Here is a 72,089-nt window from a genome sequence, read left to right as displayed (position 1 = left end):
GTGGTGTATGGTGTTTTTACATCAGGTGTTTTTATTGGATGATGGTGTTATTTCATAGCTTACTGTGAGAAATACTATTATTCACGGCAATACACTTGAAACTGTCGGTAAACAGCACTAATCCAATTTACCATAGAGGCGGAGAGTAATAGACAACTGAATTTTCTGGGTGTTTCTGTGATTAAACGACGGGACGGAACGTTGGGCGTAAGGTGTGTAGAAAGGCCACACATACAGATCGTTATCTGCATAAAGATTCAAACCACCACGCTCGACAGAAAAGAGGGGTAATGAAAACCTTGGCAGACAGGACGTACAGAATTTTAGAACCTGTTTATTTGAAAGATGAGACTGGAGATCTACGGTCACCTTTCGGGAAGTATGGCCATTCCAGCAAGGTGATAGTTGGAGCACTTCGTTTTATGCAGAGAATCAGGAGCAACGACGGACAACAGCCGCCCAGCGGCAAGGTCACAGATCGCATTGGGAAATTGTTAAGCAAGTATGGGGTTGAAACTATTTTCAGACCCACCAGGAAAATAAAAGAATGTTTAAGATGGGCAAAAGATGCATGACATCCTTTAGCGATAGCGGGGGTATATAAAATTCCTTGTAGTTATGAACAACTTTATATCGGTACCACAAAGAGAAGTGTTAACATTCGTCTTGTTGAACATAAAAGGAATTGACGCCTGCGGTCACATGGATAAATCGGCAGTAGCAGAACATGTTTATCAGGAAGGTAATCATGAAATAAAATTCAGCGAGACGAGCGTGATATCTAAAACCTCGCATTATTATGCGCGCATGTATAGAGAAGCTATCGAGATGGATAAACACCGTAATAATTTTAACAGGAAAGCGGAAGATGTTAAACTGTCAGCGTTGTACCGCGATGGTGCGATCGGTTACTTTCAGTCGACAATGTTGGCATTACCAGAGAGAGTCTCAAAGCCGACGCCACGAGATGGACACTGCCGCCCTCTGCACTACCTAGATAATCAGCGCTTCCTCGAATACTCTTTGCAGTTCGCCGCTTTACCTCGGAGAATGTCTCCTGCAGTTGGAGACGAAACGTCAGGTTACAGTTTTATACATCGACCACGGCCTATCAGGCCGGAAGTTTTAATTGAAGACAATATTGGCTGTAAAAGCCTACATTGTGTGATCTTCACAGCAATAGTTACGATTTGCTAGTATTACAGCCGTCATCGAAATCTTGGAAAGGAGTAGTTTAGGGGCAACATTAGGCTGTTAAAATATCACTTATGTTTTCTTGTGAGACACTATATTCGCTCCCCTTACCCCACATTAGTGGTGAAAAACATGTGAAATCTGTAGGTGATGCCAGTACGTTCTATGACCTAACATGAGGATAGATCATAACACTCCTTACATTTTTAGATACTGTGGCATTAGTTCAGATGTGGAAATATGTATTTAGATGTCTTGCACCAAAAGTAGCACAAACTAATTACATTGAAGAGCCAAAGAAACATAAACCTGCGTAATATCGATTAGGGCCCCCGTGAGCACGCAGAAGTGCCGCAACACGACATGGCATCGACTCGACTAATGTCTGAAGTAGTGCTGGAGGGAAGTGACACCATTAGTCCTGCAGGGCTGTCCATAAATCCGTAAAAGTACTGGAGCGTGGAGATCTCCTCTGAACATAACGTTGCAAGGCATCCCAGATATGCTCAATAATGCTCATGTCTGGGGAGTTTGGTGGCCAGCAGAAGTGCTTAAAGTCTGAAGAGTGTTCCTGGAGCCACTCTGTGGCAATTCTGGAATGGAATAGCCCAAGTCCTTCGGAGTGCACGAATCAGCTGTCTGAGTCGTACTTAAACGTGTGAGAAGTCCATATCACTCCAGCTACATACGCCACACAGCGTTACAGAGCCTCCACCCATCTGAACAGTCCCCTGCTGACATACAAGGTCCATCGATTCATGAGGTTATCTCCATACCCGTACACGTCCAACAGCTCGATACAATTTGAAACGAGACTCGTCCGACCAGGAAACATGTTTCCAGTCATCAACAGTCCAACGTCGGTATTGATGGGCCCAGGCGAGGGGTAAGGTTTTGTGTCGTGCAGTCATCAAGGGTACACGAGTGGGCATTCGGCTCCGAAAGGCCACACCGGTGATCTATAGTTAAATGGTTTGCACGCTGACACTTGATGATGGTCCGCCACTGAAATCTGCAGCAATTTAATAAAGGTTTGCACTTCTGTCACACACAATGACTCTCTTTAGTCGTCGTTAGTCCCATTCTTGCAGGATCCTTTTCCGGCGGCAGCAATGTCGGAGATTTAATGTCTTACCAGATTCGTGATATTCACGGTACTGGCGTGAAATGGTCGTACGGAAAAATCCCCACTTCAGCGCTATCTCGGACGTGCTCGTCCCATCGCTCGTGCACCGACTATAACACCATCTTCAAACTCACCTAAATCTTGATAACCTGCTATTGTATATAGCAGCAGTAACCGATCTAGCAATTGCGCCAGACACTTGTTGTCTTATAAAAGGCGTTGCCGACTGCAGCGCCGTATTCTGCCTGTTAACATATCTTTGTATTTCAATACGCATGCTTACACCAGTTTCTTTGGCGCTTCAGTGTACATTGTTTCAGTAATTTGGTGTTTATATTTTAGTGTGTTTTCCAAGACTTTTAGTTAAGATGTATTTTGTGCCTGGTCCTTTACACCAAACTGTTCTTCTTTTCAATTTACTTCTATGTATTATACACGCAGCCGGCCGAAGTGGCCGTGCGGTTCTAGGCGCTGCAGTCTGGAACCGCGAGACCGCTACGGTCGCAGGTTCGAATCCTACCTCGGGCATGGATGTGTGTGATGTCCTTAGGTTAGTTAGGTTTAACTAGTTCTAAGTTCTAGGGAACTAATGACCTCAGAAGTTGAGTCCCATAGTACTAAGAGCCATTATACATGCAAACAGGGTTGGGGTACTCACATTAGAGTTCACTACAATGCTTTAGGCAAGAATTTGACAGATATGTATGTGGAAAATAAAACTGAGGCAACTGAGATAAACATCCTTCCTTTTATCTTGGCTTTCACACACTTTATCCTTGATTCTCAAAGTATATTAATTTGAGTCCCGAGTGACTTAAGATAAATCCCCAGTGCATATGCAGTGTTTAGTGGAAATGATGACCTGACATAAATCTTCAGACGACTGCGTCAAATTAAATTTCATCCGTGTGGGCAGTCTGAAAATTTCAATTCTCTAAGGTATTCTATAATATTCAAAGAGTGCATTTTTGCACTATTCATGATTATTTTTCCTCGCACAGATAAAAGTAAATATTTTGGAGAACGTTAACATATTTAAGTCAACCTTCGACTGATATCGGCGTAGGGCCTAGGGGTGAAAACAGACATCAGTTTCTGAGCTGTTGCTTCTGGGCTGCAACCATCGAGTCTGCGAATGGGTGGGTCTCCACCGTTAATCACTGAAGTGTCCTCCTCGGTGCATACCGGACTAGTAAAGCGACGACATGCGCAGCGCATTCCCTAAATGTCTTACGCAAAATTTCTCCATTGTCTGGCGGGACACACTTTTGTGACACTCGGCCATCTGAACATTACCTCAGAACACTAAAAACTGTTATTTAGATAAGATGTGACCTGTTAAGAGGAGCATAAAATTGTCTATCTAGCTAATTACGAGGGTGGCTGCTATTCTCTCTGCTATGTTCACAATGAAATTGCTGGTGGAAACCAATCTGAATTTTAATTACAACAGGAAGATGTCTCGTTCAAAGTGCATGTAGTGAGTCACGCGCAAGTACCTTTTCTTATTCTTTTTATTAATTTTAGCATATGGTAAAGCAAAATGACCTATGAAGGACCTGACAAATCTCAGACATAAAGGTGTAGTTCATTCGCTAACTGAGACGTGAGTGAAGTTAAGAAACATGTAGTGCGTGACCGTTTTATCACGGGAGTAAGGAAGTTCATGTGGATTAGGAGGTATTAAAGGATGATGAGCCTTACACAGATTAGACTAGAGTGCAGAACTGCACCAAAAAGCTTTCACATGTATGATCAAAACAGCAGTTAACATAGTGTGAGTGTGCAGAATACTACCACATATATAATCAAAAAAAGTTTTACATTACCTCTGTTCCGAGAGTCACGAAACCTGTACAAAAAATTGGAATAGAGATCAACGTATACATCATTTCTGCCCTTTTTATTGCTCATGAAAACGACACATTACATTTTGTACCACCATACAGCGAGACCTTCAGAGGTGGTGGCTCAGATTGCTGTACACACCGGTATCTCTAATACCCAGTTGCTCCTCCTCCTGCATTGATCCATGCCTATATTCAATGTGGCGTACTATCACAAAGTTCATCAAGGCACTGTTGGTCCAGATTGTCCCACTACTCAACGACGATTCGGCGTAGATTCCTCAGAGTGGTTGGTGGGTCACGACGTCCATAATCAGCCTTTTTCAGCCATTCCCCGCATGTTTGATGGGGTTCATGTATGGAGAACATGTTGGCCACACTAGTCGAGCGATGTCGTTATACTGAAGGAAGTCATTCACAAGATGTGCTCGATGAGAGCGTGAATTGTAGTCCATGAAGACGAATGCCTCGCCAATATGCTGCTGACATGGTTGCACTAACGGTCGGAGGATGGCATTGACGTATCGCACAGCCGTTACGGCGCCTTTCATGACCACCAGATGCGTACGTCTGCCCCATATAATGCCACCCAAAACACCATGAAACCTTCATCTTGCTGTACTCGTTGTACAGTGTGTCTAAGACGTTCAGCCTGACCCGGTTGCCTCCAAGCACGTTCCCGACGATTGTATGTTTGAAGTCACATACGAATCTCATCGCTGAAGAGAACGTGATGCCATTCCTTAGCGGTCCATGAGGCATGTTGTTGGGCTCGTCTGTACCGCGCTACATGGTGTCGTGGCTGCAAAGATGGACCTCGCCATTAATGCTGGAACTGAAGTTTCCCATCGTGCAGCCTACTGCACACAGTTTGAGTCGTAACATCACGTCCTGTGGCTGCACGAAAAGCATCACTCAACACGATGGCATGATTTCAGGGTTCCTCCGAGCCATAATCCGTAAGGATCCGTCATCCACTACAGCAGTAGCCCATGGGCGGCCTGAGCGAGGCATGTCATCGACGGTTTCCGTCTCACTGTATCTCCCCCATGTCCGCACAACATCGATTTGGTTCACTCCGAGGCACCTGGACACTTCCCGTATTGAGAGCCTTTCCTGGCACAAAGTAACAATGCAGATGCGATTGAACCGCGGGAGTCAGACCACGCTTTTTCTGCGACGGCAGGGTTATAGTTGTATTTGCCGTAACTATCTCCATGCCGAACACAGCGAATCGTTCATTTCACGTGAAACTGATTGAGTGCTGATTTCAGGCGCCTCATCCAGTCGAGCAAATACTGCTTCCTCCTTCGTTGTACTGGGGTACCAATTTCCCTCTTTAACTTAATCGTTGGAACACTCTTGAAAACTTGATGTAAGCAAGGTGTAGTGTACGCAGATGTTTAGTCCTGTGTAACATTTTCGCTTCTCTGCTGCGTCCATTTGCTTGCCTATAAAGGAAAACCATGTCTACAAGTTCTGCCAAAGGTACAACTAGATTTGATTGTGGCTGATCGACGTTAGTACTTCAGCTTGTAACCAAGGACTGGCGCCTGTTACACTATAAACATTGTATATCAGGACTCCTCATGGTACCTCCCAGTACACATTCTACCTACGATTAGCTATGATCCCAGCCTCTATACCTATGTGTTCAACGGGATTTCCTACCCTGCAGTCTTAGGAATATAATTACCGGTACATGTTTTCCAAATTCGAGATAGTACAAGAATTTTCGCTTATAACTTTCGGTATACCTAAAGTAGCACTTTACATCTTCCATCACCTGTGAAAGTTTGTAATATGATGACAGAATCACCCTTTGTAATCATTTCCTGTCATATTGTTCGCTTAAGTTTATTATCACTTTTTTACACCAAATTTTAAGTTATTGCAGTTTGTTCTGCTCCATAGATAAAACATTACTTCCTTACTTGAGACTGAATCTGCAAGAATAGGTTCATCAGTGTCACATCTGACGATCTAGGACGATGGATGATAATCACTGCAGACCTAAATATACAACCTGTTCACATAAATGATCTTAATACAGGACGGAGAAGTTCTTCAGAGCAGTCCCCGACAGAAGGTCGAATGGAGAACTATTTTACCATTGCAATATTACAGGTACAAGGATGCCATCGTCACTGCACACTACCCAATCACATTAATGTGACCACCTGTATGAAACCCGAATAACCACCTACTGCAGTGCAGACCAATGTAAGACGTGCAGAAATAGAGTCAGTGATGTTCTATAAGGTACCGTCACGCATGTGGAACCCTACTGTGGCCAGCTGCTCTAGTTTTCCCAGTTGAGGATACATGGGGCATACAGCCAGGCAGAGTTGGTCCTGCAGATTCTCGACTGGGCTTGAATACGGAGATATAGGTGGCCAGAGGAGTATGGTAAATTCATCCTGGTGCTCTCTGAACCACGCATAGACGCTAAGAGTGGTGTGACATCTTGCATTGTCCCGCTGGTACATGGCTTCGCGCCAAGGACAAACAGACTGCATGTAGGGGTGTACATCGTCCACTAGGATGTATACTTGCATTGATCCGCAGGGCCTTCCAGCGTCACGGAATTACCCAGCCAATGCCATGAAAACTTTCCACAGGCGATAGCGCGTCCTCTTGCGGCCTGGATCTTTCCGACTATTGTAGCAGGATATTAGCTTTCAGGTGTTTCACGCCATCTGTCCGAACTAATATGACACGTGATTTAGCTGAAAAGGCCACCTGTTGCCACTCACAGAGCGTCGCGTTCGTCGCCGGTGAACAGCAGTCAGCGCGTATGCGTGAACCACGTGCCTGCTGCAGAGGCCCGTATTCAGCAATGTGTGCTGAACGGTCGTTGAAGAGGCGCTGTTGGTAGCCCCTCGGTTCAGCGGCGTGGCAGTTCCTCCGCTGGGCACTTCTTTTCGCTTATGAATATCTCTGCAGCCGTCGTTCACCACCGCCGTATGACCCGTGGTGCACTGTGGTTGCTCAGGGGCAGTTTTTTGTAGCACCATTTTACCAAGCACGGAATGCTTTAACCGCAGTGGCACGAGAACATTTTACCAACTCAGCCGTTTTGTAAATGCTTCTATCCTCGGACCGAAAGCCAATAATCATTATTGAACTTCGAATAAATTGCTCCATTTGCGCATTACGCACAACGACTACATAGCTATTCAATAAGATTTCGGGCTTGCAGCCGGTCGTCCATATTTCGACTGGACAACTGCCAGCCATCCTCAGGTGAGCCATCGAAGACTGACGAGGGTGCCCTCCGTTCCGTAATATATAACGTGCCGCGAGTATTCCGCGCATGAGTCAAAATCATATGGACAGACGAACCACACCGCCTGCCAGCAGCGCCCTCGCTGGTGGAACTGCAGAACTCAGCTGTCTTCGGCGTTGTCAACTGCCGCGGCCATCGGAGTACTCTGACGTCTTCGTCTGGAGCAGATCTTAGATATGACGGGGTTCCACGCATTATCTAGCTGGCAGCCATTGTCACGGTTGATAAGTCTGTCATGCGAATTTTCATGTCATGCGAGTAGAGGTGATCTAATTCATGAGAACATGGAATTAGAGATAAATGGTTGCCTCCCTTTCTTGGATGTGCTAGTTAGACGGAAGAGTGATGGCTCTCTGGGGCATTCGGTTTATCGAAAGCCCACACATACTGATTTGTATTTAAATTCGTCCAGCTGCCATCACCCATCGCAAACAATGAGTGTACTTAAAACACTTCTACACAGAGCTCATGTAGTGACAGATGCACATAGTTTGCCTGAAGAGCTTGCCCATCTGAACAGGGTTTTCAAAGAGAATGGATATTCTACCCGGCAAATTAGCAAGGCACTTGCAATTAAGCCAAAGAAACAGGGAGTGGAGAAAGATGAGAGCACGACTCCTAAATCTTTAGCTTTCCTTCCCTTTGTTGGCAACATTTCCTTCAAAACTGCAAGAATCCTCCACGGTTTCGAAGTGACAGTAATTTTCCGTCCTCCATCGAAGATTTCCGACCGCTGGGATAAGTGAAAGACGATCTGGCATTGCGGAAGACGGGAATTTATAAAATACCTTGTCAGTGTGGCATGTCATATATAGGACAAACATTGCGAACAGTAGAAGGACGTTGCACTGAACATTAACGCTGTACTCGCCTTTTGCAACCTAGCAAGTCTGCAATTGCTGAGCATTGCCTTTCCACTAGACACTCAATGGAGTATGACAGGACAACAATTTTGGCCACCGCAACATCCTTTTGGGACTCCGTCATAAAAGAATCAGTGGAAATTCGCATGACAGACAATCTTATCAACCGTGACAATGGCTGCCAGCTAGATAATGCGTGGAACCCCGTCATCTCTAAGATCTGCTCCAGACGAAGACGTCAGAATACTCCGATGGCCGCGGCAGTTGACAACGCCGAAGACAGCTGAGTTCTGCAGGGCGCTGCTGGCGGGCGGTGTGGTTCGTCTGTCCATATGATTTTGACGCATGCCCGGAATACTCACGGCACGTTATATATTACGGAACGGAGGGCGTCTTCGTCAGTCTTCGATGGCTCACCTGAGGATGGCTGGCAGTTGTCCAGTCGAAATATCGTGGACAGAAGTTAACGACGACCGGCTGCAAGGCCGAAATCTTTTTGAATAGTTAGTTCGCAGGGAAAACTTTAAATTTCACGACTACATACCCCGCCGCCATGACACGCTCTATACACTCTCCGCTACTAGTGCCGCCATTTATCTTCTGTAACCGATTATTGCTTGGTGACATCAGTGGTCACGATGCAACAGAGATGCACATTGAGCCGCGCGTGGCTCGTATTCATTCCGATTATTGCCTGTCATCTTCTCTTACCGTACGGCTACCTCGTTTCCTTATTCCGATTACTGGCGTCACTAACTTCCTGCCTTATCTGCCCATGAGTGGCAGCAGCAGCGCTTATCGGTAAGTGCTCTGTCGTAGTATCTATGGAGCGACCGATAGCATTTCCGGGTAGTCATGTGTCTGTAAGTCAGTCGGGCACGGAGAAGCAGTCGCGGACAGAGCAGTGGTCGGGGACGAAGGAGCGTCGGGCACGGAGCGCCAGTGAGGTGCGGACAGCCAGTACTAAACCGACCGTTGGCCACACACATGGACTGTGCGACTGAAGAAGATTGGAGCGGAACGACCGTTGGTTGGTCGTTCGTCTCATTGGTAAAAGTGTATTTGATCTTTTGACCGTTTCCGCGTGTGGGCAGTTGGTCGGTTGAAGCGGAGCAGCGAGGAAGTCTCTGCGGCGTGCGATCACGCCATGGCCGCTGGCGGCGTGCACGCACTGTGGAGTTCTGTGGGACTAGCTGCGACAACTGGCAAGTTCGTCGCCCACCGCACCTGCATACAGTAGTTGAGTAATCAGGGTACGTGTCATGAACGCTCAACCGTTGTTAACATTAATGTTCCAGTTACCTGCCCTGTTCGTTAGCGTACTTTTGCGGCAGTGTGTTTTCCTATCCCTGGTGATGCTGTCCGGCACGGTGCAGGGAGTGGCAACTGTCCCTTAACATAGACAAATGTAATGTATTGCGAATACATAGAAAGAAGGATCCTTTATTGTATGATTATATGATAGCGGAACAAACACTGGTAGCAGTTACTTCTGTAAAATATCTGGGAGTATGCGTGCGGAACGATTTGAAGTGGAATGATCATATAAAATTAATTGTTGGTAAGGCGGGTACAAGGTTGAGATTCATTGAGAGAGTGCTTAGAAAATGTAGTCCATCAACAAAGGAGGTGGCTTACAAAACACTCGTTCGACCTATACTTGAGTATTGCTCATCAGTGTGGGATCCGTACCAGATCGGGTTGACGGAGTAGATAGAGAAGATCCCAAGAAGAGCGGCGCGTTTCGTCACAGGGTTATTTGGTAACCGTGATAGCGTTACGGAGATATTTAATAAACTCAAGTGGCAGACTCTGCAAGAGAGGCGCTCAGCATCGCGGTGTAGCTTGTTGTCCAGGTTTCGAGAGGGTGCGTTTCTGGATGACGTATCGAATATATTGCTTCCTCCTACTTATACCTCCCGAGGAGATCACGAATGTAAAATTAGAGAGATTGGAGCACGCACGGAGGATTTCCGGCAGTCGTTCTTTCCGCAAACCGTACGCGACTGGAACAGAAAAGGGAGGTAATGACAGTGGCACGTAAAGTGCCCTCCGCCACACACCGTTGGGTGGCTTGCGGAGTATAAATGTAGATGTAGATGTAGATGTAGGCGTGTAGTTTGACAGCTTGGTGTTGTTCTCCTATTCTCTTTCAGTGTTTATTGTGCCTTGACTGTGTTTATACACTAATTATTAAGACATAATCCTGCTGTGATCCTCGTCTTCGCTGGTACTTTTGGGTGTCGTGCTGTTGGTCGAGTGGAAGGGAATTGATTAGGCAGTTGGTTGGTTCGTCAGCCGTCCGTAGGTCGTGCTGCAACCCGATTGTTTAGTGTTACGCTTGGCTGTCTGTCTCACCTAAACTGTGATTAGAATTTCCTCCCGAAGCCGACCCTTGGAACACTTCTGAGCACCACTGTTAGTTGTTTGTGATTGTAATTTTATTTGGTCGCAGGCACTGTGCCAGGCCTTCAGCCGTGTATTAATATTGTCTGTTTTACGTTTAGTATACATCCTTCAGCCGAACTCCATAACAACTTGGAAAACGTAATGGCTTGTTTTAAATACCTTTGCAGTGCCAACACTGCAAAATCACTACGGCCAATGTTACAAGCCCCTATTAATCCACTGCCGGCCGCGGTGGCCGTGCGGTTCTGGCGCTGCAGTCCGGAACCGCGGGGCTGCTACGGTCGCAGGTTCGAATCCTGCCTCGGGCATGGGTGTGTGTGATGTCCTTAGGTTAGTTAGGTTTACGTAGTTCTAAGTTCTAGGGGACATATGACCTAGGATGTTGAGTCCCATAGTGCTCGGAGCCATTTGAACCATTTGAACCTACTAATCCACTCATACCGATTTTCCTGTAATTTCTGCAAAGGCTGCTTCACGTCTCCATGAACTGTATGTCAGTCTGCTTTCTGCACAGACATCTCTGCGATGTAGCCGAACTTGCGGTATGGCTGTCTGTTTCTCTGAAGTAAGCAAGCAACCTAACTACGGCTAGGTCAATGGTTTATGAAGAACTGACTGGAATAAACGCGTTCGTAATTAATGACGCTGGGTGTAATTGCTACGCAGATGAGAATGGATTTCCACTGTAGGGAAAGAAGTAACAGTTCACGTCAAAATATCGGATGTTTAAGTGTCAATGCTAGGCTGACCTGAAAAGATAAAAACAGCGGTGGAATCCGCACTGAAATATGTCAAAGTACTTGACGTAATGGATTATACCGTTTGAATGATGTGAATAGACGCTACGGATCAGATTCAAGCCTACAATACAACGCTCTCAGCAATGCACTCTGTGTTCCACTTAGAATTTCAATTTAAACACGCGGTGCAGCGATGGGGAGACAGGTCGAGTAGGAGAAAAACTAAACTGGCTGCCAGTAGGGGCCGTTACTTAACGTACTGCAGAAAGGCGGCTGCAAGTAGTGCCCGTTGGAAATCGATAGGCTCCAGAGAGGCGCTGGAGCTGGAGCAGAGCCGGCTGTAAAAAGCGGAGGCGAAAGGCGCGCGTTTCTCCGGAGAAAGGGGTGGGCGCGGGCGTATCTCGTATTTCCTAATTCCCTGTGTTTAAAGAAGGCGGATGCATTGCTGGCGAGCAGACGCTTCTAAATAAACGAACAGCTCCTTCAGGTAGCGCTGGGGAGAGCGTCAGCACCGGCCGTGAACTCTCGCCGCAGACGGTGATTTGCGGCAGAAACACAGAAGTGTGAGTAGGAGGGAGGAACGGCGAGCGCGAAGCGAAAATAGGAAAAAAAAAGTCTGGGGTCCACCAGAAACGAGTCGCGGCAGGGGAAGCGGAGATTTATTCTTCTCGCCGTTCCATGCCAGGACCTCAGTACCCGTATAGCTGAAAAGGGAAACGCCGCAACTTCACGTGCTTAACTGTGGCAGAGGTACAGTAGTACACGATTTGTGTGAACATTGGTAGCGTCTTGAAAGTATCGCTGAGGCTAGCATCTCAGCATTTCTTTTCGGACGACGCATGATACTACAAATCCTTCCGTCGGCTACACAGATTTATTTCACGCTGGGACATATGCGTCTACATACATACTCCACAAATAACTTTAGTTTATACAAATATTAGAGAACTTCCCGCCTACACCTTTCCCATATTAAAAGAAGAGGAAAATCTTTATTTACCAATATACAGGCCCCAAATCTCTCTCCTTATTCTCATTGTCCTTACATACGATATATACTTTCTGATCAAAAGTATCCGGACATTTAATCCCTAAACTTTAATATGGGGTCGGTTCACCCTTTGCCTTTACAACTACTTCAGCTCTGCTACGGAGACGTGCAGTGAGGTGTCTGCGCGTTTGTGGAGGAATGGCATCACATTCTTCGTTAAAAGCCGAAACTAGAGCTGGTAGTGTTGTTGAATGCTGGGTCTTGAGCGACGTAGGCCGTTCTAACTCATCCCAAGAGTGTTCCATAGGGTTTCGTTCTGAATCCTGGGCAGACCAGTCCATTTCAGGAAGTTTATTGTGTACTAACCGTTGCCTCACAGATTCTGTTTTATGATAGGATGCATTCTCATAGTGGTACAATCATCGAATCTGAATTCTTCCTCTATTTTACACAATGGAAATGGAAATGCCGTGTGGCTGGGGCCTCTCGTCGGGTAGACCGTTCGCCTGGTGCAAGTCTTTCGAGTTGACGCCACTTCGGCGACTTGCGTGTCGATGGGGATGAAATGATGATGAAAGACACACAACACCCAGTCATCACGAGGCAGAGAAAATCCCTGGCCCCACCGGGAATCGAACCCGGGACCCCGTGCGCAGGAAGCGAGAACGCTACCGCAAGACCACGGGCTGTGGACATTTTACACAATAAACAACGCTGGGAAATGCATTCTTAAATACAATAAAGAGGCCACGCCCTGCCCATGAGGAACGCCCGTAAACTGTAACTATATCTCGTCCCTACTTCACTGTTGGCATTACGCATGATAGCAGGTATCGTTATCCAGACATTCGCCATTCCATTGTGTTCATCTTGATTCACGACTCAAAATCCCTCGTTTTCACTCATCCCCACTCCAGTGGATTATCTCTTTAGATGATCTCATCTGTCGCTTGGTAGAGACTGTAGATACCTCAGGCTGATGTGGAGTTGCTCGACCACTGTACTCCATTGGTATCATCACCTTGCGAACAATCATCGTACAAGTTACATTTCGTCTGGCACTTTGGAACCCAAGTGTTATTCCTTCAACTGATTTTGTGCGATATTTTACAACCACGCTCCGCAGTACTCGACGGTCACCGTCCATCAGTACATGAGGTCTCATTTGTCAGTGCACGCTTTGTCGGCCAATTTCATATATGAAGTCTCCACAGGTTGTCAAACGAGTAGCGTCGTCGACTCGTAGCTAAGTTTCGATGGAATGCGTCACCATCATCATGAGGCGAAGACGATGGAGACGCATTTCAACGAAACGTCACTACGAGACGACGACGCTACTCGGCTGACAATCCATGAAGAAACTTCCTGGCAGATTAAAACTGTGTGTCGGACCGAGACTCGAACTCGGGACCTTTGCCTTTCGCGGGCAAGTGCTCTACCAACTGAGCTACCCAAGCGCGACTCACGACCCGTCCTCACAGCTTTAATTTCGCCAGTATCTCGTCTCCTACCTTCCAAACTTTGCAGAAGCTCTCCTGCACACCTAGCAGAACTAGCACTCCTGGAAGAAAGGATATTGCGGAGACATGGCTTAGCCACAGCCGGGGTGATGTTTCCAGAATGAAATTTTCACTCGGCCTAGAAGTTTCATATCAGCGCACCGTCCGCTGCAGAGTGAAAATTTCCTTCTGGAAACATCCTCCAGGCTGTGGCTAAGCCATGTCTCCGCAATACCCTTTCTTCCAGAAGTGCTAGTTCTGCTAGGTATGCAGGAGAGTTCCTGCTATGTTTGGAAGGTAGGAGAGGAGGTACTGGCGGAATTAGAGCTGTGAGGACGGGTCGTGAGTCGTGCTTGGGTAGCTCAGTTGGTAGAGCATTCACCCGCGAAATGCAAAGTTCCCGAGTTCGAGTCTCGGTCCGGCACACAGTTTTAATCTGCCAGGAAGTTTCATATCAGCGCACACTCCGCTGCACAGTGTAAATTTCATTATGAACCCGTGAAGACTTCTTATATGAAGTCTCATTGTTCTTAATTTAGCTTGCTTGACCCTTCCTGTTTACCCCTCAGAATGACATCTCCAACATCTGACACGGTTAGTTTTAGAACGGTAATAACTTCCCTGAAGGAGAGAGCTTATAACGTAATTTCAATCCCTTCCCTACATAGCGAGAGATGGCCATTATAATGGAATCAGTTATATTAAGGAATTTATAAAGTGGTAGATAATATTATTCCGAAATTTACAACACCTCTTTGCTGTTTTAGTGACTTTTCTAGCTTTAGAAACTTGGTAGGTGAGAAAGTATTTGACTACCTTAATAGAGTTTGAAACTGAGGGCTCATACTGTGACAGAGGTAGAGTATGGGCTTAGTATTTCGTCAAAAGTCAAAAATTAGTTCTATATTCTAGTCATGTGTTGCAGTACGTAACCGATATAAAGCTGATATAAAGTGAAGTTTTTCCAGATAGAATACTTAGATGAAATATAGCCTATGCCACACTGTTGTAAATGATTTACACACTAACAGCGATACTTTAACGACTTGAAAACGCGTGTATCCTCCGATTTCTTCTGTTCTCGAAAATAGAGCGCGAAAGGGTGAAATCTAGATTTTTCATGAGAAATTCGAGGTGCAGAGAGAACATCATCTCTGTCTCAGATTGGGTAATGTGGATTTTTTTAAACTGGGTCTGATCTGCTGGGTGAGTCACTAACTATAGCCACCTGGAATTACTCCGAAAGTATGATAGTAGCAGAAAAGATTGTGGGACAAAAGTTGCATGGGACAATGGGTGCCATAATATGATGTTGATTTTTTGTTGCTAGGTGGGGTCGCGTCAGAGATATGATGGTCAACTTTGTTTTTTAAATGGGATGCTATAGTTTGGTACTTATTTTCTCATAGCGGCTATCGAAACGAATCCCATGATGTGTAACAGTAAGGTCTTTTAAGGTCAAAGAATGTCAAAAAGGTGGCATGAACGTCCATTTACAGAAGTTGTTTGAAGTGATGACCGTTGGTATCAATGCAGTGCTGCAATCTTGTTATCATGGATTGAGTGGTATTCATTATAACTTCGGCATTTATCGAAGCACATGCTCTGACAGTTCTCTCTCATGTATCGTGCAAATAGTATATATTTGCTGAATACAGAATATCCATATAAAATGCCATTGACATGTAAACACCATTCACAACACTAATAGGGACAGTAATTCCAAGCGAATGTGAATTATGTATTCCTTCGAAGAACAAGTCGATATGCTTCTCATTTACGGAGAATGCCAACGAAATTCAGTGAGAGCTAGAGACTTATACGCTAGAAGATATCCTCAACTGACTCACCCTGCACGTCATACATTTAAATACGTATATGATAAATTGATAGCAACTGGACATTTAACGCATCGTAAACATATGTGGCAAAGGAAAGTTACTAACGAGGAAACGGAAATTGGTACTCTCGCCACTGTGGTTCGAGATTCTTGTGTTAGTTCACGTCAAATTGAAGGGAATCAGGCATGAGACGGAGTAGTGTTTTTAGTGTTCTGCATAACCGTAAATATCATCCTTACCAAGTCTGTCTCCACCAAGAATTAACTGGTACGGATTGTATGCGTCGCATTGAATTCTGCTAATGACCTCAACTTCAGATTTAGAGGGATGACACATTTACGTATTGGATTTTATTTACTGATGAGGCTACATTCACGAACCATGGGAATATTAATTTGCATAGCATACATTATTGGGCAATCGGAAATCCATGTGCGCTCCTGCAAGTTGCACATCAAGATCCGTTGTTAGTGAAAGTATATTGTGGGATTCTGGAGGACAGAATTATAGGACTCTTAATGGTAGGAAGTACACTACATTCCTGCAAGAAACTGTGTCTCTGTTATTGGAACCTTTAAGTGCAAGGAACAGAACGTGGCATCAACACAATGTGTGTCTGGCACATTTTTCGCTGATAGCTAGAAATGAGTTGCAGAGACACTGGATTGGGGCCGGCCGGGGTGGCCGAGAGGTTTTAGGCGATTCAGTCTGGAACCGCAAGATCTCTACGGTCGCACGTTCGAATCCTGCGTCGGGCATGGATGTGTGTCATGTCCTTAGGTAAGTTATGTTTAAGTAGTTCTAAGTTCTAGGGGACTGATGACCTCAGATGTTAAGTCCCATAGTGCTCAGAGCCATTTTGTTGGAATGGACGCGGTGAATATGTGTCGTGGCTGGCTCGTTCGCCACACTTGACGTCTCTGGATATTTCTTGTGCGGATTCGTAAAAGACATTGTTTATAAAGACGTTGCAACTACACATGAAGATAAGCGAGACAGAATTGTCACAGCGTGTGCTTCAATAAGTGCCGAGGTGATAAGGAAAACCACTCAGTATGTGATAAGAGAATTGCAGCATTGCATGGATAACAATGGACATCACTTCGAACACTTTCCGTAATTGGATGTTCATGCCACCTTTGTGACCTTCGTTGACATTCAATGACCCTTCTTTTACACATCACTGGATTTGTCTCGATAACCGTTATCAGAAAATAAGTACCAAACTATAGCATCCCATTTAGAAAAACGAAGTTGACCTTCATATCACTGAAGCGATCCCACCTAGCAACGAAAAAACCAATGTCATATTATGGCCCTCGTTTCCATGCATCTTTAGTCCCACCAACTTTTCAGTTCCTGCCATACTTTCCGAGTTATTCTAGGTGGAAATAGTTAGTGACTCACGCTGTGTATCGGGGGTGGAACTGCAGTTAGAACCCCACTTCTTCCTTCTCTCGCAGGATGCTAGGAGTTAGCGACTCCAGTCCGCGGCCAGTGGCGGCAGCGCAGACAGAGTGGTCTACGCATTTGATGTCACGGCGTAGCCTCTAGGGTACGCAATACACTCGGTAGATGGTGCTGGAGGAGACAGGAGGTGATTCGCCAGTTTTTTCGTCTTGAAATGTCATGTCCAAGTAAAATAATGAGAAGTACACTCATAAAAATGTGTTTTATGATGTGTTCCCCATATTTATGTCGGCTACAGTGTGATTTGCGGCTCATAAGTAGATATAGGGGTATTTCATTCCCCAATGCTCTTTGTGAAGGACTCGTGTACATAGCGACAGAAATTTGCAACAGTTTCCAGGCATGCATTATAGGACGCACCACCCACTCCTTCCATCTCCATGACTTCTACCTCACCCTTTACGGTCATCCCATCCAGTTCACTAACACCCTGAGATCATTGGCCTCACCCTCGACCGTCACCTCACCTAGATTCCTCACCTCATGACCATTCAGCAGAAAGCACATTCCGGCCTCTACCCTCTGAAACTCCTGTCTGACCAGACATGGCGATTACATCCTTCCACCATTTTCCACACCAACAAATCCGTCATCCGTCCTTTCCTCTGTTATGCCAGCATTGCCTGGATCTCTGCACCCACCCACTTTTATAAGGGCCTCCAAATACTCGAATTCCATGTGCTCCACCTTGGCTTCCATATCCGCCTTTCTTACACCACACGACTCCTGTACGACCTCATCCCCTTCTCCCACTTCCCACTTTTCCTCCAACATCCCCATACCTCTTACACTGTCTGCATGCTTGGTCCCCCTCACCCCCTGGTTTCCTCCTTTCTCTCCATTCCCCACTTGTTGCCGCACCGCTGTCGCCGTATCCCTCCCTCTCTCCACCTAGACATCCTCCATGACAGGGCAATTTCCAGCCACTCCCCGTCCCGGATGTTTAGCTTTGCCGTGACATCTACCCTTCCTTCCAACTGTAACCTGGCCTTGTTCCCTCCCCTCTCTAGGGCCACCTTTTCCTTCCCCCTCCTTCTCCGAGACCGGATTTTCCTCCTTTCCCCCCCCCTCCCTGGACCCTGCACTCTCTCCTCAACTGTGTCCCTCCCCTGTCCTTCCCTCCCCAGCCTTCTTCGTCGTGCACCTGCCCGTCTCACCCCCCTCTACCCCTGTCCCTCCCTTCTTCCCTTCTCCCTCATCTCCATGCCACATGTTTTGCTCATTGTCATCAGTGTGCTATGTCGGTGTTGTGTTTGGTGCTGTTCTCCTGTGCATTGAGAGCTGTGATTTTAATTTTGTGATAGACTTGTTCTTAGTGTTCCTGTCAGTTATCGTTATGTGCTATACTGTCCATCGATAGTTTTATGCTGCAGCTATACTTCGCCTTGTGTTCTTTTAGTTGTCCCTGTGTGTGGTTTTTTGTGCTCATACTTTTTAAGGTTTTTGAGTCCATTTTACAGTCGCCCTCTTCTGTCTGTTCTCGTCCATTATGTACCCCCTTTTTTATATTTTTGTCCACAATATTTTCTCCTTTGTAATTTGAAATGTCTTCTGTTGTATCATTGTCTTTTGGCTGCAGAGCAGCGCATATGCTGCTGCCAGCCCACCCCGGAAGGGGGACTGAAATGCAATAAAAAAAATAAAAAAAACCAACAGTTTCGTTCAATTGAGTCGCTGACCTAATTTTACTCTCACATGATACTAGTGACAAGAACACTATAATTTTTATTTATGTTTATATATTTTTAATGAGTAGGTTTTATTTAGGAAGAAATAATTTTTTTCTTGTGGATAGTAAAAGTATGATTAATGTTAGTAGTGAATAGATTATAAAATGTAGTTCTGACATGTTCTCTATAACAGTTAACGGTCTAATTATTCATCCCAGGTTGCTGATGAATGTGCTAGAAATTGCCATAATCATGTTTGATTTGAACCTCCCATCGCTCCAATAATAATTCTTCAGATAATGATTCCAATGAATGTACTTAGTTGAATGCAATGTGAGAGTACCCTTGATGAAGGAAGAAATGCTGTATTAAATAATGTCATTTATATAGGGTTAAAACGTAGAATTCCTATTGGTGGTGGTTTAAGAGGTTGAATCCTGTTGGTGGTCATAGTATTCCAAATTCAATTGTTGATGTTAGTCCTCTGCTGAAGAAGGCTCAGAAGAATGGTATGAAAAATAAAACTTCTGATTCAATAAACAAAATTATTTCTCATCGCAATCCAGTGGACGCACATGTTGTATTTAGTCCATCGTATTGTCGCGTCCCAAGCGTGGGTTTTACTTGAGATGGATTGACTCGGTTCGTAACCACAGATTAGCTGGTTGGCCATACAGAGAGGGAGACGTTACCTTAGCTAAAAAGTTACAATCTCTAGTGTGAATGTAGAAAAAGGCTGGGAAATAATTCGAGCAACTCTCCAGAAACGGTTAAGAATCTGAACTTTATTTGAAAAGGTACAGAATGAAATTCTAACTGCTTTAGCTGAGACGTTTCCAATGAGCAGCCAGGTCTTATACAGAGACAAGTGCCTTTCCGTCTACTACTTGAATGCGACCCACACGACTTTTGAATCGTCCAACTGTGTTACTATATGATCTAAAGGCAAATCTAAAGTTAACATTGAAATTTTCTTTTCTGTCCATATACAACACAACAATCAAATTCTAAATTTACTATGGATTACCCAGTCTGTCTGTAGAAATACCTTGTTCCATGCCCTTTGCACTTGTTTCTAAGAACTTATTTTACTTTGTAGCCATGTATAACCATTCATTACTATTTAGATATGTTCAAATGCTCTGATTCAGCTAGACCATTCTTCCGGAATTTGTCTCACCGGTTGCAACAATTTGACTTCACACTCTTGGTGATTCAATGTTGACAATAATGCAAGTGACTGTCTACAAAGCCACAATTTCTTACTGAGTTCTTTGCAGTTTACACACTCCTCTGAAAGTTCCGCGTATTGTCTTTTGGACTCATCTGTTAGCCGGAATTCCTTTCTTGGTTGTATGTACATACATCTCCCTTCCTTTTCCGGGATCTCTTTCGGTAGCGGAAGTACTCATACAAGTCAAAATTAATGTTATCTATTAAGGGGATGCTAATTACATATCCTAATATACTACCCGAAATGGAAACATCCAAATCAATTATCCTTAGTAGCAAATAACCTGAAGATTCAGCTAGAGAATCAAGAAACTTTACATCTTTTAGTCCATCATGTATTACACTTAAATACTTTACAATCTGGACAGGGTTGATAATGTGAGGCTGCAGTATTCCTTTTTGTGCATTTACAATAACATTGATCATCTGCTCGCATTCTTCCTCAATCTGACCAAATACTGCTGATAACTGTAATACCTGTTCTCTTACTGTTGCAAAGGACGCTATACGTTTAAATACCATGACTTTTTCTTTCACATACTCTTTCATAAAACGTTCTAATCTGTGCATGCCCATGAAATATGTTCATTTGATTCTAATGTATAAACAGTCCTGTTCACACCTGCCAGCGTGGCCCTTACTACTGCCACTTGTTCTTTTGTCATCCTTAGTAGCACTTATGAATTTCTTTCCATAGCATCTATTCTTTCTTTGTAATGTGTTGCGTCTCCTTCATATAATGTTCCGAACAGTATTTTACTCACCTGGCCTACGAAATTAAAGACTCCTCTTTTCCTCCTGGTCTCGTGTCTCGTCCGCTGTTGTGCTAGTCGCATACCTGTGATTTTCTCTACGTGATGTGTCACATGTTGATCTAGTAAACGGCATTCTATTAAGCCTACGTTTGGTTGTTTAAGTATGTCTCAGCACCTTTGTGCCGTTGCTTTACCATATCTTTCTGACTTTTGAAATCATTCTGTTGTAGCGTCTAAATCTACATAAGTAACAATTCTTCAAGTAGTGCTGTATATTTCTACATGTGCTACATTGTCATAATACAATCCTGAAGAACTCGGAAACTGTGTCACCTGAAAGTCATTCGATGCATATTGTGATGCATTCGCGTCGGATGTTGCTATCTCTATGAGGAGTTGGACAATTCTCCACTCTAGTGCCATACTTGAAATTTAAAAGAATGGTTTCAGGCTGTTTGCATGCACCTTTGTTGTTTTGTTTCTTTTAATCTTTATAACTACTAGTTTGGAGTATCCACTTTTAGTACTTCACACGGCGCTCGCCATTGTGAAGCTAGTTTTCTAGATTTGCCCCGTTTTACTGATCCTTCATGCGGCAAAACTTTATCTCCTACCTTGAATTCTTTTACATTTTGTTACCTGTCATACTGTTCCTTACTAGCTTTCTTATGTGTCACTATTGATTGCCTTGCTATTCTGTAAGCTTCTTGCATTCTTGCTTTTAGCCTTTTAATCGAACCTTACCTGCATTGACTCCTGTTGTAGTACTCCTGGTATATTTATTTTCCTCCGTATAGGAATTCAAATGAAGTATATTATGTACCGCTGTGTGGTATGTTGTCAAATGCGAAAATTGGGTATGGTACCCAGATGTCCCATGAACTTTGTTCTCCTATGATAAAGTGTCTTAGGTACTCAACAAGTGTTCTGTTTTAGCGTTTTGCCTTTCAATTGGAACTACTAGTGTGAACTTACTTAAATCATCTTGGAAGGTTAACATATAGCTTTTAATTGTACCTAACACATCCAAAGGACCTACAGTGTTCATAGAACAATTCTCGAATACTGTCTCCGCTGTGTCTGTTATTTCTAAAGGCATTCTTGTTCTCATTGCGCGTGTTTATTTTTCTGACATGACGGCCACTTCCGAATGTAATCTTCAATATCACGCTTCATCGCGCGCCACCGCTATTCTTTCTAATATACTATGCATTCACTGGTGCCCTCCCAAAGGGTTATCACGCATCTCCTTCAGTATCTCCGTCTCCTCAGGACTGATTTCTTATTTGCTATCTACTTCCTTTTTTATTTCAGTCGACACTTGTGCTTGCCGCGCATTTACGCGATTACGTTCCCTACTTGCTTTTGCTACAGAGATCTTCTTTGTCTCCACATTGTGTCTCGCATCTATCTCTTCCTTCTCTTCAGGCCATATTCTGCCCATAGCATCTGCATTACTGTTTAACTTCACTGCTTTACCTATCACCTAGTAATCGTATTCTTCGAGTTTCAACCTCCGCTTCAGTAGTCTCGAACTCGGGTCCTTGACACTAAATATCCACGTTAGTGGCTTATGGTCTGTTACCACTGTCAATCTTCGGTCGGAACTTCTTCACCGCATACGCTATGGCTAACAATTCCTTTTCCGTTGTGCTATAGTTCAGTTCTGCCTTATCCAGTGCTCTGGGTGCGTACGCAATGGACAAGTCCTCTACAATCTTTTTCCATTCGACAACACTGCCCCTAATCCTGCGTGGTTAGCATCAATTGTGACAATAAACGGTTTCGTGAAATCTGGGTTCTGAAGTAGCGGAGGATATATCAGTTTCTCCTTCAGCTCTTCGAACGCATTGTTATGTCGTTCGGCCCATTATTACTCCACACCTTTCTTTAATACCTCCTGGAGCGGTTTCGCAATTTTGCTAAAGTTTGCAATAAACCTTCGGTAGCACCCTATCAACTCCACAAACCTTTTCAACTCTTTCGTTGTTCTTAGCTGTGGACAGAACTTTACCTTCTCCACCTTTGCCATATCTGGTGAGATTCCCTTATCAGTAGTACAATGACTTAGGACGATTACTTCCATTTTCAGAAACTCGAACTAATCCGGTTGCAGCTTCAAATAATGCTCTCGCAACCTGTCGAAAATTTCACAGATCTTCTCATTATACTTCTGCAGGTTTCTTCCGTAGCACATTATGTCGTCCAGGTAAACAAAGCATTTTACACCTTGCAAACCTGCGGAGACTGTATTCATGAATCGCTGGAAATATCATTGGGCTCCTTTGTGTCTCATTGGCATTCCCCTGTATTCGGAATGCTGATAATTCGAGCTGAACGCCGTTTTCTCTCTGTCCTTCTCAATAGTCAATATTTGATGGTACCCACTTGCTGCATCAAGCGCTGAGAAGTACTTTGCTTGCCCTAACTGGTCCAGAACGTCGGAGATATTCAGTAGTGGAAATGCATCGCCTACAGTAACACCATTCAACTGTCTGTAGTCCACTACGATTCTCCACGTTTATTTCCCGCTGGCGTGTATCTTTTTTTGGAATTAAAAGCAATGCAATGGTGCGTTCCACGTACTCATACTCTCGACAGTTACGTCATCCTTCGTCAGTTGTTCAATTTGCTGCTTTAAAACATCCTTTTGAGTTTCTGGGTTTCGATACAGTCTCGCACTCAAGATCTTCCCTGCGTGTTCTGGCGCTATCGGAACCGTGCTGCACTGCGGTTGTGCAGGGTGATTATAATTAAACTTCTAAACCGCTGTAGAAATAATACCACTGTACAGAATGATATCAAATTGCAACGGGATATTATCGGAGAAGGGAGAAAACGTATGGCGGAAGAAAAATAAATAGTTACATAATGTAGCAATAGATGGCGCTGTAACCATCACAATTTAATAGTGGTCGACTACAAGTGCAAATGAATCATACAACAGTGACTAAAATCTACATTTGACGTTAAACAAAGTGTACTACTCTATGAGCATGGTTGTACTGTTGTGGTACTGTTAGTTACGTAAGCCCGTCCACCACGACAAGGTTATATCACATCGGATGGGAAATATCGGTTTTTAACAGTCCTGAGGCTAAATACCGCATAGAAAAGCATCACTCACATTTATTTTTAATTGTCCTGAGGCGAAAAACCTCATAAAATCATCAATCACATCGGTTTTTAATTTCCTGAGGCCAAAAACCTCATAAATAGTATCAATCAAAATCAAATATGATTATTAATTTACGTGTGACTGGCGCAAAACACGTTCAACATGCTCTCCACCATTTTCTGCAACAAGTTGAAATCGAGAAACACCATGTTGCACAACTGATCGAAGTATTTCCAGGGTCACGTTCGGAATGTGTTGCGCAATGCATACCTTCAATGCAGCTAAATTTTCAGTCGGAACACTGAACAGAACATCTTTCAGATAGCCCCACAGCCAGAAGTCACACGGTTTATGATGAGGTGATCAAGACGGCCAGGCTGTAGGGAAGTGGCGGCTGATAATTCCAGCATTTCCGAAATGGCGTTTCAGCATCTGCTTAATTGAATTTGCCATGTGCGGAGGTGCTCCATCTTCCATAAAAATGATCCCATCCATATATCCACGCTGTTGGAGAGCTGGAATGACGTGACTGCGCAAAAGACACTCATAGCGCATACCAGTGACGGTACAGGAAACAGGGCCGTAAACCTGCACCACACAGTAACCATTGCACGATGAAGTGGTACTGGTTGATTTGCGTATTCGACAATTCTATGTGTTGCCGTATCCTGTTAGATGGAAGTGGGCTTCATCTGTCCACAAAATCTTCCACACTTCCACAGCCAATCACTGTCCAATTCTATGCGAGCAAGAAATTCTAGAGCAAAGGTCTCTCTTGTGGCAGGTCAACAGGATTTTTTTTTTCCTTTATTGTAATTTTTATCACCTTACATAAGGCGGGCTGGCAGCAGCTGAGGTCAACAGGAACCAAAGAAGGATATTTCGTAGGATTTTACGCAACGTGCTCACGAGTATGTTCGGGGAATTCTCCGTGCATTGCTTCCACTGACGTAGAATCCATTCGTTTTCTCCCTCTACCAGGTTGCACACCAAAAGAACCTGTCTTAGAATTTCCGAATAATTTTCTCCAGACCAACGCCTTTTTTTAAACCCTTCAGTGTCCGGAACTTCTGCAGAGCGACGTGTGTACAGTCATCATTCTTGTTTACTGCTTCACAAGCATGACAGGTGTTTTCATTTACGTATTCTGAGACATATAGCGCCATCTATTGATCCATTTTCACACTATTTTTCTTCTTCTGCCATACGTTTTCTCCCTTCTCCGATAATATTCCTTTTCCGTATGACGTCATTCTGACCAGTTGCGCTATTTCAACAGCGTTTTGAAACCTTAACTTTAGCTATAATTACCCTGTATATGACAGTTGGTCCCCTGGTATATGGAACACTTCTCCATAGTGCACGTTTCCACAAACGCGCTTCTATCCTCAGCATTTAAATGCTTTAATCTTAGATTTTTTTCCTTAATGCACTCGCACCCCCCCCCCCCCTTTTATGAGTTCCCTCTCTCCGTCGGTTCCCCCCCCCCCCCCCCCGTTATTTCGTCTTTCCTCTCCTCCCACAATTTTTTTCTCCTCATCTGTCCAGTTCCCCCCCCCCCCCCCCCAAATCTGCCATCGGCTGTCATATTCGTGCTAACTTTTTAGTGCAGTGTTTAAAGTGAGTGTTAAGTGTTGTGCGTCTTTTCCGAAGTCTTGCGAACGGAAATCATAATGTCGCTGGGTGAGATTTTTATATCGCTTGCGAACAGAGAAACCAGACTGTCACCATGTTTTTCTTTTTAACTGTCTGTCTGCTATTTTACCTGTCTGCTTCCTGTGTATTTTATTAGCATCGCCAACCCTTTGTTTTATAACTTCAACAATTTTCCGCCATTTTATTATTTAAGTCATCGTTTTTATCGCCTGCTTTTGTTGTTTATTATCTTCTTCTTATGTTTTAAAAATTCTGTAGGCTGAAGAGCGGCGTACTAAGCTGCTGCCAGCCCGCACCCTTCGGGGAGAATCGAAACTCAATAAAGGAAAAGAAAATTATGTACTCGCACTACTTTTGGTTTTGCTCGTGGCTTCCTTGCAGCTTTTTAACGCGCGTAATTTTAGTAACGGTTCCAGTTGCTCTGGCAGTAATCTGACGTTCTGCAGCGGAACTCTGTTTTCTGACATATTTAACGCGTTCACTATGCATTTACTCTTTTTAACCGTCACTGGCGATTCTGGTACATGCACTCCTCATACAATTTCTTGTCTTAGGTCAATCTTTTCCCTTTTGCTCTTTCCTGACACCTTGCCTTTCACTCTTAACAACATTACTTCTTCTTCTCCGGGACCGATTACCCCATCGGATGCTTGATCCGGTTCGAAGTCATAACCTTTCGGTTCTTCCTCAACTATTAGGGGCCTGTCTCGACCCTGTATTCTTCAACCTTCCCCACATAGTCTAACTTGACCTTATGCTCTGTAAGGAAGTTTCTACCTATTAATCCACCGTACGGAATGTCTAGTCCTCTCCCATACCTATGAAACATCTGTCCAATTTTTCCTGTATCGTCCACACCTAAGTGTATTTGTACCGTACCTATTATACGTACAGCTTCCCTCGTTACACCTTTTAACCGAAGCCTATCTGCTTCATTTATTCTAATTGCACTTTTGACTGGAAACTGTGCTCCTCTATCTATTAATTGTTTTTAAATACCTTTTTAATTCTATACAGTATAACACTAAAACATCATTCTCCGTTGCACAGTCGATTACCCTAACTTTGGGCTTACCTACCATAATGATGCCTGACTGTGCGGTCTTGCTCCCCTTAGTATCCCTCTACCACTCTGCCTGTTTTACTCGATACTGGCACCCTGCCTTTTCTCCAGGCGTGCCACGGCCCTTCGTGACAATCTTTAGCGTAATGTCCCTGCCGCTTACACTGAATACCGGCTACATCTTTCGCTCTCGTACCCGATAAGTTGCATTGTGGACATCTCCGTTCTCGTAAACCTCCATCGGTTTCTCTATGATTTCCATTCAATTGCCTGATGTCTGCCGGCCGGTATGACCGAGCAGTTCTAGGCGCTTCAGTCTGGAACCGCGCCACCGCTACGGTCGTAGATTCGAATCTTGCCTCGGGCATGGATGTGTGTGATGTCCTCAGGTTAGTTAGTTTTAAGTATTTCTAAGTTCTAGGCGACTGATGAGCTCAGCTGTTGAGTCCAATAAGGCTCAGAGCCATTTGAGCTGGACATCTATAGGATGAACTTTCCTTAGTCTAACCCCACATTCTGCATAGGCGTGACCCGGCTTGTCACAAACACAGCAAAAGTTTGTGAACTCTTTAGAGGTCATTGTCCGTACTCTGCACTCTGGCTTGTTCTTTCAGCATCTGCTTGCAATATGACCTCTCAAGCCGCTTGTGTAACATTTTAAATCCTTAATCTCTTTAGCGCTCTTCACCGTTTCGCTTCCGCGGTTAAAGGTTACCCTCCGGGCCAGTCCCTGCTCTTTCATGTATAATTTCGCACTTTCCTCTTGCAGTGCTAACTCTACTGCTGCTGCCAAGCCCTTTTCATAACCTCGGCTTCACACTATTGTCTGAATCCTGTCGTTGCTTCAACCCTGAATGATACAAACTCTTACTAATGAATCACTCAATTCTATCGCACCTTTCACGTATTCCCGAATCATGATCCGACTTTTTGCTTCCCTGAAATCTCTTCGAATTTCATCGATTCTGCTTGCCCACAACGAAATCGGCCCACCTTCTCCTTGCCTTGCCTGAAATATTCTGCATACTTAATAGTCTACCGCTTGCTCTAGTAATATTCTTCTGGAACGCGCTTCTCTTCTTTCCATGTACCCGTACGTTCGCGTACTTTCAGTCTCGACCTGGCCTTAACGGTTATCTCAGCTTTCATATATTTTAAGAAAGTTTCGTGTTCCTCTGGCTTGACTGATTCGAATGCCGCATCCACATTTACAATAAACTCTCTGTGCTCTTTTGTTACCTTCAAACACTTTCTAAACGATACACAAAGCTTCCTTAACTAACATTTTACCGCTAGTGGAGAACGACGGAGCTTCGTTACTTTGGGGCATCTTATCAATAACACTTTAAAGATACAATATACTTAAAACCAAATTAATAGGTACCGCTTCTTATGGTGCGTCGTCTGGTGCTTGATTGCTGCCCGTGTTTCTGCGCTGTCGCGATGCGTCGGCCGCTGACTTGTGCAGTGCCGACCCCGTCACTTGTCTCGGCTGCTGCTGCTGCTAAGGCCGATGCCGCTGCGTCTGCCGCTGCGGATCCCGGACTGTCGCTCTCGAAGTCGCGGACCTCTGGCTGCTTAGTCACAGCTGTGCCTTGCTGCACTGCGCCGCACTGTCGTAGCCCCACGTTGCCTTGCGCCCGCTCCGACTTCTGTAACTCTGCTGTCGTTGGGATGATTGCCTACTTGCACTGAAAGTTGCGAGTCGCCACAACTTCCTGCAGGTTGCTTCAGTCGCCGTAGCAACTGCTACTGGCTGCCTTCAGTGGGTCCTACCTCGGAGCTGCCTAAGTGCCTTTGTGGTAGCCCGCACCTGGCACCAAAATTTTTATTTATGTCGCGTCCCAAGCGTGTGTTTTACTTGAGACTGAGCGACGTGGCTCGTAACCACAGATTAGCAGGTTTGCCGTAGTGAGAGGGATATTTTGACCTAGCTAAGAACTTACAATCTCTGGTGTGAAGGTAGAAAAAGGCTGGGAGATAACTGAAGCAACTCTCCAGAAACGGTTACACATATGAAGTTTATTTGAAAAAGTACAGAATGAAATCCTAACTGCTCTGATTGAGATGTTTCCAACGAGCGGCCAGGTCATATACACAAACGGCGTGAGACAAATGCCGTTCCGTCTACTCATTGAATGCGACTCACACGACTAATTCAGAGTCTCACAGCTACTGCGTATATGTTCATCATCTCCGGATGCTAACTCCGCAACGAGCCCTGGCTTTGTCTGCAGCGCCTCGCGTCAGACTCCTCCAGACTCCCTCGAACTCGAGACTCTCCTTGACTCTCCTCGGAGGGTCTTGTCGCCGAGTTTTGTATCCATTTCCCCTTCGATCCCGCCGGGTGTTGCCATGACGTAATGTCGAGGGCTATTGCTTCCTTATTGGCTGTAATTGTGCACTATTCTTCAGTGGTTCTTCAGAGGCTAGAGAAACATCTCTTAATACGGTCACAAACTACGTCCTAACCCCTGTATTAGCTTCTCATGACGTAGTGCTGTCCCCACCAGAAGGCCATCTCTTTCTCCATCTCATCCCATTCTCTCTCTAACCAGAACTGTGTCTTTGTAGCTTAGAGTTCTTAGCTTATTATCAAACAAAGCTGCTCATCTTGTCGGGCGTCGGCCACCTAGCCCGCTTCCGGCTCTTTAGCTCCTCTCGCCAACGCCTAAATACATAACTATTGTCCCTTTTACGGTTTCCGCTTTCTGTTATAAAAGTGCCTTAACATTTCCCTGTCTGTTATGAATATCGTATTTCAGACTTGGCCTTACTGTATGTTTCTTCAAGAACTGCATCTCGTCATCACTGGACTATTGTTAGTAATGTGATTCCGAATACGATGATGAATAGGTTGATACTGAATAGAACTAGTGTTCCTGTTGGTTCGGTTAACTGTCAAAGTCTTTAATCTACTAGGTGAAGTGGGTGATTTTAGTTCTCTAAAATATAGAGTTCTCAAGATTGAAAAAAAATAAGCTTGAATTATAGAGACTCCTGATTCTAGAAATAGTGAAGGTATTTGACCAATAATAAAGAAATAAAATTTGTTGCTGCTGAGTCCGCAGCTTGTGGTTGTGCGGTAGCGTTCTCGCTTCCCGCGCCCGGGTTCCCGGGTTCGATTCCCGGCGGGGCAGGTATTTTCTCTGCCTCGTGATGAGTGGGTGTTGTGTGCTGTCCTCAGGTTAGTTAGGTTTAAGTAGTTCTAAGTTCTAGGGGACTGATTACCATAGCTGTTAAGTCCCATAGTGCTCAGAGCCATTTAAAGCATTTGTTGCTACTGAAGGTCCTGTGTTTTCTATTTCAGTTAGTAGCAAATGTCCAGAAATTCGTTTTGTGACTACGTCGTCTTTCCCAGCGTAATAAGTCTTGAAAGTCTCTTCCGCTGTGCTGCCGGATCCTAAAATCAACTTGACTCGATGTCGTTGCCACCTGTGCTCTACCTACTAAGGGCGGCGCCACCTCCCTGTCTCTGAGGGTAGCTACCGTGATGGGCGGCGCATGTGCCGTGTACTGAACGGTGGCCTATATAAGACGTCGATTGGCAGCTTGGCGTCAGTTCTCAGCGGGAGTCATCGGCAGAAGCTGCATTCTCCTGCAGATGGCGCAAATTTGGATCGCCGAAATATCGAGTCCAGTTCATTTTAGGATCCGGCAGCACACCAGAAGAGACTTTCAGGTCCAGCAATTCCGTTTGCAGCTAATTGTACTGTTAATATTCCCAGTCGAATACTAATTCTAATTCCTTCAAATAAAACCATAAGTCATATTAGTGCAGCCCATGCAGAACACAGTTACTCAGAACTATCACTAATTTCTAGATTCTAATATGACAGTTTAGTTCAGTAGATTTATGCTCTACAAATAAAGGTTTGACGTTTTATTAGGAAACGTTTTCAGTGGTAACATTATCAAACTTATCCTTTCAAGATGGGACCTCACCATTATCGGAGCAACTATCATTCTTCCATGAAAAATGTTTCAAAAGGCTCTGAGCACTATGGGACTTAACATCTGAGGTCATCAGTCCCCTATACTTAGAACTACTGAAACCTAACTAACCTAAGGATATCACACTCATCCATGCTCGAGTCAGGATTCGAACCTGCGACCGTAGCAGCAGCGCGGTTCCGGACTGAAGCGCCTAGAATCGCTCGGCCACTCCGGCTGGCTTCTTCGATGAACATAGCATACTTGTACAACTATTAATTATAGTAATTGTAGGTTATGCTTTTAGCTATATAATATTCATCACCTACACAAACCGAAATATTTTAACATTTCTTTTGGCTGAGGTCAACTAGCCATACGCTGTTTAATTACAGCATGTATGTATAGCCACCTCGGATACACAAAATTATTATCAAATTGACCATGGTTTCAACAGCTCAAGGGCAGCCTTCATCAGAATAAAAATTGCATAAAATATACTTACGAGGATTACTTCCATAAATTGCACAAACAGTGTACTTACATGTTATCCCTCCATGGGTGAAAAACATATGAGCAAAAGTGATCTAGTCAAATAGAATTTGTCAGAAGAATAGTAACTTAGATGTAAAAATGTAACACTTTTGTCAACTGGATATAATATTCCATGGAAATACAATAGTAACCGAGAGGCCACTTAGGACCAAGAACTGAACCAACACAGCCGCTATCGTCCCACTAACAAGCGGTTAAAAGGCTAAAGCTGCCACGAGGTGGACACGAAAACATTCACGCCATCTAGCAAGAAGTGAGAGATTTACAGACAAGAGCAAATGAGGCATTGCAAAGACAATTTTAAACATTACAGGTAACTAACAGGAACCAGTGCATGATAATTACAACGTACAATAAGAGTACTTTTTACAAAAGGAAATACAGTCAATGTAAAATGAGAGCGGAAACGATTCCATGAGGAGAGTATACCCATTCAGGTCATTTTCAATTAGCGGCTCTATACCTTGTAAAAAGTTTTGTTCCGTAATTGCCACTGTTCGTTATGAATGAGACCGTCCTTCATAGATAGGTGTTTAAAAATTTATAGCTCTTCTAAGATGTTAAGCCTAAAGCCTTTAGGCTATTCTCCGAGTGCAAGATCTGGACGTATTCTGCACCTTCCGGATTCTGATTAACAAAAGGTCAACGAAAGTTGAATTGTGAACATTAGTGCCTTTTATACCTAGAGGGAGTTTTTTTTTAATCTTATCGAATTAGCTTTACCTGTTTGGCCTATGTAATACGCGGGACAGTTGCCGCAAATAATTTTAGAAACACCAGAATTTTACTAAGGGGAAAGCGTAGGTTTCAAGTTATGTATGACGTTACATTTTTACGAGTTATCAGTGGAGAAGGCTACTCTACAGCTATATTTAATTTGAAGCAGACGCTGTATCCCGTAAGAAATTGCACCCAGAAATGAAATAGAGAATTTTTTTTCATTTCATTTTGTTCATTATTCCCCACATGAACCATTGACCTTGCCGTTGGTGGGGAGGCTTGCGTGCCTCATCGATACAGATAGCCGTACCGTACGTGCAACCACATCGGAGGGGTATCTGTTGAGAGGCCAGACAAACTTGTGGTTCCTGAAGAAGTGCACCAGCCTTTTCAGTAGTTGCAGGGGCAACAGTCTGGATGATTTACTGACCTCGTCTTGTAACACTTACCAAAACTGCCGTGCTGTGCTAGTACGGCGAACGGCTTAAGGCAAGGGGAAACTACAGCCGTAATTTTTCACGAGGGCATGCAGCTTTACTGTATGTTAAATGAAGATGGCGTCCTCTTGGGTAAAATATTCCGGAGATAAAATAGTCCCCCATTCGTACCTCCGGGCGGGGACTACTCAGGAGGACGTTGTTATAAGGAGAAAGAAATCTGGCGTACTACGGGTCGGAGCATGAAATGTCAGATCCCTTAATCGGGCAGGTAGGTTAAAATATTTGAAAAGGGAAATGGATAGGTTAAAGTTAGATATAGTGGGAATTAGTGAAATTCGGTGGCAGGAGGAAGAAGATTTCTGGTCAGGTGAATAAACGGTTATAAATACAAAATCAAATAGGGGTAATGCAGGAGTAGGTTTAATAATGAACAGGAAAATCGGAATGCGGGTAAGCTACTACAAACAGCGTAGTGAACACATTATTGAGGCCAAGATAGATACGAAACCAACGCCTACCACAGTAGAACAAGTTTATATGCCAACTAGCTCCGCAGATGACGAAGAGATTGATGAAATGTATGATGAGATAAAAGAAATTATTGAGGTAGTGAAGGGTGACGAAAATTTAATAGCCACGGCTGACTGGAATTCGATAGTAGGAAAGTGGAGTGAAGGAAACGTAGTAGGTGAACATGGATTGGAGGGAAGAAATAAAAGAGGAAGCCGCCTGGTAGAATTTTGCACAGAGCATAAGTTAATCGTAGCTAACACTTGGTGCAAGAATCTTGAAAGTAGTTCGTATACATGGAGGAAGCCTGGAGGGAACGAGTGTCAAGAATGTGGGAGAGAAATACAGTTGAAGAAGAATGGGTAGCGTTGGGGCATGAAGTACTGAAGGCAGCAGACGATCAGGTAGGTAAAAAGAAGAGGGCTAGTAGAAATCCTTGGGTAACAAAAATTATTGAATTGAGGAAAGGAGAAAATATAAAAATGCAGTAAATGAAGCAGGCAAAAACGAATACAAACGTGCCAAAAATGAGATCGAAAGTGCAAAATGTCTAAGCAGGGACGGCTAGAGGACAAATTTAAGGATGTAGAGGCTTGTCTCACGAGGGGTAAGATAGATACTGCCTACAGGAAAATTAAAGAGACCTTTGGAGAAGAGAGAACACCTTGCATGAATATCAAGAGCTGAGACGGAAACCAAATTCTAAGCAGAGAAGGTAATGCAGAAAGGTGTAAGTGGTATATAGAGGTTCTATACAAGGGCGATGTTCTTGAGGACAATATTACAGAAATGGAAGAGAATGAAGATGAAGAAGAAATGGGAGATAAGATACTGAGTGAAGAGTTTGACAGAGCACTGAAAGACCTAAGTCGAAACAAGGCCCCGGGTGTAGACAGCATTCAATTAGACCTACTGACAGCCTTGGGAGAGCCAGGCCTAACAAAACTCTGCCATCTGGTGAGCAAGATGTATGAGACAGGCGAAATACCCTCAGACTTCAAGAAGAATATAATAATTCCAATCCCAAAGAAAGCAGGTGTTGACAGATGTGAAAATTATCGAACCATCAGTTTAATAAGCCACGGCTGCAAAATACTAACACGAATTCTGTACAGACGAATGGAAAAACTGGTAGAAGCCGACCTCGGGAAAGATTAGTTTGGATTCCGTAGAAATGTTGGAACACGTGAGGCACTACTGAACCTACGATTTATCTTAGAAAATAGATTAAGGAAAGCAAACCTACGTTTCTAGCATTTGTAGGCTTAGAGAAAGCTTTTGCCAATGTTGACTGGAATACTCTCTATCAAATTATGAAGGTGGCCGGGATAAAATACAGGCAGCGAAAGGCTATTTACAATTAGTACAGAAACCAGATGGTGGTTATAAGAGTCCAAGGGCATGTAAGGGAAGCAGTGGTTGGGAAGGGAGTGAGATAGTGTTGTAGCCTATCCCTGATGATATTCAATCTGTATATAGAGCAAGCAGTAAAGGAAACAAAAGAAAAATTCTGAGTTGGAATTAAAAACCATGAAGAAGAAATAAAAACTTTGAGGTTCGCCGATGACATTGTAATTCTGTCAGAGACAGCAAAGGACCTGGAAGAGCAGCTGAACGGAATGGACAGTGTCTTTAAAGGAAGATATAAGATGAACATCAACAAAAGCAAAACAAGGATAATGAAATGTAGTCAAATGAAATCGTGTGATGCTGCGGGAATTAGATTAGGAAATGAAACGCTTAAAGTAGTAAACGAGTTTTGCTATTTGAAGAGCAAAATAACTGATGATGGTCGAAGTAGAGAGGATACAAAATGAAGACTGGCAATGGCAAGGAAAGCGTTTCTGAAAAAGAGAAATTTGTTAACAACGAGTCTAGATTTAAATGTCAGGAAGTCGTCTCTGAAAGTATTTGTATAGAGCGTAGCCATGCATGGAAGTGAAACATGGACGATAAATACACTCCTGGAAATTGAAATAAGAACACCGTGAATTCATTGTCCCACGAAGGGGAAACTTTATTGACACATTCCTGGGGTCAGATACATCACATGATCACACTGACAGAACCACAGGCACATAGACACAGGCAACAGAGCATGCACAATGTCGGCACTAGTACAGTGTATATCCACCTTTCGCAGCAATGCAGGCTGCTATTCTCCCATGGAGACGATCGTAGAGATGCTGGATGTAGTCCTGTGGAACGGCTTGCCATGCCATTTCCACCTGGCGCCTCAGTTGGACCAGCGTTCGTGCTGGACGTGCAGACCGCGTGAGACGACGCTTCATCCAGTCCCAAACATGCTCAATGGGGGACAGATCCGGAGATCTTGCTGGCCAGGGTAGTTGACTTACACCTTCTAGAGCACGTTGGTTGGCACGGGATACATGCGGACGTGCATTGTCCTGTTGGAACAGCAAGTTCCCTTGCCGGTCTAGGAATGGTAGAACGATGGGTTCGATGACGGTTTGGATGTACCGTGCACTATTCAGTGTCCCCTCGACGATCACCAGTGGTGTACGGCCAGTGTAGGAGATCGCTCCCCACACCATGATGCTGGGTGTTGGCCCTGTGTGCCTCGGTCGTATGCAGTCCTGATTGTGGCGCTCACCTGCACGGCGCCAAACACGCATACGACCATCATTGGCACCAAGGCAGAAGCGACTCTCATCGCTGAAGACGACACGTCTCCATTCGTCCCTCCATTCACGCCTGTCGCGACACCACTGGAGGCGGGCTGCACGATGTTGGGGCGTGAGCGGAAGACGGCCTTACGGTGTGCAGGACCGTAGCCCAGCTTCATGGAGACGGTTGCGAATGGTCCTCGCCGATACCCCAGGAGCAACAGTGTCCCTAATTTGCTGGGAAGTGGCGGTGCGGTCCCCTACGGCACTGCGTAGGATCCTACGGTCTTGGCGTGCATCCGTGCGTCGCTGCGGTCCGGTCCCAGGTCGACGGGCACGTGCACCTTCCGCCGACCACTGGCGACAACATCGATGTACTGTGGAGACCTCACGCCCCACGTGTTGAGCCATTCGGCGGTACGTCCACCCGGCCTCCCGCATGCCCACTATACGTCCTCGCTCAAAGTCCGTCAACTGCACATACGGTTCACGTCCACGCTGTCGCGGCATGCTACCAGTGTTAAAGACTGCGATGGAGCTCCGTATGCCACGGCAAACTGGCTGACACTGACGGCGGCGGTGCACAAATGCTGCGCAGCTAGCGCCATTCGACGGCCAACACCGCGGTTCCTGGTGTGTCCGCTGTGCCGTGCGTGTGATCATTGCTTGTACAGCCCTCTCGCAGTGTCCGGAGCAAGTATGGTGGGTCTGACACACCGGTGTCAATGTGTTCTTTTTTCCATTTCCAGGAGTGTAGTTTACACAAGAAAAGAATAGAAGCTTTCGTAATGTGGTGCTACAGAAGAATGATGAAGATTAGATGGGTAGATACGATAACTAATGAGGAGGTATTGAACAGAATTGAAGAAAAGAGAAATTTGTGGCACAACTTGACTAGAAGAAGGGATCGGTTGGTAGGGCATATTCTGAGACATCAAGGGATCACTAATTTAGTATTAGGCGGCAGCGTAGAGAATAAAAATCGTAGAGGGAGACCAAGAGATTAGTACACTAAACAAATTCAGAAGGATGTAGGTTGCAGTAGGTATTGGGAGATGAAGAACCTTGCACAGGATAGAGTAGCATGGAGAGCTGCATCAAACCAGTCTCTGGACCGAAGACCAAAACAACAACAACAACAACATGTTCTTTATTAGAAAGGCCTAGGGTGATGATCCTCTTACTGGTTTCCTATTAAAAATACGAATTACTATAGAAGGATAATATCCGTTATTGACAGCAACAGTTTTAATCGGACTGATTTCGAAACTCTGATTTTCACTAGGAAGCGAATAGCTGAATGAAAAAGGGCTATATTTTGAGACGGTGGGTGTACTGAAGTTAATGGAATAAACTGATCAACAGTGGTTTCTTTATGGCAGATATTGAAGATAATTTTGTCGTCTACCATCGTAAAAATGATATCTAGAATGTTTAACTGCCGCACTCTTTTTGGCGTTCACAGGTGAAAGAAATATTTTCATGAAACTCGTTGAACATATTAAAAAGTCGATCAATACCGTCGTTAGGCCCTTTGCAACTAATCAAGCCATCGACGTATCTAGCATACGAAAGAATATCTACAGATGAAGCCTGGAAAGTATTGTAAAATTTTACTTCTAAGGAATTAATGAAGACATCTGCAAGGAATCCTTATAAGGAGTTGCCATTGCAAGGCCATCTAGTTGTTGAAATATTTTTTCATTTGTATTTCACTAAAATTTGTAAATTCATAAGATCGGTGGTGTGGTCATCAGATAAATCGTTTTTGAGGAACGTCAATTTTTTCTGCTATGTCTAAGTTGCAAGTACTGGTACATTTGCGTAAATATTTATAATGTCATGAAATTATTGTCGTACCTCTATGACAGGGAAATTATACTATTCACTTCAGTACACCCACATTCTCAAAAGGTAGCCTTTTTTCATTCAACTACTCATACAGCCACCTACAGCCCCTTTTCTGCTATGTCTAAGTTGCAAGTACTGACACATTTGCGTAAATATTTTTAATGTCATGAAATTATTGTCGTACCTCTATGACAGGGAAATTATACTATTCACTTCAGTAGACCCGCATTCTCAAAAGGTAGCCTTTTTTCATTCAACTACTCGTACAGCCACCTACAGCCCCTTTTCTGAAGAAAATCTCAATTCTGAACACCGTCTGATTAAAACTGTTGCTGTCAATATTGGCTATGACCTTCTACAGTAGATAGGATTTTTTGTAGGAAAACCAGTAAGAGAATCAACACCCTGCCCTTTCTAATAATGAACATAATGAAAAGAAAAAAAAATTCTCTGTACCATTTCTGGGTCCAATATCTTACAGGGTTCTTCGCATGCTTAAAAATAAATATAACTGTAGAGTGGTGTTCTCCACTAATAAGTCGTAAAAAAGTAACATCATACATAACATGAAACCTACGCTTTCCCCTTTGTAAAATTGTGGTGTATATAAAATTATTTGCAGCAACTGTCCCACCTGTTACATAGGCCATACAGGCCGAACTATTTCGATAACATGCAAGGAACCCCTTGTAGGTAAAAATGGCACCAATGTTCACAATTCAGCTTTCGTTGGCAATTTGTTAACCACAGGAGATAATCCGAAAAATGTAGAGGACCTCCAGATCTTGCACGCGGAGCAAAAAGGCTTTAGGCTTAACTTCTTAGAGGAGCTAGAAATTTTTAACAGCTATCTCTGAAGGACGGTCTCATACTTAACGAACAGTTGCATTAAGGCCACAAAAACTTTTTCTATGTATAGCACCGCTAATTTACAATGGCCTGAACGGGTATACTCTCCTCAGTGTAGTCCATTGAACATCGTTTCCCCTACCATTTTCATATCTTCCCTGTACATTACTTTAATTGTATTTTCTTTTGTAAAAAGTACTCTTATTGTACGTCGTAATTATCATGCACTGGTTCCTGTTTGTTACCTGTAATGTTTAAAATTGTCTTTGCAATGCCTCATTTGCTCTTGTCTGTAATTCTCTCACTTCTTGCTAGATGGAGTGAATGTTTTCGTGTCCACCTCGGGCAGCTTTAGCCTTTTAACCGCTTAGTGGGACGATAGCGGCTGTGTTGGTTCAGTTCTTGGCCTTAAGCGCCCTCGCGGCTGCCATTATATTTCCATGGAATGTTATGTTAAATTGGAAAACGTATTACATTTTCACATTTTAGTTACTATTCTTCTGACAAATTCTGTTTGACTAGAGCACTTTTGCTCAGATGTTTTTCTCCCATGGTGGGATTACATGTAAGCACGCTGTTTGTGCTATTTATGGAAGTAATGCTATTAAGTATATTTTATTTCAAACCATGTCATTATATTTTCTAGGTAATCCTGTGTAATTTTGATTCTGATATTGGCTGCCCTTGAGCCGTCTAAAAGATGGTCAATTTGATAATAATTTTGTGGAACCGAGGTGGTTATACATATATCTGCAGCACGTGGTAGCCACGTGGTATAGGGCGTCTTGTCACGGTACGAATGGCCTGAGTTTCGAGTCCTCCCTCAGGCATGGGTATATGTGTTGGCCTTAGCGTAAGCTAGTTTAAGTTAAATAGTGCATAGGCTTAGGGACCGATGACCTCAGCAGTTTGGTCCCATAAGACATTGCCACAAATTGAATTTTAGTTTCATACATACATCCTGTAATTAAATTGAAATATACTTCACTTAAGTGAAAACCTCTGAACAGCTCTTCCAGGTAAGACACTAATTTTTATTCCATTACCTTCATTATAGCTACTATATTTTTTGATGATTCTGTAGATTCAATAATAACAATTGAAACAATGGATGGCAATGGTACTGAACATATGAGTATTCAGACTTTATAGACATAGAATTTGACACCTATATTACTCCATAGCAAGTCTTGGAAAAAGAAGGATTCCGATCAATAATAGAACAATTTTACATGTAATTGTAGAAGTACCAGTCTTAAGAATAGCTTCAGATGTTCCTCACTCATGAGCAGTACCTGCATTATGGGTTAAAATTGATGGCACACCTCGGCGACTAAATCAAGGAACATTTACAATAAATCCACCAGAATTATTTTTTGGTCAATGCTCAGAAATTTGCAGGGCAAATCATAGAGTTATACCAACTGTAATTGAGAGAACATCTCTCAATTTATCATCAAATGATTATCTACGATAATGTACAGAGTTAGTTAAAATACAGCATTAGAATGTCAATCTAAAATACCTACATAATTAGTACACCTTCTGTCTTAATACTATTAACCACATTTATGTCCTTCCCAGCAGCCACTCACATGTAAATCGCCTGAAAGGTACCCCCCCCTCCCCCCACACTTCAGTAATAGCTTGCTGCCTCTTATTATTACCCATCCTTGCCAAATACAGCTATTGGTTATACTGGCTGGAGAAATCTCTAGTGCTAGACTAATGACGAAAATACAATGCCTACATCCAGCAGACAAGATTGGCTAGAGCTGCTCTATAGTGCCCCATCAACGACAATTATATATCCCTAACTCACATGCTTCACAGCCACATGAAAAACTTTGAATTTTTCCTGCTGACTTTTTGAATTTCTCACCAACAGGAGGAGAGGTGTTACCTGAACCAGTATTTAGTGTTAGCTATCTTGGATTGTGACATGTTGGTTAGATTGAACCAGTACTCTAAAGACCACGAAATAAAGAGAGTACCCTACATCCTTGCATACCAGCTATATGAAAAATTGAATGTTTAAAATAATGAATATATTTACTATTATTATTATTTCTTTCTTTTCTCAGACGTTATGTCTGGTCAAAAATGGAAAGTGATGCGGACCTTGATCAAGCGTGACTTCCTTTTAACTGTACGGTACATGTTATATTGCATTTAGGAACTTTCGGGTAATTGCACATGTATCAATAATTACGGATTTCTGTAGTTGTATATATAAGTTTGGATGTAGCTGTATTGCATTGATGTACTGGTGGATATTGTGTGGTATGATTCCTGTAGTTGATAGTATAATTGGTATAATGTCAACTTTATCCTGATGCCACATGTCCTTGACTTCCTCAGCCAGTTGGATGTATTTTTCACTTTTTTCTCCTGTTACTTTTGTATAATTGTTGTGTTGGGTATGGATATTTCGATTAGTTGTGTTAATTTCATCTTTTTATTGGTGACTATGATGTCAGGTTTGTTATGTGGTGTTGTTTTATCTGTTATAATGGTTCTGTTCCAGTATAATTTGCATTCATCATTCTCCATTACATTTTGTGGTGCATACTTGTATGTAGGAACGTGTTGTTTTATACGTTTATGTTGTAAGGCAAGCTGTTGAAGTATTATTTTTGCTACATTGTCATGTCTTCTGGGGTATTCTGTATTTGCTAGTATTGTACATCCACTTGTGATGTGATCTACAGTTTCTATTTGTTGTTTGCAACGTCTGCGTTTATCTGTTTTGGTATTGGGATCTTTAATAATATGCTTGCTGTAATATCTGGTGTTTATTGTTTGATCCTGTATTGCAATCATGAATCCTTCTGTCTCACTGTATATATTGCCTTTTCTTAGCCATGTGTTGGATGCATCTTGATCGATGTGTGGCTGTGTTAGATGATACGGGTGCTTGCCATGTAGTGTTTTCTTTTTCCAATTTACTTTCTTCGTATCTCTTGATGTTATGTGATATTATGTGATCTAAAGGGTTGTAGAAGTGGTTATGAAATTGCAGTGGTGTAGCCGATGTATTTATATGAGTGATTGCTTTATGTATTTTGCTAGTTTCTGCTCATTCTAGAAAGAATTTTCTTAAATTTTCTACCTGTCCATAATGTAGTTTTTTTTATATCGATAAATCCCCTTCCTCCTTCCTTTCTGCTTAATGTGAATCTTTCTGTTGCTGAATGTATGTGATGTATTCTATATTTGTGGCATTGTGATCGTGTAAGTGTATTGAGTGCTTCTAGGTCTGTGTTACTCCATTTCACTACTCCAAATGAGTAGGTCAGTATTGGTATAGCATAAGTATTTATAGTTTTTATCTTGTTTCTTGCTGTCAATTCTGTTTTCAGTATTTTTGTTAGTCTTTGTCTATATTTTTCATTTAGTTCTTCTTTAATATTTGTATTATCTATTCCTATTTTTTGTCTGTATCCTAGATATTTATAGGCATCTGTTTTTTCCATCGCTTCTATGCAGTCGCTGTGGTTATCCATTATGTAATCTTCTTGTTTAGTCTGTTTTCCCTTGACTATACTATTTTTCTTACATTTGTCTGTTCCAAAAGCCATATTTATATCATTGCTGAATACTTCTGTTATCTTTAGTAATTGGTTGAGTTGTTGATTTGTTGCTGCCAGTAGTTTTAGATTATACATGTGTAGCAAATGTATGATTTTGTGTTGGTATGTTCCAATAATATTGTGTCCATAATTTGTATTATTTAGCACGTTGGATAGTGGTTTCAGAGCAAGGCAGAACCAGAAAGGACTTAATGAGTCTGCTTGGTATATTCCACACTTAATCTGTATTGACTGTGTTGTGATATTATTTGAATTTGTTTTGGATATTATGTGTGGTTTTCCATTTTTTCAACTATGTTTAGGAACTGTATCAATTTAGGATCTACTTTGTATATTTGCAATATTTATAGTAACCATGAGTGAGGTACACTATCAAAAGCTATTATCAGTTGCTCTTTACATCCTTGTGCTCCTTTGCAGCAGACTTTTTGTTCTTCATTTATAATTTTGTTCTGTGTTGTATGTGTCTTTCATTTCTGTGTAATGACTGAAGTTAATATTTTGTATATTGTTGGTAGGCATGTTAAGGGGTGATACTTTGCTGCGTTTGCTGTGTCTGCTTCATTTTTACGTTTCAGATAAGTTATTCCTTGTGTAAGTGTATCACAGTCTGTGTATGGGTCTGCAATGTAAGTGTTAAATAATTTAGTTAGATGTAAATGTGTGGACGTGAACTTCTTTAGCCAGAAATTTGCCATTTTATCTTTTACAGGGGCTTTCCAATTGTGTGTAGAAGTAATTGCTCTGGTGACTTCGTGTTGCAAAATTATCACCTCAGGCATTTGTGGTATCATCTTGTATGTGTCTGTTTCTGCTTGTATCCACCATGCATGTCTGTTATGTTGTACTGGGTTTGACCATATGTTGCTCCAGAAGTGTTCCATGTCGGTTATATTTGGTGGATTGTCCATCTTAATATGTGTGTTAACTATTGTCTGGTAAAATTTCTTTTCGTTTGAGTTGAGTGTTGGGTTTTGTTTCCTTCTATTTTCACTTTTTTTGTATCTTCTAAGTCGTTTGGCCAGTGCTTGTAATTCGTGCTTTTGTAACTCTTCCATAGTTCTATTTTCATTTATTATGTTGTGTATGATTGTGTTGATAGTTGTTATTGTTGTTACGACTTGTGGGTTATTTGGTGGTCTATGCAAGAATGGTCTAATGTCTGTATTTTTGTCTTTGTGTAAGTGTATTGAGTGCTTCTAGGTCTGTGTTACTCCATTTCACTACTCCAAATCAGTAGGTCAATATTGGTATAGCATAAGTATTTATAGTTTTCGTCTTGTTTCTTCCTGTCAATTCTGTTTTCAGTATTTTTGTTAGTCTTTGTCGATATTTTTCATTTAGTTCTTCTTTAATATTTGTGTTATCAATTCCTATTTTTTGTCTGTATCCTAGATATTTATAGGCATCTGTTTTTTTTCCATCGCTTCTATGCAGTCACTGTGGTTATCCAATATGTAATCTTCTTGTTTAGTGTGTTTTCCCTTGACTATGCTATTTTTTTTACATTTGTCTGTTCCAAAAGCCATATTTTTATCATTGCTGAATACTTCTGTTATCTTTAGTAATTGGTTGAGTTGTTGATTTGTTGCTGCCAGTAGTTTTAGATCATCCATGTACAGCAAATGTGTGATTTTGTGTGGGTATGTTCCAGTAATATTGTACCCATCATTTGTATTATTTAGCATGTTGGATAGAGGGTTCAGAGCAAGGCAGAACCAGAAAGGAGTCTCCTTGGTATATTCCACACTTAATCTGTATTGGCTGTGATGTGATATTATTATAATTATTATTGTTATTATTATTATTATTATTATGTCCTCTGCAACATATTGTAATTAGCATTTGATTTTACCACCAAAATTCGAAGTTGCGATTTTTATTTGTCCACTGTTTTTGAACTTCCCAACGATTTTTGATATTCCTAGTAAAAATGAGTAGGGATTGACGAAGGCTGTAGGGTATCTGAGAAAGGAACAGGGTTAACTACATGATGTTTAATTATTTAGTCAATTCATTTGGAATCAAAAGTGTGGTACAACCTCTCCTTTTGCCTTACACACTTCAAAGGCAGAGAAACGAGATTCGATTCCTGATCTGGCAAACAGTTTTGGTCTCTCATATGGGAGGCCTGGGAATTTTCCAGAAGGGGAGGGGGTGACAAAGGAAGTGTCACAGGACTAGCATTCCTCTTCCCTGAGGGATGAGGGGGACGGGGAGTGGTGGAGCTGCAGAACTTCTCAGAAGTAACGACTGTCCCTTAGGGTTCATAAAGTAATGAACATAAATATAGTTTAATGGGATGGGGAGGGGGATAATTTACATTGCCCCTAAATGTATGCAACGTGCACAAACAAAATTCACCAGAATCACCCTGACCCTACTATTACGAGTATTATCATATTTGTTTGTCAGGAAATGTGCAAGTGAATTTCAATTAAAATGTACCTCCTGTACAGTAACATACTTAATGAAAGAACAGGTATGGGCTGTGACACATTGTTGATGAAATATGGTAATTTGGATGTGGCCATGAAGTGTGCTTGGATAGATAGAAGTATGGCAACTGCTCGCTACAAACGGGAAGTTTGGGTTCGGGCCCTGATCCTTCAAAGATTTCATCATCTCCATTCCACTATGCAGCTGATGGTTGTCCATATCTGCAACTGCAAATACATTGAGCATCAGCCGAGATTAAACAGTTGGTACCAAGTTGGTACAATTAACAAAAATGTGTAGTAGCTATTATACGAAAGGTGAGCTCAAGATACTAAACTTGACACCAAGTCCACTTTACACATTCAAGAATATCTTTCGAATAATCATAAACTTCAAGCAAATGACCAGAAACTTCAAAAAATTGAAAAACGGCATTTATTTGGCAAATAGAATTTAAATTAGAAACCATTTTTCAATTTAAATAATGTTTAAACAAACGAGCAATAGATTTAAAATAAGTTACCAGTGACTTAGTGTCCAATGGCCTTAACTGACTCATGTTTAACAAACAAAACAACTTCAGCTCGCCCAGCACATGTAAATGTTACCATCACTGGCCATTCAAAGGGCAAAAAAAAAAAAAAAAAAAAAACATATAGGATATACGCGCTTTCCCATGTACTATAGATATGTGGCAGACACTTGTTAAACACATACCCATCAAAATAGAAGTGCAGCAGTTGCACGTGCAAAGGAACCAATAACACTGCCACCAGTACACATCCCTTGGAAGTGGGTCTTTCAACCACTGGGCACAAGTATGGGACAGGACCAAGCAGATGTACACAAAACAAATCCATATGTGTGCACTACTCCACTCTGCCAGCATACCCACGGACCAAAGAGCAATGGTGAATCAAGGCTTTGTTTGTGTCTCACAACGTTCCATACAAAAATGAGCTGACACTCCAAGACTCGTTCACAAGACAGCGCAACTCCAAGAAATGCTCGTCGGTTTGCAGCACACAGAACGAGCACTTAACGCTGCTCAGGAACCTATACCTCCAATCAGTGGCAATGCGAAACTGATGAAGACCCACAGTAGCTCATGTTAAGTCAGTGCAGCTAGTTCCTGAAGCCTTCTCGCGATACGCCAGGAAGGAGGTGGCTTAGCACCCACCAAAGTCTCGCGAAGTCGATGAGGAACTGATAGTACGGATGGCTGAATCCTCCCTCCACTAAAAGTGAAATCAGGCGTGAGTGGGGAATACAGAAATACACCTTTTCTTATTAATGTCTCGGTTAGCCAGGCAAATTTCATCCGAGGTACTCATCTTCACTTATCTGGCTCGCTTTACCATCAGAGACATTTTTAACAACGAGCTTTACTGGTGTGACAGTCTCCAGAACCTCAAATGGACCAACAAAGTGTGACATGAGCTTAGCTGTACTCCTGTTGGTACCCTTTCAGTGAGCCCAGAAATTCCTTCAAAAAAGTCCTGTCACCAGCCCTTAACGAAGCAGGCAGCGTAAGCTTGTTGTCTCTGCCTGTGTGCGGACCAGTATTGTTAACTTGCCCACTCCACTTCTTGTTAATGATACCAGCATCAATTATCTCTGGCAAGAGCTCATTGGTGGACCGGAGACTGCAAATCAGAGAGTGACCTCAAAAAAAAAAAGCATCAGATTCGCAAGACAAGTCTTATATTCTTAATGCACCACAGTGACAATGAGCTAGCTGACAGGCTTGTCTCACCTACTCTGACCATCCACATCCTCTTACAGCCCAAAGTTGGTTCATTAATGATAAGTCAGTAACTTGAGCCACTGATCACACTTTCACAGCAGTTGCCATGCTGAAGTAGTGGCACACTGCAGCAAGTGACAGGAACAGTCGAATTTAAATAAACAGTTCTGTTAGTATTAAAAATACAAATTTTTGTTGCTGTTCGTTGTTGTGTTTTGACGGATCGTTGTGTGTTTCCTTCCTGTGGTCTGGAGGATGATCAGATTGATGTTTCAATAGTAATATGTATTCTGGTGGACTATCTACTGAATTACACATATACTTTCAGTCATTTCACTTCACAATAGAAATCATTAAAACACACATAACTTCTTCTCCATCCTCACACTTGAAACTCGTACGACTAACTGCATAAAAGAACTAAGATTTACCCCTAACCACATGTAGCAAAGAAATTAGTATAATACATCTACCTATTTATGCAAAACAATCTCTGGAACATACATTTCGTAAATAAAATACAATTAATAGTCTACCTTTTTTGATAAGTCCATGACCATTGGTTTAATTACATTAAATGTTTATAAACGTTGACTTTTAATCATTTTCGCATATCTATGTAGTAGTGTATTTTTGGTTTTTATGTCTTCGATGCAGTATCGTTTACTTCTTATGATCCAAGATCTGTTAGTAGCTTTATGTTGCCATAATCAATTTTATTACACTACTCAGAGCGATCATAGTATATAATAAGAGCTGTTTTATGATTCCGATTAACACGGTCGGCAAACAACGGCTGAAGATAGTATAGAATGGTGGTGGCATGAAATGTGGCATAACTAAAAGAGAACTTCTTAAATACCCTGGAGTTAAAAGCAGCAGCATTATCGCTAGCTATTACCTCGTGGGTACACAAGTACGAGAATATTTCGTCCAGACTCTGGGTGGTTAAAGACGCAGTCGTGGGGATACTTAAAAAATGAAGCCTTTGATAGGGCGATACCCAGCTCCGTTCTTCCCATCGACGAGCTGATGCTTAATTTCCTTTAGCGCTGGATCAAGTTCGTGCTCCTCTCTTAAATGTACGAAAATATATAGAATTTCAATGAGGACAGATGTCCTCGTTCGACAGGGTGACTTCCAGCGGTTCCTGAGCCTCACTGAGCATACAGCTCAATGCATCAGCCAACTGATCAACACAATCATTTATAAGCTTTTCAACTTAGAAGCCTGAATCCAAAGAGCCCACTGAGAATGTCCGGGTTCCCGTATTAGAATCTTGCCATGCCTAAGTTCTTAATGAAAATCATCATCAGTGGCAACTAAGGACTTCGTCATAAAAAATCAGCCTCGTTTTGCCAACAGCCTTTTAAAGGAGGCCGAAAAACTAGTCAGAGGTTCAGAGCACGTCTTGCTCTTCGGATGGGAAGCTGCCCCTAAAAGGCGGAAGAGTCAGCAGTGATCAAGGGCATGAGAATCCAGAAGCCAATGGAAACGATGGCATTAAAGACACATGACATGTGTCCACACGGCATGTTACCTGTAACTGAACAAGTGTCATGATGATCTCTCCATTGGCAAAAGATTCCGGACTAGTCCCCATTAGAATCTCCGGGAAGAGACTGCCAAAGGACAGGTGGACATGGGAAAAAAGACTGAATGACGAACGAATGGGTAACATTCTACGAATCTGGGTTTGGAATGTCGAAAGCATGAACGTGGTAGGGAAGCCAGAATGACTGAGAAGGGAATTCCACTTGATCCACGTTCTGCTAGTCGGGGCGCGAAATGTCAGATGTGTGAACGTTGTAGGGAAGCTAGAAAATCTGATAAGGAAACTGCAAAAGCTCAATCTAGATTGGGGGGGGGAGGGGGAGGTGAAGTGAAATGGAAAGGTATCAAGGATTGCTAGTCAGGTAAGTATGCAGTAATGTCACCAGCAGCAGAGAATGGCATAACGGAAGTATATTTGGTTGTGAATAGGAAGGTAGTGCAGAGAATGAGTTTCTTTGAACAGCTGAGTGGTAGCGTTGTTCTCACCAGAGTCGGTAGCTACAGACACCAACAACAATAGTTCAGATATACGGTAAAGCAGGAACAGATGGCAATGATTACCCCAGATGCCAATATCAAACGCTAATACACGAATAACACTGGGAAATTTAGATGTAATGCTTTGTTTGTTACTGAAATAACAAAATAAGGCTTCGTACACTAAGTTCGAATCAATTTTAAAGCTAACAACGACATTTTATTATTAAGGAACACCCGGCCAACTCAGCTGTGTATCACATGGCCAGATACGCAAGGGATAGATGCCCAACTGGTAAAACACTTTGAAAACAAAGAGGACATGATATTTAAAAACTATCCAATATTCTTAAAGTGTCTTTATTGAAATACTTACTGCTGATAAATCTCGTATAGAAAATTATAGCACGTAACACAAGATCCTCATTTGCGAAACCCTAAAAGGAACCTGTAAACAATGCATTTTTTCAATTGGAACAGATTTTTATGTTTTGCTATAGAGTTCGCCTAGGAATATTAAATTCTTTAAGACATTTCTGACTAGGTAATTGCCATTTTTTGTTACCCTGCTGACGTATTGCCTATTGACTTGCTGTGGACTAAAAACTAAAATAATGAAAAATACTTACTTTTTGCGTAAATAAAAAGTCAACAGCATCCGCCACTCGTGACAAATACAAGCAACTAACGCTATTTTTGAGACAATTTCTATTGAAGTGATATGTTGTATCGTCATGGCGACCTTTTCTCCGCTGTTTTTGTACTCGAAAAAAGCCTTGATTGCCTGACTGGGCAGATTAATCTTAAATGAGGACATTTTAGGTTAGGCTTTACCGTGACTATTATTGGCATTAAATGAAACAATAAGTTTACTGTTACCAGTTGCCGTTTTATTTATTTCCACGACGCGTTTCAAAAGTTTAAACCTCCATCATCTTCTGGATGAAAAAAAACACCATGTTAATTATATAAGTATTAGCATGCCACACATCCAACCAAAAGACAGAAATCTAAACGTCACTAGTGTCACACAGATCTCAACCATCGCCTTTAAGCAGCAAAATGACAGAATAGCAGCCTGCCACAAAATTAACGATATCATTGAAAAGGAAATTGCAAAACCATGCCCAGCATACAAGAAAAGAGAAGATGCCCTTACACGTACCATTAAGACCAAACGCTAATTAATCATAAATAATGCAATAATTGTAAAAGCAGACAAGGGCAACACAGCTGTTGTAATAGACAAAGCAGTATACATAGAAAAACTTAAGATCTCTTCCAAACCAGCAACACAACAGAAATACATAAAAGTCCAACAGCCAGAATACAAAAAAAGATTAAACACATTTCAAGCAACATTAACATTCTAATCGCCATCCAAAAAGCCAGAAACATTGTAACAATGAGCCCACAAGCCCCTTACCTTATATCGCAACCAAAGAGCCACAAAATTGGGACCCCCATCAGGCCTATAGTGAACTGTACGAACAGCCCAACATTCTAACTCAATAAAATGCTATTCAAAATTCTCAAAGAAGCATACACATTCGATAATGAGAGAACACTTAAAAAGGAATCAGAATTCACACAAAATGTCAAAAACATACACGTACCTGATGGAGCCACACTTGCCTCATGTAACATAAAAAAACCATTATTCCGCTGTGCCAATAGATTCCACTCTACAGACTATCAGTGAGAACCTAACACAAAAAATCCTTTCAACTCACATGAGTGAAGTAATAGACCTGCTTGATTTCACACTTTCACACAACTATTTTAAATTTAACAGTAAAATCTACAAATAAACAAATGATCTGGAAATGGGCTCAAATCTTTCTGGATTGCTAGCAGAAATATTTTTAATTAACCTAGAAGACAAAATCCTGGTTCAAATCCTGCCTCGGGCATGGATGTGGGTGATGTCCTTAGGTTAGTTAGGTTTAAGTAGTTCTAAGTTCTAGGGGACTGATGACCAAAGATGTTAAGTCCCATAGTGCTCAGAGCCATTTGGACCATTTTTGAACAAAATCCTGAATTTAATCACAACCTCCTCAAAAATATCATCTACTACTACAGATATGTAGATGATACCATCATTTGAATCAAAAGCACTAAAGATGACATCAGTGAGTTGAACCAGTTTTTCAACAACTTCCATGAAAACATATAATTCACAGTTGAACACTAAACAGATGACAGTATAAGTTTCCTAGACCTTACCATTAGAATAAAGAATAACATACATCAGTCTGAAATTTATCAGAAGCTTACCACAATCCACAACTCCTCTTGTCACCCCACAGCTCACAAAATGGCAGCATTCTGGTACATAATGAACAGAGCTATAAACGACCACTTTCTGAAGACCAATGAGGTCAAGAAATTGAAACAGCTATTGATAATTGGTATAACAGTTCCATACTAGACACTCGAAAACACTCAATAATGGCACAGCAATCACAACACAAAAATTAAAAAGAAAACATCTTCCATACTATCCCCTTTCTGGTAACATTTCATATCAGATTGCCAATGTTTTCAAACGAAAAGGCATAAGCATATCCTGTACAACAGACAACAAGATTGGACAGAAGTTACCTCACAACATCGGCGCTCGAAACCCACTTCATCACGCACGTGTGTACAAAATTGAATGTTTGGACTGTGACTGCTTCTAAAGAGGCCAGACAGGCAGATCACTTGAGATATGATTCAAGGAACATATGCAAACAGCAAAAAACAAAAAATACCACACATCAGCAATAGCCACCCACCTGCATGAAACAAAACACCACGTTAACAGCACAAGCATTAGCATGCTACACATCCAACCATAAGGCAGAAAACTAGACATCCATGAAATACTCCAAATATACAAGCACCAAACAAAATAACCTGACTCCATCTTAAATGACATAAATGACGATATTTACAGTAGTATTTACAGGCATTTTATCACACCAACAGCTTATAACCCTTGTCAGCTTGAAACTTTATGTATATCAACTACTGGCACAAATTGTAGATCTATCTGCATATTTTAGAGCGTTAACCACTGCATTACTCCAATCTTTGGGCACCTAATATATGTAACAAGTAATCTTATATGTAACAAGTAATCTTAAGTCCCCTTGCCATGTAAATCTTGTCTCATACAATCACTATTCACTATTTCCACGCAATCTCTCTCTCTCCTCTCTCTCTCTCTCTCTCTCTCTCTCTCTCTCTCTCTGTCTTACTTTCTCCCACTCTTCCTCTCCTTCTGCCTCCAGCCTCTCACATCTGTCTATTAACCCAATCAAATATTGTCATTTATGTATACTTTTACTGCTATAGTCAATATGATTATTGCACTTAAAGTCTGTAACATTTCACCTGATTGTTATTAACATGTATGTAGTTTAAGCCATTTTAACGTTCCACCTGATCGTATACACGAGTATGAAGTTTAAGATGTTTTAACTTGTCAAAATCGGATTATTATGCCACCTGAAGTACACACACACGTATTTGACACTTCAAAACAAACACCTCCAAATCCTTTAAACAGTAGTGTACCTTAGGTATGTGGCGCCCCTGGCAATAATTTAAAATGGCGCCCTCTAAAGAACCCCCCCACCTCCCCCCAGGAAGCAAAGAAAGCACCCCCTTATCAATACGGAGAGATTGATATTTTCCCTGGTCCCAAGAAAATGTGAAGGCGTTTATAATGGGCCACACACAAAAGAACCCTCTGGTCTCATATACCAACAATTGGCTCAAGTACTCTCCCCAGGTCGAGATAATCAGACTTGTCATGTCGAAACTTGCCTTGATTTCTGCCACTTGTAGTTGACGTCACTTGAACCGACATGCCGAATTTCAGCTGCTGAGACACAGTGGAAGTTACCTAAAATAAATCACGAAAGCATTTATTTAGGGTGTTGGCGCTTACAAGGAAAGGCCGGTCCACACGTTACGATTTGTCTGCACAGACATCTGCACAAATGTGTGTGCATGCAAAACATAGCCACAAATCAGATACTAGATTGTAGAGCGTACCCAGGTGCCGATATAGACTCAGATCACAATTTACTAATGATGAAGAGCAGGCTTAAGTTTAAGAGAACCGTCCGGAAGAACCAGTCGGGAATTAGATGGGATACCAAAGCTCCGAGGAATGATGAGACGCGTTTTAAGATCGCGAAGGCTATGGATACTGCGGTAGTGAATACCAGAGTAGCAAGTTCAAGTGAGAAAGAGTGGACATCTCTAAAAACAGCAATCACAGACGTGGGGATGATAAACGTAGGAACAAGGAAGGTAAATACGAAGAAGCCATGGGTAACAGAGGAAATACTTCTTCTGATCGATGAAAGAAGGAAGTATAAAAATGTTTAGGGGGATTCAGGAATACAGAAATACAAGTGACTTACGAATAAAATAAATAGGAAATGCAGGCAAAATGGCTGCAGGAAAAATTTGAAGAAATTAAAAATGAAATGATGGTCAGCAAGACAGATTCAGCATATAGAAAAGTGAGAACAACATTCGGGGAAATTAACCTGGCAGTAAACTCAGCTGGTCTGTCAGACCACGGAAAAATCTTCACAATAATACAATATCTGAAAGTTGGTTAAAAGAAGCCATCTTGTCGGCACATATAAAAGATAGCAATATGAGTCGTCTGATGGTAATTAAAAATCGATATCATCTGTAAAGGCCTGAAAGAATAGCTACGTGTTTGACATGTGTCACTCTGTTTCCAGGCGCGTGCACTGCCAGGTTAAAAGCAGCGGTGGTAACATTGAGAGTGCAGCGGGAATTCCACTGCTGAGCGCAAAGGAGAGGGCGGATAGATGGGAAGAATACATTGAAGGACTCTATTAGGGGGAAGACGTGTCAGATGAAGTGCTAGAAGAAGAGACGAGTATTGACATGGAAGACATAGGGGATCCTGTATTAGAGGCAGAATTTAAGATGGCTTTGGAGGACATGAAATATTCCATCGGAAATTCTGAAGTCATTGGGAGAAGTAGCAACCAAATGACTGTCAACTAGGTGAGTAGAATCTATGAGACTGGCGACGTACCATCAGACTTTCGGAAAATATCATCCACACAATTCCGAAGATAACAAATGCAGATAGATGTGAGAACGACCGGACAATCAGTTTAACATTTGATGCATCGAAGGTACTAACGAGAATAATATATATAAGAACGGAACAGAAAACTTAGAATCTGTTAGGTGACGATGAGTTTGGCTTTAAGGAAGGTAAAGGCACCAGAGAGGCAGTCATGACACTGTGATTGATAATGGATGCAAGACTGAAGAAAAGAGAGTTTCATAGGATTTGTCGACCTAGAAAAAGCGTTCGAGTATGTAAAATGGTGCAAGATGTTCGAAACTCTGAAGACAGTAGGAGTAACCTCTAGAGAAATCTTATCCATCGACTCCTTGATTTTGTCTGAATGTTAAATTTCAAGGTAAAAAACCAAAGCAGCAAAACAATGTAGAAGTATATCAGAAATAACGGTGACAATAAATGCGTGACTTTTTAATATTTCTTAGAATTCAAACAAATCTTTTGTCAGGGAAACCACAGTGTGCACACAATGTTGCTTTAGAGTCGACAATACTAACGATGTAAGAGCTAGAGAATTTAGAGTTAGCCTATTTGTTCCAAAAAAAATTTCCCATCGAGAGATGCAGTGTGTATCGAGAAACATATCGCAACCAGATATGACTGAAACTGAAGTGCTCAGAGCTTGTTTTACGAATGCAAATTGACTCGTGCGGTGTCGCCAGTTTTAGTGATCTTTGAATGCACAATGCACGTAGATCTGATATGAAAAAGGGAATGAGCGTTAGAAGGGCATTTTCAATCAAAGGTGAAAAATACAAAGGCAACTTTGCATTCAATGTCTGCTATTGACACTTTCTTACACAATAATGCCCGTTATTAATCTGGATGGTTCATTGTTACCTATGTGAATGGACCAGAAACTTTGGTTCACGCTTGATAATACCAGCTTTACGTACAGAAAAAATTGTGAAGGGATCATCGATGTCTTGAGGGGAAAAAAAAAGAAAAATTGTAAGAGAGGCAGAAATAAACATCTAGCAATTTTCACACGTCAGGCTTTATTTCTGTTTTAAAGGAAGTTATTGTTGTCGTTCTGTGTTCTGTATTCCATACAAACGCTTTGAGAAATGCAAGAAAATTCTGCTGGATTTCATTAACCCGGAGAGTCTCAGTGGAATGCCCGAAGGGACACTTCGTGCCTCATGTGGCAAAACAGCAGATAGTAGTACAGTGGAAAAAATTCAGAGATACTATCAGTATTTCGCTTCTACTTGGCACGTACATCAAAGTTGCTTCTTTAACACTGCTTGCTTTTATCAAAAACATTCATCAGAAATTATAATGAAATTAGCGTCACTTTGATATTTATCGAATGTGATGACATTTAGGATAAAACAACTGATTTCATCTTCAATATTTTGAAATCATATGTGTAATTTTAACTGGTACGCCGGCTGGTGTGGCCGAGCGGTTCTAGGCGCTTCAATCTGGAACCGCGCGACCGCTACGGTCGCTGGTTCGAATCCTGCCTCGGGCATGGATGTGTGTGATGTCCTTAGGTTAGTTAGGTTTAAGTAGTTCTAAGTTCTAGGGGACTGATGACCTCAGCAGTTAAGTCCCATAGTGCTCAGAGCCATTTGAACCATTATTTTAACTGGTACGTCTGTTATAAACAATATGACTCACAGCCAAATCCCCTTAGATAGCATATCGAATGTTACTGAAATAAACAAGAAAGATGCTACAATTATCAAACACGACTATGTTCATATTTATTAATTTTAGAAAATGAAATGCAGTTGTGAGAAAGAAAACTTCTATGACTGGCATTGTAGATGAATGGGTTCATATTATTTTGAATAATCAAAAGTTAGGTGCTAAATTATTTCTCGGTATGATAAGCAGGTAATGCCGAAGTGTACATCGTGCGTTCAGCATCACTTGTTCTACGTCGCTGTCGTAAGGCTTCGTGCTTCAAATTCCTCACCACTAAACGTTTGGGCAAGTCGTAATTGCCGTGACCTGGCGAGAGTACAATTAAGTTAAAAGGACCTATGTTCCCTCAAAACCTCAAATCTGCTAATAAATTGCCGACTCAGCGGAGATAAAAGAATAGGGTAAAACGATTTGATATGGCAGTGACCATAGGAAAATTAATTAGACCAGTAATATTAACAACGAATCTTGTTTATAGGTGTATGTGATAATTGTTATTAAATAGGTCTAATATGACTTTCTGTGTACTTTGTTAAGGTAATATTTTGCAAGTGTTGCCATAAGCTAATATAACAAGTAAATAATATTTACTTACCGGGAATATAGAGTATACTTTTGCTTGCCCAATTAAACAAGAAATGAATCAACTGGATCTGACCACAATCACACTTTATGCATTTGCGGGAAGATGAAGATGTGAAAACTGGTTTGGAAGGTTATGTCCTCTCGTGCTCTGATAGAAAAGTTCATGGAGTAAGGAGGTACAGCTTGGGTAATACATATTAGCTGAGCACTGCAAAAAATCAAGAATAAATTAGTAGTAGTAGTAGTAGTAGTAGTAGTAGTATTTTTCAAAAGTTTATCTAAAAAGATAATACCGGCCGCGGCGCACATTCTGTTTCGAGCAGACTGCACATCTACGTCATAGTCAGCCTTTCTTGGACTGGTCACTTGTAGTGACATGAGGAAAGTGCCTCCCGGTAAATCGAAGAGGATTCTCGTCATCAGAGCGTCTTCTTTTACTATCTTTTCTCCGTTCTGTAGCAAATTTTTCCACAATTTCTCGTACCAGACTGGCCGCGGCGCAGCGTTATTTCTTCAGAGGGCGGCGAGGCGCTCCGTCACGCCATCGTCGGCGGCATTTGGAATTTGCGCGCCACTTGCTCTTGCGCGCCTGGCGGGGGCCACTCCTGCCAATCCCTAGGTAAACCCCTGCCTTTAAGTAATTATTCTGTAATAATGTTGTTACGATGTATATTCTTTGTACTTTGCGATTATGTCTTCTCTTCTGCTATACGAAACTTGCACCCAGCAGATTCCGGACCTCATATTTGTTTACAAATATGACAGTATACGTGTTATGTGTTCCGACAGCGAAAGAAACCTGTGTCCACTGGAGGTACTCTGTTTTACTTATTTAATGTTTACCGTTAGATATCAGTTACATTTTTTGTCTGAAGAAACCCCAAACCAAGTTCTGAAATAGCGTCTTGTTTCTCCACTAGACACTGCCACAAGTTCCTCCAAAAAATCGTAACACAACACACACACAAATTTCATACTGACTAATGTAAATCCACTCTATGATGGAGGTTTAAAGCTTTGAAACACGTCGTGGAAGTAAATAAAACGGTGACTGGTAACAGGAAACTTGTTGTTTTAATTAATTTAACAGACTAGTTAGAAAGAATAAGTACGCAAAAAAGTGGGATACAGAAATATTAAAGGATAAATGGACATGCTTTAAATTCTCTGAGACTGTTCGTGTTGTGCTAAAAAATAGCTGAGGAGCACTTCAGTTGAAGAGGAATGCACATAACTGAATAGGGCAATCACAAAGCTGGGAGAGAAAAACATAGCACAAGGAAGGTAACTGTGAAGGAGGTATGGGTGACAGAAGAAATACTTCAGATTATCTATGAAAGAAGGAAGTACGAAGCTGTTGAGAGAAATGTAGGAATACAAAAATTCAGGTCACTTAGGAATGAAATAAATAAGGAATGCCGGAAGGGTAAGGCTGCTTGAAAAATGTGAAGAAACCGAAAAAGAAATGATTGTTGGAAGCATCGGAAAAATGGTGTTTTTTTATTCTGTCATTTACCGCAAAAGTATTTAGTTTTCGTCTAAAGTTTTCCTTATCAATTCTGTCAAACTTAGTACAACCTTTACCGCTTGTAAAAATGTAATTTAAGCCACCTGAACGTGGCTGTCATCATTATAACTGCCATACAGCGGAACAGAACTTACAGAATGTCGTTTTTGTGTCTTTTTTTTTTTTTTTTTTTTTTTTTGCGCGAACTGATCTCTCTCATAAATATCCAATGGGATTCATGTCGGGAGATCTGGGTGGTGAAATTGTAAGGTGTCAGCTTGAATAAATGTTAATTTTGCACCTTACATGAGATTTCATACGTCGTCGTAACAAGTACATGAATATGTCACCTGACATGCTTCGGCGATAGTGAGCGGATTTACCTATCAAAATGTGCAATATGTTGCAAAGGGATGACATTCGATTCGACGGTATTAACACACCAAACCCAAGTCCTGCATGTCAATGAGCTAAAGGTGAAAAAGTAGATAGAAGTTGACTTTTTGTGGACGAAAGGAAGCCAAGGAATCATGTGTGTAAGTAATTACGCAAGAAAGAAATATTTATTTTTAGTTTGTTCCGTCACAGACGGTGAATATTTTGTTGAGGAGATATTTTTTGGGGACAATGAGAAGCATTTATGATTTGTGGAAGTTACCAAAAGTTGATATTAAAAGGAGATGTTAGTAACATAGATATAAAAGATTGTTATGAAATAATAATTAAGACAGAGAAATGACTTATTAAGTACAAACTGTATTTATTTTGTTTTGAAGTTCTGTTACAGCTTATGCAGAAAAGAAGAGATTGCAGAAAAAAGACGCTGGAGTCGGAGTCAACGTGCGGAGTTTTTATGATATAATGTACCTGTAGTTAGAAAAAAAAGAAAAAGGACACATACCAATACCCTAACCGTCACCACCATCAATTTTCCTCTCACTATTAATCGTGATAAAGATGAGAAAACAATTACCTTTATACTAATAGTGAAAAAAGTGGAAAATAAAATGTACATATAGAATGGAGAGAAAAGATTATGATGTGTAAAAAAAAAAGTGAATTTATGAAGAGTATAATAAGGAGAATTTTATGTATAGTTTAAATACGTAAGTCTGTAAAGTGTCTTAGTAGTTAAGTGTTCGTAAAGTTTGAAGTGCAACTTAAGGGAGGAAGGGTTGAGATGAGATAGGTGGTAATAACACGTAAATTAGAGAAATTTTGGGATGTAAGATGGACAAAAGTATGCAAAATGTTGTATTATACCCGACGTCATCAAGAACGATGCATCATCATTGCGGTCAGATCGACAGCAGGACTGAGTAGAGCGGTTAGGTATGAGAGGAAAGAACACAGAGTGAGTGTGTCTGATATGTCAGCTTTCTAGATGACGAAAGGAAATGCCTTGATGGAAGTAACAGTCCAAGAGGATAACACTTCTGGGGAAAAGTATGGGGATCTTCGACGATTTCTGGACAGAGTCAAGATGTGCCGTGACACGATCTTTATTCATGTGAAAGTCACATGCGATCTTCATAACAACAGATTTGCAAAAGTGATAGATACTTAGCACTTCTGTCACAAAATGCTTAGAGCAGCATAAGGAGATATGATGGATGTCCACTAAACAAGAATAGAGGCGGACGTGATACATCAAGGACGAAAAAACGTTTGAATTCACTGGAAGAAGAAGAGGCCCCTTCCTGTAACCCAAGATACAGAGTTTCTGAAACTATCATCATATCATATGGAATCCTGCAACTGCGGAACATTCCCTGAACACTCATGGGAGTAAGGAAGAAAACGATGGAATACTGTCCAATTTATACTGACGAACAATCTGATGTAATAAGGGATGTACAAGGATTGGAAAGAAAATACCATAAGAATGGATTATACAATAACGAGGTTAAGCAGGTCTTAAATCCCAATTCCCATTCCAGAGAAGAACAAAGGCACAAGCGAGAAATAGCAGAATGCTACAAGAGAAGAAGATTCAATGCCGAAAGTTAGGAAGAAAGAAGAGCTCTACCAGAAGAAGTACAGAAACCTTTCTAAATCCCTTCCTATACAATAGCATTATTGCATCTACCTACCAACAGAAAATCAAATTTAACTGCTGTAGGAATATAAATGTCTGATATTCCTTACGACAAATTGCAACACTCAAATGTCACACCGAGAAATGAGAGATGACTGTTCATATAGAAAACATAAGACGAATTAACCAACGATGGATTGGCATAAGGATTCGAGAATTGACGAAGAATATGAGGTTTTATGCTGCTATTATAATTTCGCCATGGGTAGATGCGAAATGAATTGTAGGCAACCACGCATTCACGATACACTCAAACCTTCTGCAATTTTTCTCACTGTCGACCGCCATTCCATGCTCAGAGGACACACATCGAGGCACATGAAGATGTGGATAATGACTTGAATGAACCCCGTTGAAGGTATATGAGAAAAGATGATCCAAACAATTTTTTTTAGGGAGGCACAGAGTTTGTTATTGCTTCAAAATATCTAATTTTTGAAGAGTTTTGTGCAAGAAAAAGATTTTTGTTAACAATACTTTTGATTTTTTTATCTTTAAAATAAATGATATTGTCTTATATATTAAGAAAATCGAATGTTGATATTTTCGTTGGAGGCTAAGATTCTAATATGTAATGTGTTTGTTAATATAAATGTTATATACAAAAAAGAGTTTTATAATTTTATAATGTTGGTTTAATTTTTCAAAGTAATTAGTAGGATTAGGAATTTAATATTTTTTAAAAGTAATCTTTTTCTTCTGTAAAGTTATAATGCATAAGTTTGAAATTTTTGAGAGATATAAAAATGTTTGTGAGTGGGACTGTGCTTGTAAAGTTTAGGAAGCGTGCTCTCAAATGCAAAAAAATGAGAAATTATCGTAAAAGATAAAACTTTCTTCAATTATAATATAAATAGAAGCTACTAACATACATAGAAATTAAGGTTGAGAACAAGACATAAGTATTGGAAATGGGGAGCATTATATTAAAAGAAGATTTCGTCAACTTCAGTATGTCTCTGTCATCATTTAACATAAGTCTTGAAGTCCAGAAAATCAGCCTCAAATTAAAAAATTTTGAGTTGTACATATTTATAGGAAATCTCTAATTTGTTTAAAGTAAAACATTACTTTAGTTCTCAAATCAGTAGCATATAGTAAATAAATTGCGATGAAAAAAAAAGGGAGACTGAAAAAATACCTGTTGACTATGTCATATTAAAATAGAGAGCTGGTCAATATAAAATTACAACAATTTCTCAGGAGATGAGAACAATTTTGCACTGGCTTCAATCAATTTCTCAACTGTTGATTGACCCAGCGGGAAACTGAACATGGAAGGAGGCAGATATGTAGGGTGGCAGCTTGAATGAATGTTAATTTTGAACCTTACATGAGCTTTCATACATCATAGCAAGTAGATGGATTATGTCACCTGACATACTTCAACGATAGTGAGCAAATTTGCCTATCAAAATGTACGGTATGTAATGCAAAGGGATGACACTTGATTCGACAGTATTAACTCACCGAACCCAAATGCTGCATGTCATGAGCAAAAGCTGAAAAACGCTGCTGGAAGAAACGCAATATTTTGGGGGCAGACAGGAGTTGTGCCATCACGGACCGCATACAGCAAAAGCTTCTAACAGAGTTTGATGACCCGCAGAAAGAGAGAAAATGAATGCGCCGGGCGATACATTGAGGGGAGCAGGTAGCAGCCCACAAAAATCTTTAGAAAACTCTGTTGAGCAATTTCTAGATGGATACAACCAACCGAAAGATGCAGTTGATCATGCGAAAGGCCCGTGGTACACTCATGACGTATGCGTGTAACTTTTAAGCGTCAGGAGTGGGCAGAAAATGTCCGATTGGTTGAAATAAATTTGGAAGGAGTAAAAGGGCCGATATTTCGATGCAGTTTAAGGGTAGGTCCTTTGCGATTGGCAGGGGCATTTTCCACAAGATGAAAGTAACGCTCCCATTGGTGTGAAAAAAGCCATGACGTGAAGCGCGAAAGGTAGGGGACAGTTTGTTACGAAAGACACAATACCAAATCTTCGGGACTCTCCTCTGAACCAGCGTTAAGTGTAGAACTGGGCGCATCACGATCTGTACGGCGCTAAAAGATGAATTTTGTGTGAGCACTGCGTGCACTTTGGCTGTCATTCAGCTAGAAATTAGCTGAAGAGTCATTGAGCTCCGATAGCAGAGAAACGAAACACTCACACTTAATTGTTCTTGCGAGAACTGAGAGGGCGTTGAAGTATACACACTGCTCTATCTATGCTTGTGTATATCGCCATATTTTCCAGACTAGTGATGAGTGCGTTTTCTTACCCAATGAGAAACACAGGACAGTTTCAACTGATAAAATCAGTAAAGAATTTGATAAGCTTTTTATACGGTTTTCAGAGGGCGGGAGCAGCCATTCAGCTGACAACACATCGCAACTAAAGGTAAGTGCCGCTGGCAGAGGTGTAAAATAGTTGGATCACTAGCTTGCGTCCACTGTCAAAATGAGCAACCTTGAGTAATCGTTTGCTCATCCTGTCACAAAAACTAACCATCTTCCGTAGACTTGATTGTCATACTAAACAGTGCTGAACTTAGAACCGGTATCCGATGATTTGTCGTAATATTGGCCACCTCTTCACTGTCTAAAAGTAAGAGGAGTCTTGTAGAGAGACATCTATTTAAATCTAATAACGTTGTAGTCAGTATCAGCTCTGCTAAACAGGACGTAATACGTTATCTTGACATCTTTTCAGAAATTGTCTTGTCGCAATTTATCTAAATCTGTGTGCTTCTTTGACAACAACAGACAAAAAATAAGGGTCCACTCCTAACCCCCATAATTTATTCTAACGACGCTAACGCATTTACGGGGTGTTCATGCTGATGTCTGACGAATGTGAAAAGGAATGGAGTGTCAGAATATCATTCGCTCAAACTATCAAGAATATTCAAACGAATTACGAACAGTTCTAGCCCTGTGACATGGTGCATTGTTATCAATAGGCACTCAGTCGTTGTTTGGTAACATGAAGATTGCCTTCAAAAGGTCTCCAAGTAACCGCAAGTAATTATTTTCAGTCAACGATCGGTCCATTTTGATCAGAGAACCCAGTCCATTCCTTTTAAAGACTGCCCACACCTTTATGGAGCCACCATCTTGTACAGTGCCTTGTTAATGATCTGTGTCCATGGCTACAAGTGGTCAGCGCCAAGCTCGAACACTACCATCAGCTCATACCAACTGAAATCGGGACCCTTGTGACTAGGCCGTGGTTCTACAGTGGCCTAGGGTCCAACTGATATGGTCACGAGCTTCGGATATGCACTGCAGCCGATGTCGTGCTGTTAGCATAGGCAATAGCGTCTATGTTCGTCTGCCATAGCCATTAAAGCTAAACACCGCCGCAGTGTCCTACCAGACACGTTCATCGTACGCTCCACATTGATGTTTGCAGTGTTGATGGTCTGTAAGCACAGAAAACTCTACGCAAATGCCACAGCTCTCGATCGTCAAGCGAAGGCGGTCAGCCACTGCGTTGTCCGTCGTGAGCGGTAAGGCCTGAAATTTGATATTCTCGGCTCACTGTTTATTTAGTAAAATTGCACCCAAACAGCCATATACAGTTAGTCTGCTTAACACTTTACATTTACATTTTACATTTGTGCATATTCATTTATCGATTTCACTCTTTTATTGCACAGATCTATGTGATATCGTTCACAGGCTTCGTTGCACAGTTCACATACACATGTTGTGGTTAGGTCGTGATAAGTTTTTGGTTTTGCAGATTAGATGGTGATAGCCGTGAATAGAAAGTGTAGTTACGACATGTCGCTGTTCGAAGTTTGGTGCTGTCCATGAGCGGTTCGTCATTGCTTCGGTGCCATAGAACTCCGGGCATATTTTTTCTCGTTGCTCCTCCATGATCTTCAGTTGATTTCTGGAAGCCCTGGTGTGTGCCATCATATACCGAAGTCTGATGTCTTCAATTAGGAATGTATCTCACGCTAGCAGATACACTAGTCTAGATCTTGTTGTCTTTGAGAGACCTAGTGCTCTTTTTAGATAAGTCAATTTTACCTTTTGTGGTGTATCTAGATTTTTTTCTGTCAGGTGGTCTCATATAACCTCCATCTCAAAGGCCAGGATCGGCAAGATTTTTGTGTTGAATAATGTCACGGCTGTTTCTTGACTGAGTGAGTAGGCGGATGTTTTTGATCTCCTGTATTGCTATTATTGCTTGGGCTGCACGTTCTGTTGTATTTTTTGTGAAGCATTTGGCTGTTGGTTCCAATGTCACTCCTCGGTATTTAATGTCTGATGAGATTTTTATTCTTTGTCTTCTGATGTTGATTTCCGCATTCTTGGGCGTTTTGCCTCCTTTTCTGAAAACCTTTGTTATGTTTATGTGTAGTTTGTTTTCACTGCACCGTTTATCTATTTTCTCAATGATTTACTGCAGCTTCTGTATATCTGATGAACCTACTTCTATGTCGTCAGCGTATCCATATACGTATCCATCTTCTTCATTTTCTCCAATTCGTAGTACTTCTTCAGTGGCAAGTATGTACAGCAAAGGGCTCATTGGGTCACCCTGTAAGACTCCGTTCGATTGCAGAACGGGGTTCGAAATAGAGAGGTTGTCTGATATTGTGATTAAGTTGTATTCAAGGATTGACTTAATTAATCTTGCCCATACGCTACCTTCTCCCATTGTGTTTTCCAGTTTTCGGAGTATGAGATCTCTTTCCAGTTGGTCAAAGGCTGTGTAGAACATTTGTTTCTTTTGTAGCGCTTCGTCGATGTTGTTTAGAAGAAGCCTGACTGCCGTAAGTGTTGATCTTCCTGATATGAAACCCATTTGTCGTTCTGGGAGATGACTGTCTACAGAGGCTTGGATTTTTGGTGTAATTATCTATGAAAACATCTTGAATTGAATATTTTACAGGGACATGCCTCTGTACTTGTTTGGGTCCGTTGGGTCTCCTCTACCTTTGTATAGAACTTTTATTGTCGAGTGTCTCCATTGTGTCGGAATTCTTCCAAGTACCAGGCATTCGTTAAACAGTTTGGTCCATACTGTAAGTAGGCTGTTTATGTTTTCTTGTTGGCAACGTTACGTAGCGCTCTGTATGAAAATCACTGGCTGTGCTGTGTGCAGTCTGTGGCTAGTTTGCATTGTTGTCTGCCATTGTACTGTTGGGCAGCTGGATGCGAACAGCGCGTAGCGTTGCGCAGTTGGAGGTGAGCCGCCAGCAGTGGTGGATGTGGGGAGAGAAATGGCGGAGTTTTGATATTGTTATGGATGTTATGATATTATGATATTGTTATGGATGTTATGAACTCCTATATATATTATTACTTTTGATGACTATTAAGGTAAATACATTGTTTGTTCTCTATTAAAATCTTTCATTTGCTAACAATGCCAATCAGTAGTTAGTGCCTTCCGTAGTTTGAATCTTTTATTTAGCTGGCAGTAGTGGCGCTCGCTGTATTGCAGTAGTTCGAGAAACGAAGATTTTTGGTGAGGTAAGTGATTTGTGAAAGGTATGTGTTAATGTTAGTCAGGGCCATTCTTTTGTAGGGATTTTTGAAAGTCAGATTGCGTTGCGCTAAAAATATTGTGTGTCAGGATAAGCACAGTCTTGTATAATTGTTCTAAGGGGACGTTTCATATGTCGACCCTTAACCGAGGATACCTCACTGGAATCTTCTGATTTTTTCTTGTAGTTTGAGTAATTAGTGTAGATTTTGTTTAATGCCAGCGCGTAATTATAGAGAGAATTTTCATTGTAGTTGTAGTTTTTCATTGTTGTACAGTAAAACACTTGTGGCATGCATGTAGATTTGCACCAAGTATTTCGCAGCTGCGCTTGAAATTAAGTAGACATTATATCCATTGCTATGTTATTTTATTTTGCTCTTCAAATTGTGCTTTTCTGTGTTATCGTGTGAAATATTGTGACAATTATGGCGTGTGAAAAACCTAATACTAGGCTCCAAAGTAAACTGAGAAATGACAGTGAAGTCGAAAGCAGTGTGTTAGCGCCACCGAGTAATGAATTAACTAATGTTCAAAGTAGTAATTTGGTAATTGTACATAGGGAAATGGAGCGGTCGGCAAATAATGGTGTAGACAGTGAAACAAGTAATGAACAGGGAAGCAGTATCGATCGATCGGTCGGCAACAGCTCGCCTCAGGAATCCGAAATGACAGAACACAATATTGCAAATACTGTAGACTCAGGTTTTGGGTCCTCACCGTTTTCTCAAATAAGTCAAGACACATTTTCTGCTTGTCAAAATGTGAATGTTGCCGGTGCAAATGCACTGCCGAAAAGCATAGAGGAACAGATTCCAGACACTAATACATTATTATTGCAATTAATGCAACAAATGAAACAAAATCAGAGACAAACACAGCAACAGTTAGACACAATGGAACAAAATCTTCAAAAGTTAGACACAATGGAACAACACCAGAGACAAACACAGCAACAGTTAGACGCAATGGAACAAAATCTTCACACCACACTTGAACAAACACGTGAAGATTTGACTACTGAGTTACATAAAATCGAATCTAAATGTCAAAAAGTCTGTAACGACGTAAAAACACAAATTTGTGAGCATTTTAAACCTATTTTTTCGCGTCATGAAAATGCATTACAGAATCATGAAGCAGCCATAAAAGAACTGCAAATTATTGTTTATGAAAATCATGAGACCTTGCAAGCTAAAACTGACTAAGGTGCATCTACCGATTCGGTTACGCAACTTGCAAAAACTTAGGAAAACTTAAAGGACACAGTAGAAAGACACATGGAGGAAATTAGTACATTATCAGAGAAAGTAGTTGAACGAAGGTAGATGATAATCTGAATGACACAAAACCGGTAGTCTTTAATGACACAGAAGAGTGCGAACAAATTAGGAAATTCAAACAAAATCAGAATCAAATTAATACGCAACACCAAAGAGAAATCCGCGAAGTACAAGATCAGCTGACACAGGTAATACGAGAATTACGTATTTCAGAGGACACTCGCGCCCCAATACGGGAAGAGGGACATAGAAATACGGAACAGCCACAAAATAATAACACAGCGCATTTCGGAAATTATGAAAGAAATTGGCAAGTTGCACCGAATTTTGAAATGGAACCGCCGAAACGACGTAACAATGACCGATATGCGACTCGCCGACATGATGACTTTCACTATAAGCTGTTCATTACTACACGTAAATTCAAAACATTTAAGAATTCTGGCAACGACGTTCATCCACAAGCATGGCTCCATCAATTCTCTCATTGTTTTCCTCCCAACTGGTCGTCAGAACACATTTAGAGAATGAACCAGCTGTAAGAATGCGATCGGTCATTCACGATTGTCACAGTGAAGGAGAATTTTACCATGCCTTCCTCTCAGCATATTGGTCTCAAGCGACACAAGACCGAGTAAAACATAGCATCATGATGATGAAACACTTTGAACAATCTGAATTTTCCAGCCTTGTCAAATATTTTGTAGACATGTTGCATAAGAATCAGTATCTTTCAAACCCATACAGCCCCTCAGAACTCATCCGCATTTGCTTACTCAAGTTGCCTGAACATTTACGACATATTATTTTAGCAGGACGTTGCAAATACGACATTGAAGCTTTTCAGGGACTGTTACAAGAGCTGGAAATTGACACTGACGATCGGGGAACGCGAAAACAGGAGCACAACAATTACAGATCACATCCGTTACAATTCCGTGACGACAGAAATAATAACTGGACACGACAAGGCTATTCTTACAACGCAAATCGTGAACAAAACAGACACCACCCATATGACAACCACTGGCAGAGTAACAATAGTTACAGAGAAAGATCGCATTTCCATAGTAATGAATATGACAGAGATTACCTTAGAAACAGACAATATGGGAACCAAAACAATTATTATCAAGGGAGACAGAATAACTTCAGACGCAACAGTTCAGCGCGCAGTTACGATTCAGGAAGAAATTCTCCACCACATGACCGACAAGAAAGAAATTATGGAATCTACCGACATGACGACAGACGAGATAATCATAACGACAGACCTGAATTTCATCAGAACTGGCGGGATTCAAACAGAGCAGGGCACTTTCGACAACGTGAATTTGTAGAAGCTACGTCTCCTAATCCCAATAACGACGCGCGCCAATAAAGGAACAGACAATGACTCGCACCGCAGGCAGCCACCTGCGCCGGCTGACTCAGAGAAAAATAACATAGGCGCTAACCTTGAGAAAAGATTTAGCATTCCTTACCGACGTATAAAACATGACAATTGCTTTTCAGTTGAAAGTCTGCGTACTAGGAAGAGTAAAGGTTTACGCCACATTTCACATGTAAAACCGTTTATTGAATGATAATCTGCTGTTTAACTTAGTCTTTGCCATAAAAGTTTTCACATTTCTAGTATGCTTTGTCAGACTTAGAAACTGTTAACATGCAACATTTTGGTTTACTTGAAAATACATTCTGGATTTAAAGTACTTTCTGTGAGATACCAGTCGACACAGTGGTTAGTTTATGTGACAACTACACGGTTTTATCACGACGCTACTAATGAGTGACAATTTGCAATGTTGCTTTCGCGGTGTTTCTGTTTTATATCTGCACAGTTTTTCTGCATTATTCTGGAAAGTAAAACATGTTTTAGTAGTAGCTTTTGTGGTATAGCAACAATGAGACACCCTTTTTCGTGGCACAACAATATGTTACTGTACAGTACTTTCTTCATCACGCCAATAAGCATAATAACTACGATATCTATACGCAAAGCATTTCACTTTTATTTATCATGAGGTAAGTACATTGACTTCTGCAGAACTTAGCTTTCGGAGGACGATAAATACGACACTTCAAAGAGATTATGTTGCAACAAGACGCACAGTTTAGCGCTACAGTACACGTATTTGAGTGATTAATTTTATACTTAAAACATTTATATTTAAAGATTTTTGAATTACAAAGAAAGTTTTCCGTGATACATTTCATTCCATTGCTGTAATCTGTAACACCTGAGGGTATAATTACATTAATTCTCAGGGGGGTACACGCTTACTTTGTGTACCATGTGTTTGGCAAGCACAAGGAGCCCTAGCTAATATGGTATTTGCTTATACAACTTTACACATCGGTACCATATTTGTCCAACAAAGAATTACACAGCTATCTGATTATTTAACAGAGAAACAAAAAATTTTTTTATGTCAGTGACACGTTTACGTAATTACACCGTTGGATAACTTCACACTTACGAAATTGTATTTTGTCTGTACTTTGTGAACTGTTCATACTTTTTCGGAACCATTGTGATACTATGAGAGCTTTGAATGATGTATTTGGTAAGGGAGCATGATTTTAAAGTACATTTGAGGTAGATGACACTATTGAAATTAGCAGAGAATTTTTTTTTAGGTTTTTAAATTATTGGAGGAAGCAACGACGATTTTGAGAGTTGACTGAGGTGTTATGATGTTATTATTACGATGACTATGTGTATTATGCTGTTGCGGTATGTTTATGATCTATAAGCTGATGCTATATGAGTTATTTGAGTATGCTACGTATCTGTTATGGTGAAATATTGAAGAAGTGTCGACGAATAAGGTAAGGAATAATGAGTAGTGGTTAGGGACTCTGGTTTGTGAAAAAGGTTGTTGGAAACCAAGAATCATATTTTAAGAGTTATGAAATGTGTGAATGTATCACAATGCCACTGAAAATTTTTTGGACACTGTTATTTTCATAGGATTTTGTTTCTACACATTTGCAACGCAAATTCTCGACCTGTGAAATTTTTTATATGAGACTGCCACTGTAGCGGAAACTGCTGTCGTAAATATTTCCGTAAGAAAGTTAAGTGACCACCTGCACGTAATGCGTCGTGGGCACCCAGCTGTGTCAGATGCCTGGAGAAAAAGCCATTAGTGAGTGCCTTTCAGAGGTACAGGTGAAAAAAAAAAGGAGGCCATTATCCTCGCTATTGACATTCCTTTGTAGAAAGCATCGACGACACGCTCAAACTTGAAAACATATGATTATACTGTGGAACCCTTAATTTATGATATTTCCTAAAATGCCTAATGAAATGATGAGAAACATTTCACGGCTATTGTCTTGCGAATTGAGAGAAATGCCATATGGCTTGCTTTATGTATTTATTTACTCAATATGTTTAATATCTAGTTTCTAGCTGCATTGCAGCATTGGTTAAAATAAAATTTTATAGATGTACTAATATAAATATTTAATGCCTACAGATCCAGTAAAAAATAACTTTATGGTGGATGTACTTAAAAAACGAAGGAGCACAAAAAAGACATTTCCCTTCACAGGAATTGCATACAGAATTTTCTTTTCAAGTACTTGGTATTTTCTTTTGTAGAATAAATTGTGATGCATCACTCTAGTATTAAGATGTGAAATAGGTATTAGACATGGCCATCTTTACTGTAATATTTTTTCTGCTCGAGCTTTTTCATGATTAGATATAAGTTATAGCATTTACTGCTGCTGTTTGTCAGGCATAGTGCTACTAAATTTCACTTTGTATTACTGTGTTAAGTCAGTTTTACTACGGATTTATTTTTCTTGTTTGCTGTGCATTGCCTTATATTAGTTGTAATATTGCATTTGCTTTGCTAATTTATGCTGCTTGCTTTGCCATTTATATTTTTTTATCATTGCTGTTTGTGTTAATTGTTTTGTGCTGCTGCATTGCCTCATTCCTTAGCTTAGCATCTGAGCTCAGTAGATTTAAGTTAGCTTAAGAGGGGGTAGACTATATAAGAGAATGAGTTGCGATGCATTGGAAGAAATGTATTGAGAAGCTATAAGAAAATGGTTTGGCCAAAAAAGTATTTTTTAAAGAGAATATGAACAAAAACGTAGGTTTTAGAGACAACAAGTTTAGGTAGGATTTTCTTGGAACTAAATGATGAGGTAAGATAATGGAAAATAAATAATGAGTTAAGAAATATTGAACATATAAATACAGAAAGCATGCTTGGATAGGATTTTTTAGTTGGAAACAAATGTTGAAATAAGACGAAAGATCTATGGAATGAAGTTTTGGGTTGGACTGCAGTACCAAATGTTACCCTGAAAACGAACCCTGTCTTCCCTTTCGTATTATTCCGCTATGTGTTTATGTATCCCTGTGTATTTGTCTTTTTCCTGTCTTTATGTCTTTAGCTAATAAGAGTTATGTTGTAGAATTTTTCTGATAATATATTATTTTCTTTGTAAAGATGTTTAGACATTATTTATTCTGTTTTGTTTTAATGCTCATGTGTGAAGGTGATGTTTCCAAATTTATTCTGATCTTTATGTATGTACTCATGTCATAATTCCTGTAACACTGATTTATCTGTTTATTTCTATTCTTTTGTAAAGCCTCTACTACTACAGAGTTATCTGTATTGTTATGTTCTTTAATGATGTATTTTGTACCTTTGTTATTGTATTCTTATGTTATAAAATTGTAATTGACACCAGTTCATCAAATTAAATAACTTGTAAATTGAATTTCACTGCACACATTTCTGTTGCTCATAGTATATGGACAATATGTGAGACGTAGGGACTGTTAGTGTTTACACGTGTGTTAATAATTCAGCAAGGGACTGGATAACAGCATTGCTGGTTCTAAGGACAATTAGAAAAAAAAACTTTGTGAGTGCACAAGTGGTGGTTTATGGACTTGCTATATTATCCGCAAGACTCTTCAATGGTGATTGTGCACCTGTACAGTCGCAACAGTTGGCTGCTGGCCGTCTCTACAAGGACTACAGTGGGTCTGCATCTTTGATGGCCCACCAACACCATTATTTCTACAAGGACTACAGTGGGTCTACACTTTGCTGACTCACCAGTACCATTATTTCCACAAGGACTGCAGTGGGTCTGCACCTCTGGTGGCCCAAAAAAATGGTTCAAATGGCTCTGAGCACTATGCGACTTAACTTCTGAGGTCATCAGTCGCCTAGAACTTAGAACTAATTAAACCTAACTAACCTAAGGACATCACACACATCCATGCCCGAGGCAGGATTCGAACCTGCGACCGTAGCGGTCACGCGGTTCCAGACTGAAGCGCCTTTAACCGCACGGCCACACCGGCCGGCCTGGTGGCCCACCAATACCACAATCTCTACCAGGACTACAGTGGGTATGCACCTCTGGTGGCCCACCAATAGCGTAATCTCAACCAGGACTACAGTGGGTCTACTCTGTGATGACCTACCTACCAATATTCTTCAAAACTTCCACTGACTCTGCAGTGGGTTTGCTCTGTTGTGGCCCATTACCTGTCTGCATGTCAAGAGTCAGCACTGTCTTTTCGTTGGAAGGACAACACTACTTCTTCAAGACTGCATGGAAATCCACTACTTCCGTGTGCATTTTCTTCTACTGCTCAGACTTTAAGAAAAACATTGCTATTTTACTGTGACGAACGATTAGGACTGTCTTTATGGACTGTGAGAAAATTTTAGCTTTTGACCAACATTGTATCAATAAGTGTGTGCATTTGATTTCTTTGTTATTTTAATTATGGAAAATTTTATCAAATCATTATTGGCCACTGCCCAAAACAATTTGTAAAAATTTTTGTGGGGAGCATGGGGGCTATGTAAGTAGGCTGTTTATGGTTTCTTGTTGGCAACGTTACGTAGCGCTCTGTATGAAAATCACTGGCTGTGCTGTGTGCAGTCTGTGGCTAGTTTGCATTGTTGTCTGCCATTGTAGTGTTGGGCAGCTGGATGTGAACAGCGCGTAGCGTTGCGCAGTTGGAGGTGAGCCGCCTGCAGTGGTGGATGTGGGGAGAGAAATGGCGGAGTTTTGGTATTGTTATGGATGTTATGATATTATGATATTGTTATGGATGTTATGAACTCCTATATATATTATTACTTTTGATGACTATTAAGGTAAATACATTGTTTGTTCTCTATTAAAATCTTTCATTTGCTAACTAAGCCTATCAGTAGTTAGTGCCTTCCGTAGTTTGAATCTTTTATTTAGCTGGCAGTAGTGGC

Source organism: Schistocerca nitens, chromosome 9 (assembly GCF_023898315.1).
Source record: "Schistocerca nitens isolate TAMUIC-IGC-003100 chromosome 9, iqSchNite1.1, whole genome shotgun sequence".
NCBI classification, from domain to species: Eukaryota; Metazoa; Arthropoda; class Insecta; order Orthoptera; family Acrididae; genus Schistocerca; species Schistocerca nitens.
Note: the sequence above shows the minus strand (reverse complement) of the source record.